General features: G+C 40.7%; 1 protein-coding gene across 1 annotated transcript; it reads left to right on the forward strand.

The window, feature by feature from the left end:
* The first annotated feature begins 15,595 nt into the window (after positions 1-15,595).
* LOC136857553 (hexamerin) lies at positions 15,596-34,269 on the forward strand. Its single transcript, XM_067136308.2, has 8 exons — positions 15,596-15,703; positions 25,310-26,073; positions 28,559-28,717; positions 28,810-28,983; positions 30,427-30,555; positions 31,210-31,525; positions 33,572-33,708; positions 33,807-34,269. Exons 1-8 carry the CDS (start codon positions 15,619-15,621, stop codon positions 34,098-34,100), a joined length of 2,058 nt encoding a protein of 685 aa, XP_066992409.2. The 5' UTR covers positions 15,596-15,618; the 3' UTR covers positions 34,101-34,269.
* The last annotated feature ends 37,820 nt before the right edge of the window (positions 34,270-72,089 follow it).

Consider the following 72,089-nt stretch of genomic DNA (forward strand, 5'->3'; position numbering starts at 1 on the left):
TACTATAATCAATTGATCTAATCACTCGGCAGATAATAAAGAATTTGTGCAGTTTCCTGAGATTGTCGCACTTTCTTTTTCTGCATGATAGAGACAGCATTTCCGAAACGATCTTTCCACTCCAGTAATAATATTGCACAGGCAAATAATTTCTTAGCATCTCACCCAATATGGTTATGAATGAAGATACAGTTTTGAATGTCAACTTTCTTGTCAACAAGTTGAAGACCATAAGACTCTTAAAATAAACCACACTGTGACCTTGAATGATCTGTTAGAAAATCCTCCTCTTCGTCATTATGAAGACAGCAAAAATGGGGTCACTACTCTCTCTAGTAGCACCAAGTGCAAGATAAAAGACACCCGCAAACTAGAGGTCACAGTTCAGGGACTATGAGGTCTTGAACCTTTACATATATGGAAGATTACTAATACCAGTCCCAGTCTGGCAGCGGTTTGGACAAATTTTTGTTTAATTTGTGATGCATTACCGTTGTTTAAAATCATTGCGAAATTAACGAAAATAAACTTCAATGATCCAAAAAGAAATATTTGCTTATTTATTTATAATACAGTCGAAACTCTATCTCCATTACTCGAATTTTCTCTATCTCGAAGTAACTTCAAATCCCCGCCGTTTGTCCTATTTTCCCTGTACGTCTATCACCTAAAATTCGATCACACGAATTTCTCGATTGCTCGAAGCTCCCCAGAAGTTGAAAATATTCTGGAGCTCGAACGCTGTACAACAATAGCTGTGCAATACATCTGAGATTTGTGCTGTTATTCCTTAACGTACAACACGCTACAGTACATCTACCCGGCCGACCTTGGCATATTTAACCCTGTCTGCCCCCGGTGGCTTTTCATTATTACTTTTTGTTGTACAGGGTGTTTCAAAATGAATAACGGAGTTTTAAGGCTCTGTAGTGTTTATAACATTAAACTTACATTTCTAAATAATATATCAAGTATAAAAGCAACTCAAACGGTTCGTCCTACAAGTGTTCAGTCTATTCGTCACACGGCGCATATCGAGTCAATAACCGAGTTCGTCCTATACCTTGCTCAGTGTGTCTGGAGTTATTGTTGCAACAGCTTCTTCACTCCTGTTTCATAAATCGGTTAGGTCAGCTGGCGGTGGAGGTACACACGCACGATCCTTGACGAATCTCCTAAGGCAAAAATCGCATGGCGTAAGGTCGAGTGAATGTAGATGCCATGCGAAACAAGCTCTGTCTCCGGCTCCTTGTGGCCAATCCAGCGGTCGTATACAACGTCGTTTAACCAATCGCGTATGGAGTTATGCCAATGAGGCGGCGCACCATCTTGCTGCCAGTGCGGCCAGTATCCGGCAATCGGGAGATAGTGGGTTCGAACCCCACTGTCGGCAGCTCTGAAGATGGTTTTCCGTGGTTTCCCATTTTCACACTAGGCAAATACTGGGGCTGTGCCTTAATCAAGGCCACGGCCACTTCCTTCCCATTCCTAGGCCTCTCCTATCTCATCGTCGCCATAAGACTTATCTGTGTCGGTGCGACGTAAAGCAAATAGCAAAAAAGAAAAAACCGTAAAACACAATAACCTTTCATTTCCCCAGTCGCCATCTTTGCTACTTTGTTACTAGCTACTACACACAGGAACCAGTGCATACGCACAGGTAGGAAAGCGCTTTTTAACGGAAGACAGAGGAACCAGTCCAGGCGCACAGGAACGAACACTTGCAGAACAAACTGTTTCAGTTGCTCTTTCGTTTGATGTGTTATTTATAATTGTAAGTTCAATGTAATAAGTACTACAGAACCAGTTGCTAAAAGTGAAACTGAGCTCGATAGCTGCAGTCGCTTAAGTGCGTCTCCAGTATCCAGTATTCGGGAGATAGTAGGTTCGAACCCCACTGTCGGCAGCCCTGAAAATGGTTTTCCGTGGTTTACCATTTTCACCGCAGGCAAATGCTGGGGCTGTACCTTAATTAAGGCCACGGACGCTTCCTTCCCAGTCACCATAAGATCTATCTGTGTCGGCGCGACGTAAAGCCCCTAGCAAAAAAAAAAAACTTCCTTCCCACTCCTAGCCCTTTCCCGTCCCATCGTTGCCATAAGACCTATCAGTGTCGGTGCGACGTAAAGCAAAAAAAAGTAGAGGTGGGTTTGATTCCCACCTCAGCCATCCTGGAAGTGGTTTTCCTTGGCTTCCCACTTCTCCTCCACGCAAATGCCGCGATAGTATCTAACTTACGGCCACGGCCGCTTCCTTCCCTCTTCCTTTTCTATCCCTTCGAATATTCCCATCCCACAAGGTCGCTGTTCAGCATAGCAGGTGAGGCCGCATGGGCGAGTTACTGGTAATTCTCCCCAGTTGTATCCCCTGACCCAGAGTCTGAAGCTCCAGGACACTGCCCTTGAGGCGGTAGAGGTGGGATCCATCGCCGAGTCCGAGGGAATACCAACCTTGGAGTGTAAACAGATTAATAATAATAATAATAATAATAATAATAATAATAATAATAATAATAAGAAGAAGAAGAAGAAGAAGAATAAATAAACCCTTTAATGTTTAGAACGTCCCTCATTTTCTTGGATATTGATTTCACCAGCTCTTCACAGTAAGGCACAGGAATCTTGTTTCATTCTTCTAAAATTACTTTTCTCAAGCCATTCTTGCTTTTGGTAGAGTGCTGCTGTACTTTAACTTTGAGGTGAGACTATACTGTAAATGTTCTCTTACATTAATATCCGGTGATTGGGGTGGGGTTTCTAATACTTTTGAGAACTTCTAAAGCAGCCAGGTACGAACTTTCAGAGCCTAGTATTTCGGATCATTATCCTGATAAAATTTGAATGTACTACAAATTCCAAGGTTTTGAGCACTGGATTACGCATTCTACTGTAAGATGTTAAAATATACATGTTGGCCCATAATGTCCCCTATGAACTCTAAATTACCTACCCCACTAGCAGCCATACAGCCCCATACCATGACAGACCCAGCACCTTGTTTCGTAGATGGTCATAGATTCTTCTCTTGAAGTTACGCCACAAGTAAGCCCTCCCATCGGATCCAAAGAGGTTTACCTTACACTCATTGGTAAAGAGAACTGTTTTCCAAAATTCAAAATCCTTACTTAGGAGTTACTTAGCTAATGCGACTCTCTTCCTTCCCTTGATTTCACTACTGAAAGGTTACTTCCTAGACAGTCGGCCGTTATAAATATGTTTCCGTAACCTTTTGATCACTATTTCAGGATTACATGTCTTTCCTAACCACTTTTCAACCTAAATAGTCAACTTAGGAGCAGGTAAGTTTGGAATATTTTTCACCTCATTAAGAAACCAGCGTTCATCCCTTTGACTAAAGATTTTTCTGGAGCTCTCTCTTGCTTTGCTAACTAACACTTTTCGTTCTTTGAAACATTTTATTATGTCCTGTACAGTGGAATGCGATTTATTTACGACTTTGGCTATTTCTTTTGGACATTTACCTTGTCTATCATGACGTTGACGTTCCTCCAGCGATGTTTGTCTATTCTGAGTGCCCATTGCATTTGTATGTACAGTAAGCAGATCTTGGAATGAAGCACGTCTAACCTGGACACGAGTCTGAGTAAGAATGAGGGAGTGAAAAGGCTGTGTATTGTTTACACTGACATCAGCAATGTACTGTATGAGTTTCATTTTGACCTGTTATGCAGCAACTTACACTATTTATTTTATATTTAATGTATAGTTCCACGTGATCGGTATTTTCAGTACATAACATGTCATGTCTATAGGCTCCGTGCGCTGCTGGGAAAAATGCACCGCTGCGCTGCGAGTGGCGAACATTGTAAGTTAATGCGATCACCGCGCACATATTATCTCTTTCGTTCCACAGCGTGTTGCCATGGCCGATTAAATAATAACAGTGGGATTTCAGATTGTCTTATTCAACAATCGGCCAAATTATTCCAAACCACCAGAAAGTGGTCTATATTAAATGTACAAGAAAAACTGCTCGCAGGAAATTGCAACAGAGCGAATAACTGCAAATATGATGAAAAACGTTGGTTCATTAGAGACACTACCATTTCACGATAGAGCTAACATAGTAATTTATATATTATTTATGGTGATAAAGAGAGTAATTTTCATGTTCACATTCAACAATGCTGTCTTCAGAAAAATATATTTGGCCTATCTCTAATACGATATCATACGAGAGAGGCCTTGGTTAAAGAATAAAAATATTTCCATGAAATGTAAGCATATTTCTGCTGTTAATTATACAGTTTACTCAGACCATGCCATCTCGCGTACTGACCAACCCTGTGAATGGTCTGGATCTCGCATCTCAAAAGCGAGGAAAGAGAAATACAACAAGGAGAAGAGCTTAGAGGAACTTTTCCCGATAAAAAGACACAGGTTTGATGTTGGACCAATTGAAAATATCAGAATATCTTAACGTTGCGAATGAATTATTGTGTCTGAATTCAAAATATGATCGGGACCACCTCTATAATATAACGGTTAGTGCTACTAGTTTCCTTCGTCGGGGGCCCGGGATTGATTCCCGATACAGTCAGAAATTTAAGATTGACATGAGGGTACATGCAGCTCATGTTCATTAGGGGTTGCTTGAAAAGAGTTGCACCACCTCGGGGCGAGGACAGAAATTAACTTATGTAAAATGCGGTATTTCTGTGAGCTATTGTTATTGTGTAATGGAGGCCTATTTCTATATTTGGCCTATATTTGTCTACTGCCTTTTTAAATACATTTCGTGAGGTTTTGACAGAATAATATAAAATTTCACATTGTGGTCTGTACAGTACGGTATGTTATTATTATTATTATTATTATTATTATTATTATTATTATTATTATTATTATTATTATTATTATTATTATTATTATTATTATTATTATTATTTATTTGCACACTTTCGTGGTATTGATATTCGAGCAATAAATTGTACATATTTTAGGAAATTAAAGCAGAATAAACCTTAATTTACAGTTTTACGTAAAATTTGAACCCATACATTTCCGTACAATTTTAATCGTTGCAACGACCACCGTCTTCTGCATGGTCTTGTAGATGTTGGTGGTGACATCCAACTTCTTTATTATTATTATTATTATTATTATTATTATTATTATTATTATTATTATTATTATTATTATTATTATTATTATTATTATTATTATTATTATTGTTCCGAGGTATCTGTGGAACAGCAGAGGTGAAAGAAGGTGCGGGGGTGAACAGGTCTCAAAATACGAAATTAAAGTTAAGATAAAATTTAACAAGGTTATATTTTCTTTTCAAGATTAAGAAATAACAAAGAGAACAGGTACTCAGTAGCCGAAACACAATTCGAAAATGTACAATTACAGTGATTACAGGATTTGGGCTCCGAGAGCCAGACACACAATTCTTGAGCTATAAGCCCAACTTTACAATATACACAATTCAACAAAGGGGCAGGAGACCCCTATCATGCCCAGGAGCACTTGCTCCCAATTACACAGTAAAGCCTCCTCGAGGCGCGCAGGAAACAAAATTTTTAGAAAGAGCAATCTGCTCTTAAGTACGAGCCTATCCAAGGCCACACCAAACTCCACTTTCAAGTTGTCCTCCAAGGACATGAAAACAGGGGTAAAATACCCAACCTACTGAGGCCTATTAAGTAAGGAAAGGTTAATTACGTGGCCTCTAAAATACCAACTTGAGAGGAGGCGTTCTTGCACTCCTAACACACTTTATATAAAACCTACTTGGCACTAGGCCGTTACTGCAAGGGCTAATCCCATACTAAAGAGGTGACTTTTAGAAGGAAACAATTTTCATTACGTTAAGGAAGAAACGGATGTGAAAAATAAGTTCACCTCAATGCAATATGAGTGGGAGCTCGAGAGTGTGAAGCACTCTCTATCCCAATATGTAGTTTAAAAGATAGAATAGATACTAAGTGTCTTTACATTTTAAAGGAAAGTTACATGGAAAAGGCTTCGGACCTGCCCCGAGAGTTAAACTGCTGAGTTAGCAAGAAAATAAGTTATTAAAAGGCCATTACCTTGTGGTTGAACTGCTGCCCGAAGAAAGAGGCGCTTCCCGCCCCCTGCTACGTACTTTACACACTGATCGATGTTACAGAAGTGGCCCGGAGACCCGAAAATCAGCAGTTTATGTACTCTCGCGGAAAGTTCGAGGCGTTTCAGGAATGAGAACACCCTCCCACAAGAATTTTATTGGTTAGGGTTAAGCAACATATCCAAGTTGAAGAAGATACACCTGATTGGTCATAAATTAATTAAAGAAATTCGGGATTGGCTAAATTCAAACCTGGCGGAAGGAAGGGGTTAATATTGCCAACATAAACAATAACTGAAATAAATTTAACAAAGAACAAACTTATAAACACAAAATTTCTTCAAAAACATAGTTCTTTCACTTCGCACTAGGGTGCATAATTGTATTTCTTCAGTAGTGCCATCCGGAAGAGAATGTCCACACTTCTTACTACAGGCAAAACAAAAATACATCGAAAACGACCCAGTTCAGAAACTTCAAAATTTACAAGTAGTGACATCTTCTGAGAAACTTGAAAATTTACGCAGTAGATAAAGTTCAGACTTCCTCCAGTAGAGGAGTTTCAACTGGCGCAAAGTTCGAATTAGCGGCATGGAGGTGTACCACCCGGTACAATTATTATTGCTATCATTAAGACTATATTAACAGAATACAATATATCTGTTACAGTATGATGTGTGTGCTTTAAAAAATAAATTTAACGTTGCTATAATAATTTGTTTGTAATTGTTAACTTTTACATTGTGTAAAGAGTTCTTTGTGTATTAAATAAATGTACAAATCTTGAATTAACTTCCTGCGATTTACTGCTAAGATCCACCTATTTTCAAATCCATTTCGTGAGGTCGTGAATGAAAGCTCTGTATTTAATGCAGCCAAGATCAAGCACATCATTCTGTCGGAACATTGTGACATTAAAAAAAAATCATCTGAAGACAGCACTGTAAAATAATTGAATAAATGCACGTGAACGTCAAACATATTCCAGCTTATGTTGAGCTGTTGATGAAGATGCCTCTAAGTAGTTCTCGTAGTATCCACCCGCAGCAGCACAGTGCTATACGCACGAAGCCTATGGCATTAGACAATCCAGATCTCGTTTTATTTTTCATCATAGTTAACTTATTTGCCATGATCCATACGAGTTTCGCTTTGAGCCACTATAGGCCATATGCTCAAAACCGAGAATTCTCTATATCTCGAAATGTCGTTGACTAGAAATGATATTTAGCTCCCGAGATGATTCAATATATGGATGCTTCACTGTAATTGACAATAATACGCTAAAAGTTAGTAGTTTTGTGTGAATATTGATATAGTGAACATAGCCCCACAACGTCCTGTTTTAGGTGTAATCCGAGCCAAAGAATAGCGAATTTTTTATTTCAGAATTCCACATACATTGGCCGGGATTCAAACAGGACCTCAGCACAGCTACCACCTTCCTAATAATTGTGATGTAGTCTACAATATACGCGGAAGTAGAGGGTGGAAGTGTTCTAGACTAGCTCCAGTACATAGCGTTGGCGCAACAGTCATCTAGAATGTGCGAAGTTATGTAATTCCCTAGGTTCTCTCCGCCAATATTCAGGTAGGCTGTTTTATTCGAGACGCAGCAGTAATCCCGTCTATCGGAGATGAGTGGAAGCAGTAGAGAAAAATCACATCACAACAATGGTCGATATAATGTTATTGCTGATAAGTTTTATGAGCTTTCGATATTCTAGTCCTTCAGATTTCGGTTTCTTTCGTCTCCGGGATATCAGAGCATCTAATGTAAAGGCAGTCCTTCCTGATTTCATGACCCCCTTTCGCCTTATTCTCCAAGCGATCGTTCCTTTACGATTATTTTTTCTCAAGTTTTATAATAATCTTCACAATTTTCCTTGTCGATACTTACCGATGACCACGCTGTTTTACACCTTAAAACAATCATGACAAAAACCATCGTCAGTTAACGCTATTAAACAATATTCCCACCTTAACAATGCCCGGCGTTGATACGGACTAAGCAACAAAAGTCCAAATTCATTATTCCACAGTCTTATCATAGTCGGTCCGTGGCTAAATCGTTAGCGTGCTGGCCTTTGGTCACAAGGTCCGGGATTTGATTCCCAAGGCAAGGTCGGGAATTTTAACCATCATTGTTTAATTTCGCTGTGTCGTCTTCATCATCATTCCATCCTCATCACGACGTGCAGGTCGCCTACGGCCATCAAATCAAAAGACCTGAATCTGGCGAGCCGAACATGTCCTCGGACACTCCTGGCACTAAAAGCCATACGCCATTTCATTTTTTTCATAGTCGGTACGGTAAAACTACATAAGACATAAATGATTGGAAATTTAATTCTATAAAAGTTTGGTGTCCGCCTCTGTGGTGTAGTGGTTAGCGTGATTAGGTGCCACCCCCGGAGGCCTGGGTTCGATTCATGGCCCTGACACGAAATTTCAAAAGTGGTACGAGCGCTGGAACGGAGATCACTCAGCCTTGGGAGGTTAACTGAGTAGGGGGGGGGGGGGGGGAATCGATTCTCACCTCAGCCGTCCTCGAAGTGGTTTTCCATTGTTTCCCGCTTCTCCTCCAGGCAAATGCGGGGATAGTACCTAACTTAAAGCGACGGCCGCTTCCTTATCCATCCCTTCCACTCTCCCCATCCCCAACACAAGGACCCTGTTAAAAATAGTTGTTGCGGACGCCTGGGCGAGGTAGTGGTCATCCTTCCCAGTTGCATCCCCTACCCGAAGTCTCACGCTCCAGGACACTACCCTTCAGGTGGTAGAGGTGGGATCCCTCGCTGCGTCCGTGGGAAAAGCCAATCCTGGAGGGGTAAACAGATAAGAAAGAAAGAAAGAAAGAAAGAAAGAAAGAAAGAAGGTAAATACCCGAAATAGAAGTGGAAAACTAAGATGAAAATGCTAACTGCTTTGAGCCACTCCGTAGTTTTGTTCTGGTCTACAGAGAATTCGTGCAATGATATTGCCCCTTTGCTCTTATTTCCTGTTCGAAATACAAAAAGGCACACAGCAATACATATTCGAATATTTCCAAACACAGTTAAAGAAAAGTAAATCACTTCACCATTAAAAACAGCCGAATTAGCGCATAAATTGAAATTCTTGTTTCGGACGAAATTACAGCGAGAAAACACGTTGAGCCACTCATTACATTTGTTCTTGTTTGCAGAAAATTTCTGCTAGAGGTACAAGAAGGCGCACAATTATATCACAAATTCCAAGAGTTGTAAACACAATTTAAAAAATATAATCAACACACTACACAATAACAAATTAAACTCACTAGCGCGTAACTATCAGCTCTCAATATCAAGCCAACAAGCACCTCACTGCGAACACATTGCCAACATTTGCAACAGCAAAACTATATAAATAAAACTGGAAATGCGGCAATTTGCGGTATACAGCTTCCTGTCAGTGACTAGGAGGCCAGCGCTCCAGCGGCATTATGGTGAAATTTTCCGATTACAGCTTTATGCTGGGCTTCGCAAGCGATTGTCAAGGCCGATATAATGAGCGCAGCGAGGAATCCATTCGGCCGTGATAAGGAGTTTGCCTTTATCTACCACTACGAGCGCTAATATGAATCAATGCATTGTTTCACTTAGGCACGACTACGAGCGCTAATGTGAGTCAATGCTTTGTTTCACTTAGGCACGACTACGGGCGCTAATGTGAGTCAATGCATTGTTTTACTTAAGCACGACTACGAGCGCTAATGTGAGTCTATGCATTGTTTCACTTAGGCACGACTATGAGTGCAAATGTGATTCAATGCTTTGTTTCACTTAGGCACGACTACGAGCGCTAATGTGAGTCTATGCATTGTTTCACTTAAGCACTACTACAAGCGCTAATGTTAGTCATGCAGAGTTTCACTTAAGCGCTTATAACTACATTCGGAGTGTATCTTTTTCAAAATCCAAAAACACTTGAGGGTATCGAACCAAGGAGCACATTACAGAAAGAATTATATAAATAAGTTAATTTGGCTAGGATATGAATCAAAAAGAAAACGAGTAAAATAACAAGCGATTTTAGGCTGTTTTTCTGAAACTGCATTTAGGCCGGAAGTGATTTTTGAATATTTTTTAGTTTGATAAAGCTATCCAAGACTCACAATTTAAAACCTTCCCGGGCCATTTAGCCCTTCAACTTTCAGAACAATTGAGGAAATTACTTTTAAGGTTATCGTTGTATGAGGACCCCTACGTTGCCTGCTAAGAAATGTTTTCAACATTCATACAGAGTAGAAGAAAAATAAAGAACAAATACGATTAGCCAATAAGTCAAGCCCCTTCTATCTCCTAATATCTACAAATCCCTTACCCAACTCCTAAATCCCTCAGTCCAGCTTTAACCAGCCAGGATATCTTGGTCAGAGAGAAGGCGTTACCTTCTAGGTGGCCCGCCTCCTCCTTCAGGGGAAGAATGAAAACTTTCTTAGATAAAATAAAACTGGAATGACACCAAAGTTTGCAAGGGAAGATACAGTTTTCCATTTTTTGCTTTTTAACACGGATATATTAATAGGCTATCGTCACTAAGTGAGACTATCCAAACTTTCAAAATGATTACTCGCAGGCGAAGTTGCATGCCACATTCGTGTTATCATTATTTTGAGGATAAGTAATTCGAAAATATTTATTCAAATAGGGAAATGGAAATTCCTTAACCCTTTCGCCGTCACATGTTTATTCGAGCTCCATTTTCGACTACGTTGTACACAGTTATCTAAATCTCATTCATTAACCACAACAACCTGCCAGTAAATAAACGTGTGCTAGTCTATCCTGGAGTTATACCTTTGTCACGACGACTTGGCGAATGCTGGGGCTTCAAAGATGCCAAGCTTTCGATATCGATTACTAGAATGTAATGATAACAGTTTTATTTTCAGAAATTAATTACGAGTAGACTGCATCTGTGATCGAGTGGTGGTCTGGGTTCAATTCCCGGCTCTGCCACGAAATTTGAAAAGTGGTACAAGGACTGGAACGATGTCCAGTCAGTTTTGGGAGGTGAACTGGGTAGAGGGCGTTCGATTCCCTTCTTAGCCATCCTCGAAGTGGCTTTTCGTGCGTGGTTTCCCACTTCTTCTCCTGGCAGATGCCGGGATGTTATAACGGCCACTTCCCTCTTTCTTTCTTTCTTTCTTTCTTTCTTTCTTGTCCGTACCTTTCAATCTTCCCATCCCCCACAATGACCCTGTTCAGTACAGCAGGCGAGGCTACATGGGCGAGTTACTGGTCTTAATCCCCAGTTTTATCTCCGGCCAAATGTATCATGCTCGAGGGGATTTCTCGCTGAGTCCGAGGGGAAAATCAACCCTGGAGAGCAAACGGATGAAATAAATAAATAAATAAATAAATAAATAAATAAATAAATAAATAAATAAATAAATAAATAAATAAATAAATAAATAAATAAATTAAATAAATAAATAAATAAATAACGAGTAAAAGTTACATTTTGTAAAATGTTACGATTACAAGTAATTACTCACTAAAAATATTTATTACAAGTAATCCGGTTGCTTTTACTGAATTACTTCCCAACTCTGCTCACAACCACAACCAATCGCTCATGGAGCCTTTTAAATCGCACTCATTCCTTGTACACTGCCCATGCTCAAAGCATTCAGAGTGAGTGTCTGTTAAAGCATTACGTATTGCGCCGATAATTTAAGGAAAAATCACTTGATGCATATTTGGATAAAATAAAATGAAAGGAGGGGGGGGGGGTGTCCCTGTGCCACCGAATGCGCCACTGATCAGAGGACACTGGCTTAGCTGAGGGAGATGGCCAGGTCACCAGCATCCAGATTTAGACTGTGTACTTTGGTTAGCATTGTTAACCTGTTGTTTTTGCTATTTATAGAAATATACATCATTGAAAAAATGAAATGAAATGGCGTATGGCTTTTAGTGCCGGGAGTGTCCGTGGACAAGTTCGGCTCGACAGATGCAGGTCTTCTGATTTGACTCCCGTAGGCGACCTGCGCGTCGTGATGAGGATGAAATGATGATGAAGACCCAGCCACCGTGTCAGCGAAATTAACCAATTATGATTAAAATTTCCGACTCTTCCGGGAATCGAACCCGGGACCCCTGTGTCCAAAGGCCAGCACGCTAACCATTCAGCCATGGAGCCGGACATATACATCATTAAACATCATCTTATCAATTCGTTTTGTGAGTGGAATTAAGGATGTTTTCACCAGAATGTCAATTATTGCGTTGTATTTTTATGTCCTTGCGATAAACGGGATGTTCGTGTGAACATTCGGAATAAAACAAGGTGGACATTACACAGTACTGTCTAGCAGTGACTTCCTAATTACACTGTTTACATTAGAAAACCTCTATCTGTTTCTCGGCACTTAAAGTTTGACAACTGGAGTACCTTACGAAGACAAGATAGATGTGACTGGGTCCGCTGGAGGCAAGCTGCATGTACCATTTTAATCACACACGAGCCCGACTGCGATTCTTACATTTCTTGCAGTACCGGTAATCGAAGCCAGGCTTCCGTGGACGGCAGCTAATGACGCTAACCCTTACGCCACGGAGGTGCACATTAAAAATACAATGATGTAACAATTAAGCGTCACTTTACGTTAGTAAACAAATTCATTACAATAATATTATTTTATATTCGTACTTCGACGTAAACGTGTCTTATCTGTTTTTACGTTACAATGTTTTTACGTGAGGCTTGTCCATGTCTGTTAATTAATTCTTTATAAAATAATAACAACTGTTACCATTACAAGTTTCATTAAATGATTTATTCCACACCGTGTTTCAAAAAATGCTCCATCGTCATGTGACCTCTAACCCCCCCCCCGCCATGGCACTGCAGCCCTGAAGAGCCTTGGCCTACCAAGCGACCGCTGCTCAGCCCAAAGGACTGCAGATTACAAGATGTCTTGTAGTCAGCACAACGAATCCTCTCCAGGTGACCACAAGTTTTTTATTATTTCATAAATCAATAATGTACCGGGAGGTACACCCCTACGCAGCACTTTTAAATCTTGCTCCAATAAAACCTCCTCTACAGAAAAAACTCTGAACTTAAAACTGGACCCACTTGTAAATTTTCTCAGAAGACGTCGCTACCGTAATTTTTTTATGGTGTAGTTTCTTGAACTGCATGCAATTCTACTTGTTTTCCATTCATCAAGATGTTTGGACATTCTCTCATAAAGGTCACTACAAAAACTATGATCATGCACCCTGGTGCGAAGTGAAAGAATCTTTCAGAAGTAATTTTGTTCTCATTAGTTTTTTCTTTACTAAATTTCATTCATTCGTTTTTGGGTTGGCAATATTTAGCCTTTCTTTCCGCCTGTTTTGAATTTAACCAATCAAGTATTTCTGTAACTAATTTCTTACCAATCACAGGCTTCTTCTTCGATTTGGTGTGTAATTGTAAGGTACCCAATTAAATTGAGTGGGTGTGGCTGTTTTATTTGTGAAAGGTCTCGAACTTTCCCCGAGGGTTAATAAACTGCTGATTTTCACGTCTCTTGGCCATTTGATCAACGTTTATCTAAGTGTGTGGATGTGAAGCAGGAGGCGGGTAGCGCTTCTTTCATCAAGCAGCAGGTCTTCAGCAAGGTAATGGCCGTTTAACATCTTACTTCTTGCTAGCTCAGCAGTTTAACCCGCGGGAAAGGTCCGAAACTTTAATATGTAAACTTTTTGTCTAAAATGTAGGTTCTGCCGGCTTATGTAAAAACTTATAAAATCTGTAACTGTAATTCGGGGATAGAGAGTGATTTACCCTCTCGAGCTCCCCTTCATTTTGGTTTTGAGGCGACTACGTTTTGTAACTGATTTTCTTCCCTTCCTTAATGTTTTAAATTTCTTTCTTAGACGGGTCACCTCCATAGTTTGGAAATAGCCCCTGTTTCATTGGCCTAGTGCCCGTTAGTTTATAAGAAGCTGCATAGAGGAGTGCAAGTATTCACTTCCTTTCATTTTGTGCTTGGGCCATTTATTTAACTGTTATTTCTTTTACACGAAGGCCCTGTAGGTTGGGTACGAGATACCCCTATTTCATTTTTGAAAATTGTGCCTTGATGGCAAGTTATTGTAAGGTCTGATATTGCCTTGAATAGGCTTGAAAAACTGAGAGCGTGTCAGCTCTTTTCTAGTATTGTAAAAGTGCCCCTAAGAGGCTTGACATTGTAAATTGCGGAGCTGGTGCTCCATGTTTTAGGGGATTTCTGCCATTTGAACAAATCATTGTTTTGTAATGCTGAGCTAGGAGCTCAAACTTATAAAACTAGGGGCTTGTAGCCCAAAAGTGTTATAATTCTGAAATCTTGAATCCTTCCTAGTCTTGTTTCTTCACCTAGTCAAAAGTTGTTAGAATTTTGTTGTTATTAGTTGTTAAAACTCAGAAAATATAATCTTTGTTAAAGTTTTAAATTAACTTTGATTTGGTAGTTAGACCCATTCACCCCGGCACCTTCTTTCACCTCTGCTGATCCACCAAACCAGGGTAACAAATAATATGTCATTTCATCTGAAAATATGCGTCACAAAATTAGCTACATAAAATGTGTGACGCGATGTTACCTAGCAACCGTGCAGGCTGTGATGTGAAGTATTTCTGGATGACCATGTATGAGAGACTTATTATCAAAGAAGAGCGTTAAAGAGTACAGATGGTCGATGTGATCTTGCACGCTGTCATGTGAAATATTGATGGATAACCTTGACTAGAGACATATAGAACGCTCTTATCAAATAGGCTTCATCTCATCATACTCTAGAAAATGATTTTAATTTACCTTTCTTTCTTTCTTTGTTTGTTTGTTTGTTTCTTTCTTTTTTAATCTGTTTACTCTCCAGGGTTAGTTTTTCCCTCGGACTCAGCGAGGGATTCCACCTCTACCCCTCAAGGGCAATGACCTTTAGCGTGAGATTTTGGGTCGGGCGATACAGCTGAGCCCGAGGACCAGTACCTCGCACAGGTGGGCTCACCTGTTATGCTGAACAGGGGTCATGTGACTGATGGGAGGATTGTAAGGGATAGTCAAGGAAGAGGGAAGGAAGCGGCCGTGGCCTTAACTTAGGTCCATCTCGGCATTTGCCAGGAGGAGAAATGGGAAACCACGGAAAACCACTTCGAGGATGGCTGAGGTGGAAATCGAACCCTCCGTCTACTCAGTTGACGTCCAGAGGCTGAGTGGACCCCGTTCCAACTATTGTACACTTTTTTCAAATTTCTTGGCAGGGACTCGAATTGAACCCGGGCCTCATAATATGGCAGCTAATCACACTAACCACTACACTACAGAGGCGGATTTCCATAAGGGGAAATATGGCAGTATGTTTTTTAAGCCAGTGAGGAGTTCACCTATATTTTTTGCTCTTAAAATTCGCTTAGAGATATTGCAAGCAGTAACCAGTTTCGGCTAAAGATTAATATTATCAGATGACCTCTGAACCCCTCAGACGGGTATATAAACCCCGAGTAGCCCCGTTCAGTCTGTTCTTGTCGACAGACACAACCATGAGGACGGCAACCATTGTAGTACTGGCTCTTGTGGCAGCCCTGGCAGCTGGCTCCGTGATCCCACCCAGGGAGCGGAAAGTCGGTAAGGAATAGAATATTTCACTTAAATATTGTTTTTTAAATAATTCCGTTCCTTTACCACTGTCTACTTTTGTGTATCCTTCAATTTTACAATAATATGCTACTTTAAGCTATTATTATTATTATTATTATTATTATTATTATTATTATTATTATTATTATTATTATTATTATTATTATTATTATTATTTTCTACCGCTTTTCTCACACTTGTGGGGTCACGGGTACGAACTGTGCCGCACATGTGGATTTGGTTCTGTTTTACGGCCGGATGACCTTCCTGACGCCAAACCTATATGGAGGGATGTAATCGCTATTGCGTGTTTCTGTGGTGGTTGGTGGTGTGGTATGTTGTCTGGATATGATGAGGAAAGTGTTGGGAAAAACACAAACACCCAGTTTCCGAGCCAGAAGAAGTAATCAGACGCCATTAAAATCCCCGACCCCGCCGGAAATTAAACCCGGGACCCTGTGAACCGAAAGCCTCAATGCTGATCATTCAGCCAAGGAGTCAATTATTATTATTATTATTATTATTATTATTATTATTATTATTATTATTATTATTATTATTATTATTAGACCCTCCGTGGCTCAGGCAGCAGCGCGCCGGTCTCTCAGCAACATTCTCCGTTAACATTTCATTTCATCTGTCAGTCATTTATCATTGCCCCAGAGGAGTGCGACAGGCTTCATCAGCCGGCACCATTCCTATTCTCACCGCTAGATGGGGGCTAAATTCGTTACTTTCCTGACCCAGTCGAATGACTGGAAACAGGCTTGAGGGTTTTATTTTCCCAGGTCTCCTCTAAAGTACTTGGAGTCGGCACTATATGTGGATTAAACCCGTTTTTACGGCCTAATAACTTTCTTGACGCCAACCCGTTTTGAGGTGGGATATAGAACTATTACTACTGCGTACTTCTTATGTTGTTTGTATTGTGAAGCGTTGTATGTAAATGAAGATGTAACACAACAGCACGGCCCCCAGGCTGTAGAAATTAACCAGACGTGGTTAAAATGCTCGGCTCGGACAGGAATCAAACCCGGACCCCTGCCACTTCACGGACCAAACAGCCAAGGAGTCGGACGTACTACTCTAATGGAACTCCAGCGACCGGTTCATTACTTATATGTAACAATGTGAATATAATCATCTCTGGAGCAGTGTGATGGGAGGTCGCCTGGACTTGAAAAGTCATTAAAAAAATAACATTTTGATTTGTTACATCTTGGCTTTCCCCAGTCCAAAATAATGTATAATATGTGTTTCTACAACAAACGTCTATTCGTTATTTAATTATTGTAGCACCACTGTCACGGAGCCTCAGCTGACAGCTTACGTTACATTTCCGAAAGATACATTTTTAAAAGTTATAGGTACACATTCCTTAGGAACTAGAAGAGCTAGAGCAATCAAACTCAGTACATTCAGAAATGCCATGTGTCCTGAAAAAGTGAGATTGTCCCGAATTTTAGCTTCGAAAAAAGATATCCCACGAGAAAATTTTACTTTCTTGCAAGTATGCTGAATTTTTACTCTTACTGGGGAAACATTTAAGGTTCATAATTTTGCGTATCTATTTCAGTTTAGTGACTTCAAAATTCGATCAAAATTTTGTTTATTCATTCCCTCCCGTAAACAGCAGTTCATCTTCCTTTTTACTTTCTTTCTTAATCTGTATTACGTCCAAGGTTGGTTTTTCCTTTTGAAACAGCGAGGGATATCATCTGTACCGCCTCAAGGGCTGTGTCCTGGAGGGTGAGACTTTGGGTCAGGTGGATACAACTGGGAAGGAAGACCACTGCCTCACCTTGGCGGCCTCAGCTGATATGCTGAACAGGGGACTTGGCGGGGAATGCGAAGATTGGTAGGGATAGACAAGAGGGAAGGAAACGACCATGGCCTTAGGTTAGATACAATCCCGGCATTTACCTGGAGGAGAAGTGGGAAACAACGGAAAACCATTTTGAGCATTGCTGAGGTGGGATTCGAAACACTCTCTACTCAGTTGACCTCATGAGGCTTCTTGGACCCCGTTCCAGCTCTCGTACCACTTTTGAAATTTCGTGGCAGAACCGGGAACCGAACCCGGGAGTCCGGGGATGGAAGATAATCACACTTCTTTTATCTGGTCATTCTGTTGCTTCGGATGGAAAGTTGTCCTAAATTTTAAACATGTGTAATTCAGATGGTGAAAAAAGAATATCTCCCAAATTTTAACTTTAATCGAATGAATCAATTACCATTCGATATTAAATAACAGTAATGCAAATATAAACAATATTTAACTGAAAAATAAATCCAGTTTCATATTGTTTTGTTGTGCTGTTAATGTAAATATCGTCAAATATTATCGTTAATTATTGTTTCTTACAATATGATTTGAGGAACTAAGGTACGTGTATACACTTGTCGCATCGAATGTTTTGAGTTTATTTTTATTATTGGTTTGCTAACCTGTGCACTTCTTTCATTTATTACCAACACCCCCTCCCCCCACCTAAAATATTAGTATTGGACTAACCACTACCGAATCCTTGAGAGAAAAATATTTTTTCTCAACAGCCCAATTTAATAAGACAAAATACATTTTTGATACTACTGTATTGTAAGTCTTCATTGTTGGTAGTAGTGTACTTAACTCGCACATTTCGTGAAAATTGTACCTAAAACTGCTGTAGAAATTCGAATGTTTGAATATCAATCAATCAATCAATCAATCAATCAATCAATCAATCAATCAATCAATCAATCAATCAATCAATCAATCAATCAATCAATCAATCAATCAATCAATCAATCAATCAATCAATCAATCAATCAATCAATCAATACTGATTTCCACTTAGGTTGTTGCCCAGATGGCAGATTATCTATCAATTGTTTAACCTACATTTTTCTTAAAATATTTCAAAGTAGTTGGAAATTTATTGAACATCTCCCTTGGTAAATTGTGTTCTTGAAATCCAACTTTATCTTTATCAATGCCTTTCCACACAATTTCTCCAGTAACAGTTCGGAATATACTGCTGCTCATCTCGTTACTCACAGGTCTTTCCAGCTCAGAGTTTGTAACATTTTCATAACACTACACTTTTGTCGGAAAACACCCAGAACAAATCCTGCTGTTTTCCTGTGGATCTATTCTAGTTCCTAAGTAATTAATCTTGGTGCCAGATCCGTACACTAATTGTGGAATTACCAGTGGCAAGCACCCTCTCGTTTTTATTCTTACCACAAGCTCTAAGCATAATTATGAAGGTATCTGTAACCTTATTTATTTACAACCACATTAGTCTAATTACCCCAGTGAAGATGTTTCCTTACATTCACATCCATGTACTTACAGTGACCTCCATGAGGTAATTTGTCTCCATCAATACAATAAATAAAATTAAAGTGAATTTGTTAATTTGTTGCTATACGCAACCCTATTGGTAGTGGCTACTACGTATGTTCTTTGAGCTAGTTGATGTTGATAGGTAAATTAAGTTTGGTAGTTCTAGTTCAAATAGTTTCTCAGAACCCTGTCTGGAAAACCTACAATAACGCCCGAGGGGATATGTCATGCCGACCACACGTCACCTCTTAATCTGCAGGCTTTCGAACTGTGCATTGGTCCCTTGGTATGCCATGGGCTGTTGTGTCATGGGATATAGTTTGGTTCAGTTTATTGGGTACATCTAAAAAATAGGCCATGTGCAGGTCCTTAACCTCGGGATTTGCTTCAAGAGCCTTTACGTTAAGGGACTGGTGGAATTACTGAAGTTTGAGTAAACTGCACTGGACATTTATTGACTACCAGATACGTGAATCGGACCCCTGGACTGACGGGGGAAACAGGAAAGGCTCTGCTAGGAAGATGAATATAGCTGCATAAAACGTTTACAAACCACATTGTAAAATCCTCGTAAATTCTACTTTTTTCAAAGTATTAAAGCTCTTAGGTTTTTCCATTGTAAAATTACTAACGTTTCGCCCCAGTGTGTCCGCGTGCTCATCAGTTGGATTGCCACACTTCTCCAAGACGTTGATGGACAGTGAGCCCTTGAGACAGCACTGCAAGCCTCCTTTTCAGGATAATACCGTGGCAGTGCACAATATTTTCACTTGTCTAAATGCCTGCCTTTGGTTTTTTGTCATTTACCCTCAAATGCAGCGTTGTGCCGGAGAGCATTTTCTGCCGCAGTATCCTTTTGATTCAAGAGCAGGGAGACAGGAAACTGTACCTAGTAACTTAGTCATATTTTTACTTTTTAATCAGCATATTCGAGGTGCCTTGTTCCTATTTACGTTTCTAAGGCTCAGTCAAATTCTAACCTCTGATTTCCCATTTCACCAGCATCAACAGCTTCTTCCCGCTCCAGAATCTTCTCAACTACTTCTTACCGTTGATACAATTGCTTAATATTGTACCGGTTCCGAGGTATCAGAACATCAATAAGTTACTGTAGCTCCTTAATGTGACATCAGAATGGCGTTCCTTATGTGAGATCTTCGAACAAGCAGGCTTTCGAAGTCCTCCCTCCCCTTACTAGAATACTACGCTAGCTAAATCGGTAGAACGTTACGGGTCTGATGGACCGTCCTTAAGGGGCAGTAACCTAGTAATCTTTATAGTAGGGGAATCTCACTTATGAGATTAATACTATTATCCTGAGGAATGAGAAAAATGAATTCATTTTTTCACTACACACATTTAATAACTAAGAATACACATGAATGCTATTTACATAGATATGCCACAACACTAAATACATGAATTATGTACATTACGGTTTTCTTGAGGATCCAATATCTCTCTAATCCTTTATCTAGAATCGCATTTTAACTCTGAAACCTGTAGAATTCGAGATGTCGTTCCTTCTCTGACCAATTAACTATTTAAAACACATCACTTTATACACTTCTACTGCGACACCAACATATTTAAATGATTGTATATCTTGCGTCATTTGCCTAGTTTATGTCGCTAATTTGCATATTCAAAATGACAAATTGTGTCGCTCTAACATCAATGGAACAGTGTGTTTGACATATTTATCGTAAGCACATTCAAGATATATGAAAGTCGTATGGTAGCATTCGCTTGAAACTCTATCTGACTATTTCACATATGAACAAATATTATATGACGCATGTTTCATCGGGATAGCACATAAATACTACCTTACAAAACGACATTTAAGAAACGTTGCTCCCTGAAACAATACGTCTTAGTGAACCAAGAACCAGTACAATATTCGGTAAATATCACTCCCTGAAATAGATAAGGTAATAATGCACTTCATCTTCACACAACAACATGGATGGTGTAATCCATCCACAGTTGGTAACCGTGAGTATAGCTTCCACAGGTGCTGCCTTGTAAGGAACTCAGGCTCCTTTTGCAGTGTGGGTGTATACGATCCTCCTGAAAATCCCTAGACGATTTAATATACGTAAATAAATGGAGGGCATAATCTCATCTTTTAGAATTATAAATCTATCCAACGGTGTTACTCGCTAAATTATTGCACGTAATTGCCATACCAGAGAAGGAAACGAGCTTTCGCAGTGCGTCTTCTCAATGCGGTAGTAAACATTCTATTTCCTCTGTCGCCTCGGTAAGGTCATAAATCTCACAAGTCAGCTGGCTGTCTTGCTCTCTTTCTCACTTTCCCTTTTAAAATAACGGGACTCTGCAGTCCGGCGGGGATTCTTCTCGCCACTAATTATTCAATTTCATTTATCCCCAGGATGCTCTTGGCATCAGTAACGCATATTGGCTCTAATCTAAACTTATTCACATCCTCGGCGCGGAATAATGCATCGCGCATTTTAACGACTCATTGCGGAAATTTCGTATTCTCATAAACATCGCAAACACTACAATCATCTGCCTAAACGCTCCGCCCCCTCTCACGACATATCCAATACATGCACATTACTGAAGAATGTGTTCTATCAATTGGGACACACACACATTAACACTCGCGGTCTAAGTAAAACACAATCACAGTAACACCCACTGTCATTTCTCATCTTCTGGTTCAGCAGCCTTAACTTATAAAGGAGGACTTCTTAACCCATGTGTGAAGCGCAAAGAAAATGAAATGTTTAGAATCTTCTGACGATTCATACTGGTTGTCAAATGTTGGTAGCTGGAGTGAATTTACTTGAATATCAAAATCCACTTAAACATTACAGTGCTTCACACTTGATTTATCCCAAGGGCCTTAAGTCTAACGTGCACTACTTCCCGTGATAAAAATGAAAAGAAATACGGTTATACAACCGTGAAGAAAAATCAGCATAAAACCCTAGTAAATAACTATCTCCATCCCTTTGTAACAGCAAAATCCTACACTACCTTCTACATCATTCACATGCAATTTGCATATTTACATTTAATAGGAAATACGACTTTCTGTACTTGAAATTTGTACTCAGCACTTGTCTGGATCACGTCCACAGCTCACTCGGGCGGGCACATATAGGGGTTTAGTCGAACATCACGGCTGCGGAGAGTCCAAAGTTCGGCTGCAGGTGGTTAGCTCGATGTTGGCTTGAGTCTCGTTCATGTGGGAGGATCTCGATGTTCTGTGACGCGTCGAGTGGGTACAGGCCACCTGTACGTTGGTCTTCTTCCTTGGACGATGACGTCACTGGCACACAAATACGAATGGGGGAATCTGACTTAGTATAATTGTGTTCAATGGGGACATATTATAATCGTTGTGATCAGAGAAACTCATATGCTCAAGCTCTCTAACCGAGCAGCGGTATTATCCCTGTCGCCCGCTACTTCATTCTCCTGTCTAATCTAATATCAGCAATTTAGGCCCTGAACTGCACACGTTTGTGGTTTCACTGTCACTGGGTATGTTATACTGTCATTACAAAAGGGGTTTTAACTCGGCCTAAATCAGCACTAGTTTTTAGGTAATACAGATTAACTATTGCGCTCAGAGTTGTATAGCCGATACCGCCCTTGTCAGATACATTGTCAGTAAACCGCTTTTTTATACCATTTTTTTGCTAGTTGCTTTAAGTCGCACCGACACAGATAGGTTTTATGGCGACGATGGGACAGGAAAGGGCTAGGAGTGGGAAGGAAGCGGCCGTGGCCTTAATTAAGGTACAGCCCCAGCATTCGCCTGCGGTGAAAATGGGAAACCACGGAAAACCATCTTCAGGGCTGCCGATAGTGGGGTTCGAACCTACTATCTCCCGAATACTGGATACTGGCCGCACTTAAGCGACTGCAGCTATCGAGCTCGGTCTTCTACCAATTGATTATTCAATATCACACAGTAATAGAGCTATTCTATTCGGCATTAATAAATTCATGTACTAAGTTATACCATGGTGTAGCCTACTTGCACTTAAGCTACACTTAGTTCACTTCCGTACAGCTTATTCTGCTGTCTCACGCCTTACGTAAATAGTTATAATCACGGCTATGTGCCATGGTCTGTTAATAACGGCGGACCTTACACGCACGTTAATTTATAATTATTCCGCTGAGAGTATTATCAGCTTCGTAGCCGCTGGTAAATAACACTGAGTCACCATTTAATTTATAGGAATATAACAAAGAATACCTTTGACGGGCGTACCAATACACATCACAATGCAACTAGAAATATTAGAATACCATCGAGGAATCATTCACGGCGTGTACTACATCACTACACGACTGGAAAATCAAAGTACCATGGCTTGCTTCGGGTCGCATCCCCTAAATAGCGAGACCGTGTTAGGCTTAGTGGAGAGGGTAAAACCCCACCTCTTCGCTAAATTCACTCCGATACTAGGCAGTTCTCAATATCGGTTGAGGTTTCAAATTAAAGCTTGATCACCCCAGTTTCCACTGATCGATTTCCGTCAAGATCTCATCGTGTGTTTTGCGGTAATCTCAAAAGCGTCCTTTGGTAGCCCAATGTAGGAGGAGTCTAAGCTCGGGGAACTTCTGACTTCGTCCTCGTTGCCCGCTTTCACCATCTGGTTCACAACTGGCTCGATGTTTGTTTACTACGTACTTGGTCTTATTACAATTATATAAAACACTTCTAGGTGTTATAAATCAGCATAACATTCGCTGATTTTTATGAATCTTAACTCATGAAAATCCATCATGTATTACGCAACTTTCGTTATCATTATTCTCGCAACAGTTGAAGACTGTGGATTGGTAGTGGTAATTCTGCAGGGATAAGAACGAAGAAATAAAGTTTTCAGGGTTGAATGCAGTGCTCCGTGACCTATTTCGTCCTCTCTGCGCGGCGTGCCTCATCTCTTCTCTCTTCCTCAGAAAAGGAGCGCTTTTCACCTGCGAGCGAGAGTATGACTCGTTTAAGCTATTTGCGCGTAAGTAGAGCCGAGTCTCTCGGGCTGGCAGCGCCCTACTCGTGCCCCGGGAAGGGTTAACGTGTGCTAACTTGGGCACTAATTGACGTAGCATAGCGCGGAAAACGGCACGTTCAAACTACAGGATACCTCAATATACGCTTGGTGATGTGATGAACGGTCACAATATATTCCTGATATCTTTCTGCCTATTGTTCTTTCCCAAGAAATGGTTCCCCATCTGAGCTCTTAATATTCATACACCTAGTTTTTCTTTCTCCAAAAGGTTTCCTTGAATTTCCTGTATGCGGCATCCACCTTTTCTACAACCATATAACCTTCAACATCATCTTAAAAAGAAAAGGAATTTACTCACTTCGAACATTATAATAGGAATTAGAAACATGTTTTCGTCTGGAGTGTGGCATGGTATGGAAGTGAAACGTGGACGATGACTAGCTCAGAAATAAGGGGAATAAAAGCATTTGAAATGTGGTGTTACAGAAGAATGTGAAGGTGAGGTGGGTAGATTGAATCACACATGAAGAGGTACCGATTCGAACTGGTGAGGGAAGGACGATTTGGCGAAATTTAACCAGAAGAAGGGACAGAACGATAGGGCACATCTTAAGACACAACTGATTTGTTCAGTTAGTTCTTGAGGGAAGTGTAGGCGGTAAGAATGGTAGGAGTAGACCAAGGTAAGAATATGGCAAACAGATTAGAAATGACGTAGGATGTAGTAGTTATGTAGAAATGAAAATGTTATCCCAGGATATGGTGGTACGGAGAGCGGCATCAAACCAGGCTATGGACTGATGACCCAAATAACATCAACAATAAATTTATGGCAGGTTGCACTAAAACCTTGCATTTTAAAGATCTTTTATCGCTTACATTCTTCGTAGGAGTTCATAGAGGATGTGCTCGTTCACCTGGGAGGAATGTAAACCCAACTTATAAAGTTCCCATAAAACTGAGATTCAAGGCAACTTCAGGCGTATGTTCCTTGTGACCATACTGAGTTCTATGAGAACATTATACAGCAGATGATAACACAAGAAGTGCTCATTTTGTAGCTCTTGTATGGAGTATTATTACAGAATACATTTCAGCAACAAATCACAATGCTAAGAATAAAAATGTGAGGATAATAACATTCACTATTAAACAATAGAACAATAAAATTGGTTTACCTAAAAAGATGGTTTCTGGGCCCTTTTATTAATTACGATTAAGTTTTAAAGTTTATATTTTCTATTCTCTTTCCAGCTGATAAGGACTTTCTGATCAAGCAGAAGAACATTATTCAGCTCTTGATCCGCCCACACCAGCAGAATCTGTTCACGGAACAGGTTGAGATTGGAAATGCCTACGATTTGGAAGCCAGCCTCAACAACTACCGAGACACCCAGGAGGTGAAACGCTTCTTGGCTCTGTACAAGCATAACGACTTGCTGCCTCGTGGAGAGGTGTTCTCTGTCCTGTACAGGGATCACATCTGGCAGGTGGAACGTCTGTTCAACATCTTCTTCCTGGCCAAGGACTACGACACCTTCTACAAGACTGCCTGCTGGGCTCGTGATCGTGTCAATGAGGGCATGTTCGTGTATGCTTTTTCGGTAGCCGTTCTGCACCGTCCAGACACCCAGGATATCATCCTCCCACCCCCCTATGAGGTGTACCCCGAGCTGTTCGTGGACACCACTGTCATCCAGAAAGCCTACGAAGCCCGTATGTCCCATCAACCAGGTCCCTATGTGATCCCTTACAACTACACCAGCCACGTCCACAACTACCTGGACCGCCTCAACTACTTCAGCGAGGACGTCGGTCTGAACACGTACCTCACCTACCTTAACTACGAGTACCCTGCTTGGCTGAACACCCGCAAGTACGGCCTGAAAGCACAGCACCGTGGAGAACTCTTCTACTACACTCGCCAGCAGTTGTTGGCCCGCTACCAGCTGGAGCGTCTGTCTCGTGGATTCCCAAGCGTCGAGACATTCGACACCAACATCTACAATCCCGTGAAGGTACAGTACATATATCTTAAGATTAATTCCAGCTTAAAACATGGCTATATACATAACTCTCCATTCCAAAAGAGACTACCTTCTATGTATATCACCGCAGGAAATTCCGAGTATATAATCTATATTATGCATATAGCTAAATTTTACTTTTGTTGCCATTCATGCTTTAACGGTGCGTACTTATAGACATGATAGTGTATAGGCTTTTGTGCTTATGCCATGTCAAGAAAATAAGGTGAAATTCTTAACGTTTTGCAGAAAACTGTGCTCTGCGTCCTCAGAAGAAAATTCGACTGTCCACGAGAAAGGCTTCTTAAACAATGAGACTTTGAATTTCGGAACGTTATGATAGAAGTGGAAATGGTACGTTCATTCGCCACCAGATGGCCCCCAGGACGTGGCACAATGCTAGCGTTCGAAGCGGAAGCTGACTGAACCATCACAATCAGACTAAGCGATTCACATATCGTGTTTGCGTAACATATGGCAGGTGCAAGGCATAGAGATAAGCTTGGAATGAAATATCTGGCGACGAGGAACGTACGAATTTCGAAAACACCGAGAGAAATGACAATAGTGAAGGGACAGGGAAGGGAACTACCTACGTAAATTCTTAATGGCTGGCAACCAGGTATTAATTGATAGCCAGTGCCCCTGATGAAATTGTTAGGATTTCTACGCATTTCCACAGGTTTCCGTATAATCCTGGACCTGTAGTGTCTAGTGTGGGTAAGAGCTCGAGCATCGTTGAACATGACATCACGACGCGACGATAGAGCGTGCTCAGCTATTGCCGATTTGTCAGGTTGGTTGAGACGAATATTACGTTCATGTTCTTTGATGCGGGTACCAATGGACCGGCACGTTTGGCCGATGTATACTTTACCGCACTCACAAGGAATTTCGTATACCCCAGGATGTAAAAGTGGGGACAATTTTTCCTTGGTTTTGCTCAGACTGTGAGCAATTTTAGTGGCGGTGCCAAACACGGTTTTTATATTGTGTTTGCGGAGGAGCTTGGCAATTCGATCTGTGGCGTTGTGAATGTAAGGCAAGTAGGAGGTTCCCTTCACTTCTTCCTTCTGTGAGCTTTGCTTGGTCGTTTCTCTGGGATGTAGAGCTCTCTGGCTATCAATTAAGTAATACCTGGTTGCCAGCCATTAAGAATTTACCTAGATAGTTCCCTTCCCTGTCGCTTCACTATTGTTATTTCGTCTCGGTGTTTTCCAAATTCGTACGTTCCTCGTCGCCAGTTGTTTTATTCAAGGCTTATCTCTATGTCTTACACCTGCCATATGTTACGCAAACACGATATGTGAACCGCTTAGTCTGATTGTGATGATTCAGTCAGCTTCCGCATCGAACACTAGCGTTGTGCCACTAACTGGGGGCCATCTGGTGGCGAATGAACGTACCATTTCCACTTCTATTATAACGTTCCGAAATTCAAAGTGTCATTGTTTAAGAATCCTTTCTCGTGGACAGTCGATATTTCTTCTGAGGACGCAGAGCACAGTTTTCTGCGAAACGTTAAGAATTTCACCTTATTTTCTTGACACGGCATAAGCCCAAAAGCCTATAAACTATCATGTCTATAAATTTTACTTTTATTTGATGGTAATGTATATTCTTCTATGTCTGCATTTGTCACTTCATTTAAAAAATCTATAATCGATTCAGCGGCATAATCATTCTTTAATGTTGTAATGTTGTATACAATGGACGTTTGAAAACGAAGAAATTCACCGAGAAATAGAGTCAAAATATTAAATGTGACTAATATAAGGGACATTGAGACAGAAAATTATATTAAAGACAAGAAATATAAAGGGCGTCGATCTCAGAATTGATGATATCAAAGCGGAGGGGTAGAATGGATAATAATGGTGACACTTTTCTATTTATCCATTTTATGCCTTTGTAAATGGCGAAGTTAGTGCCGCGATATACATACTGACGTAATTTCGAAGTTAGTACATAATACCACATATATTTTCAATTACACATACAAACTGAGTAGTAGTGTTATGATAATGTTAAAAGTGATTAATATTCTCTGCGTATACTTTAACCTAATGATAGCTCTACATCATGCAACCTCTCAACTACTCTGACAATCAATCAAACTGTTTACGTATTTAAGGGGATGTCTGGACAAGACTGCCTAAATGAGCCTACTGCTTCGGATACTGACAGGGAGAGAATTTCAAATACTGACGTGTAATTGAACGGTTTCATAACGGAACAAGTTGATCTGGTGTTATGTGCAATGAAGGAGGAGGGAAAGCTAACATATTAGGTTATATATTCGGGTGTAGATTCCTTCAGTAGTCGAAATAGTATTCATTGTGCTCTTTGAAGTGCTCTGAAATTACTCATTAGAGGTAGATAAACCCTTGCTCAGGTAGTTGACGTTCTACGGTAATAATACTACTATTGTTTACATATTTGTAGACAACTGACAGGTGTTTGTATTGTTTCACAGGTTGGTTTCAACCCCCACCTCCACTACCCCAACGGACAGGCTGTCCCTGCTCGTCCTGAAGGCATCAGGGTGCACGACAACGACCTCGTTGACGTTGACGAAGTCAAGAACATTGAATGGAGAATTAGGAATGCTATTGATAGCCACTCCTTCATCGCTGTAAGTTAAAATTGATTTATTGCCATAATCTGTCATATAGTAGAGTGTTTAGAATTTTCAAATGACACATGAGATATGTTTCCTCTTTGCAGAACGACGTTGATGGTTACAGAAGAGCTTTCATCAATGAAACTGACGGCATTGAAGTTCTTGGAAACATCATCCAAGGTAACGCTGACTCCCTCAACAAGCTGTACTTCAAGTCTTACTTCGGAATGCTGCTTTCCCTGTACGGACACATCGTGGATCCCGAGCACGAACTAGGAGTAAGTAAATACTGTTTGTTGACAGTATTTTGTGACTCAAACAACAATAGGTATAAAGGCTACTTTACACTATGATGACAATGCAAGCCTTTACCTTATACTTTTTCACGGGTTTCCACAGCATTTGTCAGCAAGTTTAACTTGCGTACACAAATTCTGGCTCTTGTAGCGGTGGTTATTTAAACTGTAATTAAATGTCTTACAGCCCCTCTTTTTCCAGCGCCAACCTCCTTTCTCCTCTTACGTACTTCTAGCAATATGATTGACAATTTACCTTCATCCGAAAGATGAGAGAAGGGTTACATTTACCCATTCTTTTACAAGTATGACACTTTAATCATATTGCACTGGCAAGTTGACATCTCCTTATTTACTCCAGTCAGAAAAAATTTCATTAACGAAGGCTGTTTATGACCCCATCTTCTTGACATACCTAACATAATATCTTTCATTGGTTCATACTTGTTAGGTCAAGCCAGTCATAGAAAGAACCAGTAAGGGCGGGTGGAGTCATGTGTTAGGTAAATGTGGTAATTTGACGGATAAAGAAACCACTATTTCGACCTACGGATATGGGCCAGATTTTCTATACGTACCGGTAAGATCGGAATTAATGAAAATATTATGCATTTTTCGGTTTCAAATAAACATTTCCAACAGCCTACAGACCAGTGAATTTTCCAAATTATTTATTGATAAACTGAATTAGATCTTTTGATCTTATGTACAGCTCAAGTAGAACAACCTTTTGCTCTTGATATCTTCATAGATCGTAGTTATCTAAGGAGAAAGGCCCATTTACTTTTACAAGTATATTTAAATGATGCTCGGAAGACTGCAACGAATGACGGAGCAGATATCACATTCAAATGACAAAGCAAAAAGAAATAGGGCCTAAATATACCCATTTCAGTTTTTTTAAAAAAAATACAAACATTTAGTGTATATTCCGACGATTTCACTTTCCTCTGTCTCTGTTACTGATTGAGAATTCACCACACCACCTTCGTTGTTGTTGTTGCTATTTGATTTACGCCAAAACCGTCAAAAGTAGTTAATATAACGCAAAACAATAACATTCTTCTTCTTCTCCTTCGCCTGCTTCTTATTAGTATTACTGTCTGATTGTACTTTGTCAGTTTTCGTTACTATTTCTCTCTTCATTTGATGATTAAGCTAAATATTATTTTATGTTAAATGAGTGTATAGTTAGCATTTATCCTTCATTTCTTTTTAAAATCTATGTGTAGTGAATGCCGACGCTATATTAAGGGACTCATTAGCCTCCGTGAAGAACTGAGTTCAAATACATTCAGTTCTCATTCATTGACCCATGTGGATTTTGAACTTTTGTTACATAGGTTTAAGGAGTCCAGTACTTAAGTCATACGTCCTATGGTTAATATTCTTCTACTAATTAAAATACTTGCTTAAAATTTTCAGGTTGCACCATCTGCATTGGAGCACTTCGAGACTGCATTAAGAGACCCTATTTACTACAACATCCTCTACAAGGTCGTTGATTTGTTCAATGAATACAAACGCCAGTTTAAGAGCTACACTCGTGATCAGGTGAGTTCTCATATCAAATAAGTAATAATAATGTATTGCTGAAGAAATGTCTTCAATTATACTGCATGCCCTGTCGAACGAACGTGTTTCTAGAAGGCAGAAGCCTGACTAGGCTGAAAATAGATTACATTAAAATGATAAAAATATCCAGGCAATCGGCTCCCATGATATGCTAAAATATTTTCTTAAACGGGCACTCTTGAATTTAATTAAGACCATTCTCAAATTGAAATAATAATGCCCATTAATATTTTAATTGAATCTAATTTCGTCAATTCTCGGATATTGAGGATAAAGCTACTGATATTCGTCGTTATTACTTCAGCCTATAAGAGAATGCTGTGCTCAGTTCAACAAAATTCTTCCACATTTCATGAATTATTAGTATAAGTGTATCTCAGTACAGAGGATTCGTCGTGCTGACCACACGGCGCCTCGTAATCTGCAGGCCTTCGGGCTGAGCAGCGGTCACTTGGTAGGCCAACACCCTTCAGGACTGTAGTGCCATGGGGCTAGTTTTGTTAGTATCTCAGTAGTATGACGTTATGACTTTTCCCACTTTAATTTTTGTTTCTATTCAGGTTTCGAAGTTTTCCAAGTACTGCAATTAAAAATAATCACATTGACAATAATCCACTTATTTCGTTGTTGCAGCTCGCTTTCCCCGGAGTGAAGATCGAGTCAGTCGATGTGGACAAGCTCATCACCTACTACGACGACTTCTTCTTCAACCTCAACAACGCCGTGGAGATTGAGAAGGTCGAAGAAGCTGACAGTCTGGACATTCGCGTCCGTCAGCAACGTCTCAACCACAAGCCATTCACCGTGCGTGTCAACGTGAACAGCGACAAGGCTGCTAAGGTGATGGTCCGCTTCTACCTGGCTCCCAAGTTCGACTACCTGGGCCGTGAACTCACACTCAACCAGAAGAGGAAATACGCCGTCGAGCTCGACCGCTTCCCCTACGAGAGTGAGTATTTTCTTACGATTTCTGTACACATTGAATAGATACTCTCCCACAAATTTATTAAAATCTTCTGTACCAGTCGCATTATATTATCTAAAAATTACGAATACTGTTTCAAAACACAAGTCCTTGCCTTTTTTCTGACGTGTAAATATTAATTAATTCATTCAATTTCCATTATTGAAAACATTTTCTCCAAGTGTCCATCTAGAACCATTTCAAAGAAAACTCCGCACCTCTAGCTCCTTTTACCATACATATCTTGTTCTGAAATAATGATGTAAGTAGAGGAACCGTGCTGCTCTGCAGTATTCATTATAAACAGGTCAGATATCTCGTCTTGATATGCCTGTCGTAGTCATAATGTTTTTCCTGCCCTTTTCAATGGTTTTATGAACATATGGTAAGAAAACCCGTCATGGTATGCCGCAGTTCGTAGTCAGAATTCATCAATTCTGACGCCATTACGCCGTGTGTTTGGTACAAATCTATCTATATATTCGCTTTTTTATCCTGCAGTTCTTGATGTAGAGCTTCTCATCGTAATGTAGAAGGCTTCCACAAGAACGGTTGTCTCGTGAGCTCATAGGTTAGTCTCCGAGAATTGCTGTTTGCCAGGCAGAAAACTTTTTTTAAGATACCTAGCCTTCATTCTTTCTAATGCAGCTAGGTTATCCTTTGATATTTGTTTTCGGATAATGTCTAAGCCGTATGTCATGATGGGATCCGTTTGTATGTAGACTTTTTTCTCTTAGCAGCATAAGCCTAAGTTATCTGGAACACTGCCATCTGTTGAATATGTTGGGAAACTGGGAAAGGTTAGAGAATCGAAGAGTATCTAGCGGGGAATAGTATTCTTCCGTGATCAGAGGAAGTGTATCCTCGCTAGCTTGACAGGTAGTAATCAAACATAACTGTAAGCAATGACATTACTGAGGATGAAAGTCAAGTATCAGAATATTAATGTGTTAGTCGTTTAGCAACAAGCTAATTGCAGAATGTATTGAGGGTTATGGTAAGACTTCCTCTGCAATTACTGGAGCTATCATTTAATAATTTGATTTTATGTTTACTCAAAGTTGGCTGAACTTGGAAACCTATCAATGCCTCTTGATTCACGGCAGCTAATTCCGGAGAGAATAAAACAAAAGTTAAGCCAATCGGTCCAGTAGAACGGACAGATGGATTTACCAAAGCTGTTTTTTGTAAACTCTAGTCTAGTAATTCACTCTGCTTCTCTTACTCTCTGTGGTCGAGCTCATTGGTACGGTACATGGCCTATCTTCAAGTATAGGCTACCTATGTTACTTATAACCTCACTATCGAAGCCCATTAATAAAACAGTGTTGTCAGCCATATTTGCTGGTGGTAGTGGTGATTAGCGTTTTAACAGGTTTAACAGGAAGTACAAATGGGCAGCCATCCTTTCAGACAGGCCCATTTTGTGCGTACGAATTTTCTGTCCTTTCTGTCATCTCATATGCTGAATATAAACATAAAAAATATTCGTTTCATGTACATCACCTCCAGATTATGACTAAGATCGACATAGGCTAAAAACTGTACAATTGAAAGATAATTCTGAGAATTAATAATAATAATAATGTTATTGGTTTTATGTCCCAACAACTCCCTTTACATTTCCTCCGTGTCTCAGGCGACAGGGCGCCGGCTTCTCACCGCTGGGTTCCGTGGTTCAAATCCCGGTCACTTCATGTGAGTTTTGTTTTGGACAAAGCGGAGGCGGCACAGGTTTTTCCCCGGATACTCCAATTTTCCTTGTACTCTTTAATTTTAGCGGCCCTTTCCAATATAATGTCATCTGTTAGCCATTAATCATTGCCCCAGATGAGTGCGACAGGCTTCGGCAGCCGACACAATTTCTATACTCGCTGCTGGATGGGGCCTTCATATTTTATATTCCTGACCTAGTCGAATGATTGGACAACAGACTGATGATTTTCATTTTAATTTTCAACTATTTTTGCAGTCTTCGGAGACGCTGAATGCCTGAAACCTTGCACTGATTGTTTCTCATCTCATCCACAGTTGTTGCTGGCAGCAACGTGATTGAACGCAGCTCTCGCGACTCCAACGCCGTCGTCCACGACCAGCTGACCACCAACATCCTGCTGAAGAAGGTGAACCAGGCTTTGGAAGGCAAGGAGCCCCTCTACATTGGCTCTGTAAGTGCTATGTCCTTACTATTCTGCAGATCTTTTACTGCCCGGTGATGGCCTAGGTACAGTTCTCTAATTATTATGTTCTGTTTCCTCTTCTTCAGGCATTCCGTCACTGCGGATTCCCCGAGCGCCTCCTCATCCCTCATGGTAGGAAGTCTGGTCTTCCCCTTAATTTCTTCGTGGTGATCACACCCTATGAAGGCCAGGACATCAACACCCACCCCTCGGTCGTGTCCTGCGGTACTGGCTTGAACTATGATGATGTGGATACCACTCCATTGGGCTACCCATTCGACCGCACCATTTGGGAATCCTCCACATTCTTCGTACCCAACATCTACCAGAAGGACGTGCTCGTCTACCACAAGACTCAAGAAGAGATCAACAACCCCTGATCACGCTCTGCGACAAGGCAGAATAACATCTTTCAGTCTTATCACGTCAATAACAACTCACTGATTCAGAAATGATTTAACATCGAAGGAAAATAAACACCAATCTCTTGACATGATGTTAAGGGAATCACATTTCTGCTCAAGTACAATAAAGACTGAAACTTAACAATGTGTTTGATTTCAAACTGATTTCTTACCTCCCTATGACTTTAAAGTACATGAACTACATGGTTCTAATCCAGATCTGCAAAGCTTCTTGAGAGAGGATTACCCTCAAATTTCACCTTATCCATTCCATTCACTTTCCAAGACTATAATATAAACTGAGAGTTTTGTCTGTATATTGCTCAGAATTAAGAAATAATGGTATTCGCGGACTCTATCTATATGTACGGGTATCACGAGAAAAAAGCTGAAGATAATTTAATGAAAATCGGTATGTAAAGTCGCAGAATGAGGCACTACAATCTAGGTTATAAATAATTTTATCTACGCTAAGTAAACTCGTGTCCTCATCCCTAGGTGGTGCATCTCTTTTAGACACACCCCCAGTGGAGGTGAGCTGCATGTACCATTTCAACCACACCCCAGCCCTCCTGCCATTTTTAATTTTCTGGCAGTACCGCGAATCCAACCACGGGCCACCGAGGACGGCAGCTAATCACACTAACCGTTACGCTTCGGAGGCGGACGTCTACACTAAGTGAAATGGTAGCTTAGTTGAATGTCTAACATTTAACTCTCAAATAACTAAAGTTATATAGAATTAAACTTCCGATATTATAGGCCTAAATTGTTACGGCTATTGCAACAGAGATATTCATGAAATTCAATTTTTGTTGCTAGGTCCACATCAGTGCCGAACCACGAGGAAATGGAAGAAGGGAATTGAATGAAAATCGGTATGTAAAATCAGGGACTAAGACAGTGCAGCCTGGGCTATAAATAATTTTTTCACGCTGGATGAAATGGTAGATTAGGGGAGGGCGCCTAAAATTAAATTTTGTAATGTATAAATGTTATTGATCTTATCAAAAAATTATAGAGAATGCAATTTACAATCATTTACGTCCTATACTGTTTTACCGTACCGACTGTGGTAACAGACCCCGACGTGGTGCCGTAATAATGTCCAGCAGGAGTTCTTTTACATGACTGAGCTATTTAAGCACCTTCAGATATCACCGGGCGGAGTCAGGATCGAACTCGTGAACTTGGGCTCAGAAAGTTAGCACACTACCGCCTGAGGTGGTGGTGATCATTATTTTTTACGAGGATGTACAACTGTGCAACGCTACTCTATACAATACCATTGAGAGAGAAAAAAATGGAAAGGATCCGACACTTCGAAAAAGGAAGGTATCGGCCAAAGAAAGACAAGGGCCACGAAGGGCGTGGAAATGAAAGACTCCCTAGGCCTTGCATCCTAATACCATCGGGGTCGAAAAAGAACAAGAGCTGACCAAAGGAAGGTCGGACAGGGCAGATGAATTTAGGAGCCTGGCACGTATAATTGGAAGCAATGCCAGGACTCGGTTAAAGGGCCCCTTGGTTGCCAACCACACCCCTAAGTTAGGAGTCCCTTGTGGCCCTTTCAGTCGTCTTTTATTCTACCGCCCTCATCCACAAGGTTATTGGAGTGTTCATGGTCAGCGTGTTGCTTGAATTCGAGGCCGGGTCTGATACCTCATGTATCAACAGCTCCTCAGTTGCTCTCACAGGCAGAGTGATACCCGTTCCAGCCCTCAGCAGAGAAATGGAACTTAACCGAGTGAGTTTTCTACGCGGTTGGAATCGCCCTGGGGCTGTCTTGAAAATGATCTTCTATGGTTTCCCATTTTCACACCCGGAAAATGCTTGGGTTGTACCTTAATTAAGGCTATGGCTGTTCCCTTCCCAATCCTACCTGACGAGTTGGCCGTGCGGTTAGGAGCGCGCGGCTGTGAGCTTGCATCCAGGAGATATTGGGTTCGAGCCCCACTCTCCGCAGCCCTGAAATATGGTTTTCCGTGGTTTTACGTTTTCACACCAGGCAAATGCTGGGGCTGTACCTTATTTTTTTGTTAGGGGCTTTACGTCGCACCGACACAGATAAGTCTTATGGCGACGATGGGTTAGGAATGGCCTAGGAGTTGGAAGAAAGCGACCGTGGCCTTAATTAAGGTACAGCCCCAGCATTTGCTTGGTGTGAAAATGGGAAACTACGGAAAACCATCTTCAGGGCTGCCGACAGTGGGATTCGAACCCCCTATCTCCCGGATGCAAGCTCACAGCCGCGCGCCTCTACGCGCACGGCCAACTCGCCCGGTGTACCTTAATTAAGGTCACGGCTGCTTCCTTGCCACTTCTAACCCTTTCCTATCCTATCGTCGCCATAAGTCCTATCTGTGTCGGTACAACGTAAAACCAATAGTAAAACTTCCCAATCCTAGAAGTTTCCTATCTCTAAGTGGCCAAAAACGTGGCATGTGTTGGTGCAACGTTAAACCACTAGTAAGTAGAAAGATAATTAAAAGTCCTTGGACTGGCCAGGAATCGAACACGGGATCTCCAGGTAAGAGGCAGGATAGGTCTTGTGGAATTGGACGTTGATGTGACTTAAAATATCAGTTTTGGCCACCCTAGTTTTGTATGGTTTCCGGACCGAGTGCCTCAGGCGGTTAGAGCACTGGTTTTCTGAGCCCTAGCCATCAGGTTCGATTCTGGCTGAGTCCGACGTGTTTGAAGGTGTTTAAATCCGGCAGCCTCGTGTCGGTAGGTTAATGAGCATGTGAAAGAACTCCTGAGAGAACGGTACAACACAACGGCGACTCCAAAATCCGTAAAAGTAGGCTAGTCAGTAGGGCAAAAATCAATCACGTTATTTTCTATTTGTACTTTCAACTTCAGACTAATATGTAAAGAGTAACATTCTCAGTATGAGCGCTCACTTCCTAACATCAGCCCCGATTAATAACAGTTTACCACTTTATTTCACGCGTGTTGCGCAGTAAAGCGTACTCGATTTTCAAACCGACTTCCTCTGCCATCTGTCTGTTAGATATATAACTTTTTGGAACCAGTGAATTCCCTACGTTTCCTAGATACAACTGGCATGCACGGAATCCTAAAATGAAGTGTTCTTTTATACGTTTTCTTAGATAGAACAGACAGCTGACTGAATGTAAACACATGGCTGCTGATAACCAGTTGAGTGTAGAGGATATTTGTTACAAATTAGATTAATATGTTGACGAATGCAATGGTGGCGAGTTTGAAATTGTAGGTATGATAATAAAAGTGGTGTGGGAAGCAGCTGGGACAGGACATGCATCTGAGGGAAATCGAAATACGGCACAGGACAGGAAATGTTCATTCAGGTACCGTCTCCTTATAAAATGTTAGGCCTACTTGTAAAAAACTTAATTATCAGTTTTAATTATCCAGTTAATTCTGTTTCGGACTATGGGCCTCTACGTCATTACATAATATTCCAACTACAGTTTATCTTTCACAATCCATTCAGTGAACAATTGTTTATAAATTCTATATTTGAGAGGAAGTATGATTTGCTATCTAAATATCTTCAGGGTGAATTCCTGCGTTCTCTGCATTGCCAAGAAAATAAGAGGCCCATCAGATCGAGCAATTCAGACTGACTTTAAGAACAAGCAATTTAACATTATGCACCATATTGGATGCTTCTTGATGTATCATTCTGAGCGTGGGCCAGTCCTACCAATTGTTGATGTTCAGGAACAAAAATCGCATCTATATTAGATCGACCATCGCATTATTATTTTCTTCACCTTATCGTGGGTCAAGCGATTCCAACTGAGGTGCTCCCACGGCCCCAGCCGGCCCCGGTCGTCAGGTCAGGTCAAGTCAGCGCGCAGCTTATGACACAATATTATTTATGAGAGTACTGTGAACATATAAACACACAATTTATTCTGTACATATTTTGCGTTTGTCTTAATGTACATTTAGCGTTTAAGTCGACTGTTGACATCGTTTTGCGGCAACTAATTTGCCAATATTCGGTACAATCGATTTGGCAGTAGAAATTCTAAGTATATGTACAGCCCCTAAGTCCGCATCAGACAGAGAAGTCCTAGTTCTCCATTTATTTAAATTCAGAATTGAAAACATATGTTCCCATGCATACGTTGTACCGAGCATTGACGTAAGTTTTAAGGCAATTGCTTGAAGTTTTGGAAATTCTTGTGGTTGAACACCTTTGTAAAAGATATTAAACCACCGCTGTAGTCTTATCAGCTCTGTTTGGAAATATGATGGTGATTTTTCAAGACGTGCTGAAAATGGGGTCATTAATATTTCATGTTGAGGTGTCATATCATCATTTCTTTTTAAATGGGACATTGAGTTCACAGTGCAAATTCTGTAACGACGTCTGATAGTCTCCAAGATTTTCATTAGTAGACAAACGTAAGTTCCTGTACATGACGAGAGATGGTTTGTTTTGACAAGCTTATCGCCTCAAAGCGAACCACAGCGCGTGGCCCAGTACTTCCGAGCACTCTATTAACATTCTTTTACAAATTCACCATCAGAAAAGGGTCGCCCACTTTTTGCAATTTTCAGAGCAACAATAGCCCATAACGTGCTCGAACTACGCCTTCTAAAATGTTGGGTTGAAGTATCTGCGGGACAGGGTGATAAAATAGTGAAAATAATTATCTTTGTGGTTTTCTTGCAGTAGGTCTTACGGCGACGATGGGATATGAAAAGGGTAGGAATGGGAAGGAAGCGGCCATGGCCTTAATTAAGAAAAAGTCCCAACATTTCCTTGGTTTGAAAATGGAAAACCACGGAAAACCATCTTCAGCGCTGCCGACAGTAGGGTTCGAACCCACTATCTCTCAGGTGCAAGCTCACAGCTGAGCGCCGCCAACTCGCCCGGTGTGTTTTCTTAGCAGCACATCTAAGTCTAATTCTAAACAGTCCTTAATAATACAATACCAAAACCGAAAACAAATCTCCTAAATTGCATGTAAAACAATTCCTAACGAGTACGTTATTTCGTATCTCTGAAGAACTTGGCAATTCCGATTTCAACTTAGTAATTTGTTCGGTTCTAGCTGCGCCAACAATGTCATAGGTGGAAACATATTTATTGTGGTAGAGTCGTCGAACGGTTGGAGACTTCACGCTTAAAATGACATGACAAATTAAACATTGAGCTTTCCCTTCGGTATTGAGAACAAAATATGAATCCACCCATGAAGGATTAAATGGCATTTTTAACGAAGGAGAAACCAACTGCTACGCTGTCTGTTCCATCGAATAGATTCTACTGTACTGAGAATGACACACACACACACACACACACACACACACAAACACACACACACACACACACACACACAGAAAGAGAGAGAGAGAATGAAAGTGAATGCACAGTCTCTTACGTACGCAAGTACCGACCACAGCGTGGGTTAGGTGGGAAAAGAAGAGAACGGTGCTGCTGAGTGCAGCGCTGGTGCGCCTCAGCCCTAAGTGCTGGAGTTGGAAAGGCCTGTCGTAGGTCAGGGGCGGCTTTTCAGGTGAAGTGCCACTTCACCACTTATTTTTACCATAATGAATTACGTAAATTTATTTTTCGTATGACATTTGTTGGTTTTACAGAAAGAAAATGTTTTATTGTACGGCGTTTGGAGCACCAAGAGCTCGCATCACTTGATGAGAACCAGGGGAACTCATGAAAGCGCCGGCTGTCGGCCATAGTACAGTGCGTGAGACCGTTGCCTACGCTATAATAGAAGGCCTGGACAAGCCGACACATTTCTGGGCGAACAAAGTAGTTCAGGCAATGGCCGCTTGGATCGCGTTTATGTTCTGTTGTTCTGTCTATATCCTTATATTGAAGATTCATACAATAACGCAAAGTAATACATTTTTATTATCATTATGCCCGGTGTGAATCAGAAATAAATACATAAAACAACTTAGAACACACTACACTTCATAGATATCTTTCATTTTGCACTTTTCATCACACAAGAGTAAAGAATAAGGAAATAGGTTTAAATAGAAGTACTCATCCGATTTTTCCATATTTCTATAATTTCAATACTTTTCTGCTCAGAGGCTTGAATTTGTTTAATAAATCTGAGTCATTGGTCACATGCATTTTTATCAAGAACAGGCCTGAATAATTTTGTAAGTACAACGTATGTGATGTGTGCTGAGTCACAGTCGCGGCACTGAAACGTCTCTTTAAACTTTGGAGCGGTAAGGAATTTTAACTTTCAGCAAAGGTTACATTTTCCGAGATATCCTAACGCCCGCGCTGTAAATATTAATATATTTTTAAGAAGAAGACGAATTTGCGTCTGAACTTTGTCGGGGAGCAGAATTCCCCTCACAGTACTTACACTGTAATCTGATTCGACAAAGTGCAAGCTACATATCCTGGAGTTCTCATTAGGAACCCAAAGAGATCCTTTTCTGTTGCCCTGTCGAAAAGTAGCAAGCCTCCATTTCTCCCGTAAACTCGGACCTTTAGGAAAAAGATGAAAATTTATATTAATAATAATGTTATTTGTTTTACGTCCCACTAACTACTTTTTAAGGTCTTCGGAGACGCCGAGGTGCCGGAATTTAGTCCCGCTGGAGTTCTTTAACGTGCCAGTAAATCTACCGACACGGGGCTGTCGTATTTGAGCACCTTCAAATACCACCGGACTGAGCCAGGATCGAACCTGCCAAGTTGGGGTTAGAAGGCCAGCGCCTTAACCGTCTGAGCCACTCAGCCCGGCAAAATTTATATTTGTGTATATTTCTTCGCTGTGTCAGATGTGCAGTTAGGCACGCAAAATTAAACCATTTTAACCTACAGAATGGAAAGAGAAACTTTACTGTAATTGGCTCCAGGGGATCTGAAATGTTGAGCGTGTGTTGGCGACCACGGGGCCCTTAGTTGAGTCCTGGCATTTCCTCCACTTACTTGTGTCAGGCTCCTCACTTTCATGTATCCTATCCGACCTTCCTTGGTCAACTTTAGTTCTTTGCTGACTCCGACGCTATTAGGTTTCCGAGGGCTAGGGAGTCTTTCATTTTCATGCCCTTCGTGGCCCTTGTCATCCTTGGGCCGATACTTTCATTTTTCGAAGTGTCGGGTCCCTTCCAGTCTTTCTCTCTGATTAGTGTTATATAGATGATGGTTGCCTAGTTGTACCTCCTCTTAAAACAATAATCACCACCACCACCTTGATGGTAATTTGGAAGCACATAACTAAACAAATATTAAATGCATCTCAGCAACCATCCATATATTGCAAATCGTGAGACAAAATAAATTGTAAAAACGACAAAACTCTTCATATTTCATGTTAGATAAGGCCTTACCTTATAAAATGAAGTTTAATATGTTATTTCTTCTCATAAAACATGTTGCAGTGATACACATAATCATAGAATCCACGCCAACAACAGAACATAAACGCGAACCTAGCGGTGGAAAAGAGAAAAATTATCACCCCGCTTTTAATGCAAGAAATTGGCTTTCTGTCCAGGCCTTCTAGTATCTAGTAGGCTTTGGTGAGACTGAGTGAAGACGAGAGATTCCGCAGCTGCCTCTACCTCCCAAGTGCTCCTTCCTAGCGCTTGGCCTTGGCGGTTGCCATGACAACCGTGACGTCACCCGCATACTTTCCACATAGCAGAATGTGCAAGTGAAGTTGTCGGAGGATCGCAATGTTTCGTCTTCCGTGCGTCATCCTGTGTGAAGGACGAGTACTTACGCATCGTCCTTCATTCGTAGTGTTGTGCTGTTTTATTTAAACATGTATTCTATTTATGACATAGTGTGTATTTTATTATAAACACCATTTTCACGTTGGAGAAACGAAGGTCAGAATGTAGTTTTACGTTTTGATCGCCCTACTGTATCACTGCATATTTGTGCTACAAAAGAAGTGAAACATTTCAAACGATCGTGGTTTAAGGAATTCCCATGGTTGTGCTCCTCTCCAGCTCTACAGAAGTTGTTTTGTTGGGCCTGCTTGCCTTTTATCAATAAAAATAACGTTTGGAATAAAGAAGGATTTTCAGCCCTTTTGAACATAACACGTTCTCACATAAGCACTCAGACTCTGCAGAACATATAATATGGCAGCTAGATTTGAAGACATTGGAAATAAACCAAAATACGATCTCTGATGTCCTGAACGAAACTGCCAGACCTTATATTGGAACTGTACAGTTCAATAAAAAGGTACATTTAAATAGGCTTTTCCTTCAGTTGGTAATTGATGTAGTGCTCTATTTAAGTAAGCAAGAACTAGCTTTTCGTGGTCATGACGAAACATTAAATTCAATAAATCGTGGTCACGTGCTGGACCCTCCGCCAGTCACAAGTACGAGGTACGAGTACAAAACAACCAAAACCAACACGTAATTCCTAAATCTTGTCCGCCTCTGTGGTGTAGTGGTTAGTGTGATTAGCTGCCACCCCGGAGGCCCGGGTTCGATTCCCGACTCTGCCACGAAATTTGAAAAGTGAAACGGGGTCCACTCAGCCTCGGGAGGTCAACTGAGTAGAAGTGGGCTAGATTTCCACCTCAGCCATCCTGGAAGAGGTTTTCCGTGGTTTCCCACTTCTCCTCCAGACAAACTTAAGGGCACGGCCGCTTCCGTCCCTCGTCCTTGTCTATCAATTCCCATTCCTGTTCAGCATAGTAGGTGAGGCCGCCTGGGCGAGGTACTGGTCATTCTCCACAGTTGTATCCCCGACCCAATGTCTCTCGCTCCAGGACACTTCCCTTGGGGCGGTAGAGGTGGGATCCCTCGCTGAGTCTGAGGGAAAAACCAACCCTTGAGGGTAAGCACATAAAGAAATAAAGAAGTTCACCATACTTTACAGCCACGAGCCGCCACTGTCGTAGGTGGTTCTTTTTGTTGGGGTAGGGTGGGGGTGGGGGGCGGGGAGTGTTGGACACATCCCAGTTTCTTTATTGGGTGTTTGCTATGGATTTATGGACAGGTCATCTTCCTGATGCCACATGAGTTTTCAGGTGAAAATTCCAAACTGCCATCCACTGAATTCGAACCTCAGCTGTCAAGGTGAAAAGCTAGCAGCTGTATCGCTGTGCTTTATTATTATTATTATTATTATTATTATTATTATTATTATTATTATTATAATACCGAGCGAGTTGGCCGGGCGGTTAGGGGTGCGCAGCTGTGAGCTTGCATTCCAGAGATAACGGGTTCGAGCCCTACGGTCGGCAGCCCTGAGGATTTTTCTCCGTACTTTCCCATTTTCACACCAGAGAAATGCTGGGGCTGTTCCTTAATTAAGGCCACGGCTGTTGCCTTCCTATTCCTAGCCCTTTAATATATCATCGTCGCCAAAAGACCTATCTGTGTCGATGCGACGAAAAGCAAATTGTAATTTATTATTATTAATAGCTGATGTACCCGTGCTTCGCTACGGAATTCTATAATGTATACAGAATTCTAGGTTAGGTAGTGTACATGTTGTGAGCTATGAATTAAATTGCATACCACTCAACATTACCCTAGAAATGCGTCTTTTCTCATATGGAGACTGGGTTAGGGAATTTTCATTTTAATGGTAGGCCCCTTGCCTACATCAGTCACTATCAGGTTGGGGAGTTTTCATTATAATGGCAGGCAGACACTCACTCTCCACCTGCCTTTTTACATCCTCAGAAAAACTGTCTTAGAAGTTTTCCCAACTGAAATGAACATAGGTCATTTCTTTCTTTCTTAATCTGCTTACCCTCCAGGGTTGGTTTTTCCCTCGGACTCAGCGAGGGATCCCACCTCTACCGCCTCAAGGGCAGTGTCCTGGAGCGTGAGACATTGGGTCGGGGATACGACTGGGGAGAATGACCAGTACCTCGCCCAGGCGGCCTCAACTATGATGAACAGGGGCCTGGGTGGGGGATGGGAAGATTGGAAAGGTTAGGCAAGGAAGAGGGAAGGAAGCGCTCGTGGCCTTAAGTTCGGTACCATTCCGGTATTTGCTTGGAGGAGAAGTGGGAAACCACGGAAAAAACACTTCCACGATGGCTGAGGTGGGAATCGAACCCACCTCTACTCAGTTGACCTCTCAAGGCTGAGTGGACCCCGTTTCAGCCCTCGTACCACTTTTCAAATTTCGTGGCAGAGCCGGCATTCGAACCCGGGCCTCCGGAGGTGGCAGCTAATCACACTAACCACTACACTACAGAGGCGGACACATAGGTCATTACTCATTACAATGACGTCAGTAGGAATGGTGCGATTAAAAGCAATGCTTTCATATGAAATACTGGATCAAATGAAAAACCACACATTTTCTCACTTTTAACTAGGAGTACTACGCTGCCGATCTACAGTCCAAAGCTTCAGAGCTGGAATGACCAAGCCGCGGTCAGCTGTGATCCGTGAACACACTTCGTCTTATTTCGGCCGGGTGGGGTGCCGAATAGTGGAGACTCCCAGGCCAAAAACTATGCCCTTTTTACTAATCTGTTTCCTAACAGTACTTGATGAGTCGAAAAATCTCAGTTCACTACATAGGCAGCGGAAAAATCTATCTGACTTGGAGGCAGAACCTTTTCTTAAGAAACGGCCCTTTTCAGGGATGAATTTTGAGTTATTTAGTTAATTGTGCTGCTATCATTGGGAATAGGCCTAAATTCTATTTCTAGACGAGGTCATACTACTACTACTACTGCTGCTAAGTGAGCCTCTGCGTTATGTTTGCACACTGCTCCTTCAAAACAGCGCGTCAGAGTAGGGATCGAACAGCTGGAATACTATGATGAACCTATCTGTTACGTACCGGCAGTATCAGAAAATGTATGAACCAGAGGAAAGGCATGCTAAAGAAGAAAGTTTTCTAACTCCCCAGCTATTTCCCGCCAATATTCAGTCAGGCTGATGTACGCGGTACGCAGCAGTAATCTCATCTATAAGAGTTGAGCGGCAGCATAAGAGACAAAGAACATCACAACAAACAGTGGTCAATGTAATGTTATTGTTGATCAATGTTATGCGCTTTCAATATTTTAGGCCTTCACATGTAGTTTTCTTCTAAATTTGAAATACCACTCTTATCATAGTCGGTACGGTAAAACTGAATAAAATATAAATGGTCGGAAATTGTATTCTCCATAACTGTTGTTGTAGTACTTTTCGACAGGACCAAGACATTGGTATTTAAACATTAAATTTTAGGCGCCTTCCCCTAAACTACAATTTCATCCAGGGTGAATAAAATTGTTTATAACTTAGACTGTAGTTATTCCCCGACTCTATACACCGACTTTCATTCAATTCTGTCAACTCATTTCTTGTGGCTCGGCGTTAACATGGAACAAAAATACAATTTCATGAATATCTGTGTTATCAAAGCCGGTACGGTAACAATGTGTGATATAAATGATCGGAAATTTAATTCTATTTCACTTTCGTTATGTAGTATTTGTCGATAGGACCACTAATAACAGAAATATTTGAGAATTAAATTTTAGGCCTTCCCCTAAACTAGCATTTCACTTAGCGTGAGTAAAATGATCTATAGCCTAGACTGTAGCGGCTCATCCCCCGACATCGCATACCGATTTTCATTAAATTATCTTCAGCTGTTTTCTCGTGATGCGTGTACAGATAGACAGACAGATAGACAGACAGAAATTACGGAAAAGTAAAAATTTCCTTTCCGTGTTACTATGGATATGACCGACACAGAAATACCGTTCTTTTCAAATTCTGAGCAATGTACAGACAAAACTCTTATTTTATATACAGTATTATTATTATTATTATGCCCGCCTCTGTGGTGTAGTGGTTAGCGTGATTAGCTGCCACCCCCGGAGGTCCGGGTAAAGTGGTACGAGGGCTGGAACGGGGTCCACTCAGCCTCGGGAGGTCAACTGAGTAGAGGTGGGTTCGATTCCCACCTCAGATATCCTGGAAGTGGTTTTCCGTGGTTTCCCACTTCTCCTCCAGGCGAATGCCGGGATGGTACCTAACTTAAGGCCACGGCCGCTTCCTTCCCTCTTCCTTGTCTATCCCTTCCAATATTCCCATCCCTCCACAAGGCCCCTGTTCAGCATAGCAGGTGAGGCCGCCTGGGCGAGGTACTGGTCATTCTCCCCAGTTGTATCCCCCGACCAAGAGTCGGAAGCTCCAGGACACTGCCCTTGAGGCGGTAGAGGTGGGATCCCTCGCTGAGTCCGAGGGAAAAGCCGGACCTGGAGGGTAAACAGATGATGATGATGATGATGATGATGATGATGATGATGATGATGATTATTATTATTATTATTATTATTATTATTATTATTATTATTATTATTATTATTTAATCATACAGCATACGTACAGACTATTAAGTATAAATAACACTTAAATATTGTATAAAATAAAACAGAGAAGTCAAAATTTTAAAAATTACAAAGCTACGTCGAAACTCTCCAGCCATCGTTGGAACTCATCAGTTAAATTGACGAAATCGTACCTGTAACTTTGTTTGGGGGGGGGGGGGATCGTTTTGGCCTACTTGGGACCACGGGGCTCGTCTTAATTCTTAGGTGTGGTCTTATGATTTTTCTTGGCCTAGTTCGCTTTCATTTTCTAGCTGTGTGCCTGCTTCCTCCCATCCGTCCACTTATGTCCACGTAGGTCTGGTGGTCCCTGCAAGCTTTTATGTTTGCTTGTGAGGGACAGTGATAAGACTCCCTGTATAATGGCCTGCCGGTACTGGTATCAGTCCATGTATTATTATTATTATTATTATTATTATTATTATTATTATTATTATTATTATTATTATTATTATTTGATAATTGCTTAACATCGCACCGACACAGATAGGTCTTATGGCGACGATGGGATAGGGAAGGCCTAGGAATGGGAATGAAGTGGCCGTGGCCTTAATTAAACCCTCTACTGCATGAATTATTTTTCGTTTCCGTTTGGTGAAGAAAATTTCAAGCTTCAATGTTCAACATACGCTCAGTGTTTTAGATGTACCAGCAATTCTTAACTGGGCCTAATAGCTTAACACTCTAATGTGATGTGGATTGCCATATTGGAATATATATACGATTTTTCACGATTTTACGCTAAGCTTTTAACATTCAAAGACTGGCCATGGGTACGTATTGCAAGCCGCAAGTATATTTGAACGACCGTAGGTTGGTAATGTCTTTGAGGTTGAGCCAGAGGTACTCCTGAAACCTGTGGTAATATGATGGGGAGGGCCGACGTAAAATAAACGGTGGTTGGTACGCGTGGATGTTGACGGGGTGGAAGGAGTACCTTTGGTTGCAGGGCTGTTTTGTCTTAAGTTATGTAAAAAAAAGAAGGCATCACTGGAATATATGTTTAATTGATTGTACAGTTGAAGGTGTGACGTAAAACTACCTCTGCCTACAATATTTATCCATGTATACAGGTGAAAAGTTATTTGTTGCCTAATGGCAACAGTATGCAGTAGACGGTTAAGGTACAGCCCCAGCATTTGCCTGGTGTGAAAATGGGAAATCACGGAAAACCATCTTCAGGGCTGCCGATAGTGGGATTCGAACCCACTATCTTCCTTATGCAAGCTCACAGCTGCGCGATTCTAACCGCACGGCCAACTCGCCCGGTATTATTATTGTTATTATTCCAAACATTGAACAACAGGGACTTTAACACACAGCATTAATGGATGTATGTCTCAATAAGAAGGAAAATATTCATCTTAAGTTGTTCCTTTACTGTAATGAGGCAGCGTTAGTAATCGTTGTCTGTCTGTCTGTCTGTCTGTCTGTCTGTCTGTCTGTCTGTCTATTGAGTCTTCAACCTGGACCCTCAAAATGCACCACCAAAAGTCAGTGATGGTAGCGAAATCGAAAAAGCCGATGCTGGCGCCATAATGAGCTGTGCAAAGCATGAAGAGGAGAGAAGTAGTTTGCCATTGATTTTGTTACTGCGCCAGAAAATGCTGTTGCAGCACGTCCTGAGCCTTCGTTGGAAACAACACTCTGGTCTTGCTTGTGCCAAAATACTGCATCTATCAATTAATAGTAAAAGTGCTTGTTATCCACAGGATTTTCCTATACCTCACCCTGAATGTACTCGCACAGTACCTGAGTAATCCTATGTTCATTGGGTGCTTGTAACTATTGTACCAGGTGATTTATCCTTCGAGAGACCGCGCCACGATCTCTGCGGTTCTTGTATACACGTCTCGTTGTCACGCTTGAAAGCCGGCCTTGGGGACGGAAGAGAGGAGATTAACACGGCTTGAACATGATTGTGAGCAACTTCGTCTACGAGTGTTTTCAAGACGAGCGAACAATTTTAGTTTACCCTTCCCCTTTCCCTCATGCTGTGGGATTGCGGATACTCTATTTACTCTGATTAAGGAGGTTTTTAATGTCTGAAGAGGCGAAACAACCGGGTCAGAGGTAAGAGACTTCGAACAGTTAAAACTCCGGAGATTATTAGGCCATATTATAGGATTTCCATGTCGTGGATTTGGCAACCCTGCGAAACTTCACTACAACAATGGGCCCCGTGAATGGAAAGCAGTTGAAGAGGAAGGCAGTAAGAAGAAGATGATTACGGTGAGAGTTAAGAAAGAAATAGTTGAGAAGTAGACTACGATCAAGGTGTCCGTGTTGTAACCTTCCAGGCTTTTCCAGCCATGTTAATTGTAATCCTAGAGTCCAATTACGTAATATCACTCGATATCAAATTATCCGTTATCGGCATTTATTCATTGAGACCTTTCTATTATTTAAATTATGAAAGGATAGGAATGTATTATGTATTGCATTTTGGTCAATATGTTGAGACAGTTGTGTCATTTCATCTCATATTTGTGTATACGGAAAAGTTATTCTTGAAGCTGGGAATTTGGGATGAGTCATTGGTTTTAACTCATGAGCACATAATTATACAGCGACCCGTGCGCAAGGGTAGAGCGAGCCCCAGACAACATCGTCGACACGCCCCCTGCTTACTCTTGAAGAAATAGAGAGGGAAATATATGATATGGCATCAACGAATCCGATGCTACGTTGTAAAGAGACTTGGTATGGAGCAGTTACCACGGGAGAGGAAGTCTCGTGTATACAATCCTGAATGGAGCAATCCAGGGCGCCCAATTTATATTTTTTGGTACTATTTTTCGTTTCGATATACAGTACGTAGGTGCTCTGATGCTGTCGGATCAGGGTTAGACGGAATAGTACACGGCTTGTGAGATATTCCAAATTATTCATGGACGTAGAACTATGTTTGTTCAAGTCTACTGTACTCGGAACAAATCTATATTGTATCAGGAGAACAGCTTAGTTGGTTTGAGATTTCTGATAAGAAAATGGATAAAATGTTTAACACTGAATTTTCTCCACCCAAATCGACTGTGATCAATTTTCATAAGCACAAGGTCAATGTCTATCTTGAAGACGAGGCAAATAGGGAGTGGTAGGCCAGATAGCCCAACCCGAATCGCAGAAGGAAGGGAGGATGTCCATGGAGCCAATCTACAACGGTAAGAAGGGGAACGAGTATTCATGGAATTCAGATGACCTCAATGGAAGCTGCAATTGGTGAGCCACAATTGTATAATGCAAGCAACAGTAACTTACAGTAACATTAAATTCTAAATTCTCTTCTAGCTTAAAAGAACTTTTCCGATGCATCTCATTTTTAAATAAATTCATTTGACTTTATGTTGCGTTAATTTTCCTTCTCAAAGCGATACTGGGCCAATGATCCCGATGTTATGCCCCTTTAAACAACAAGCATCATCATCATCATCATCATCATCATCATCATCAATGGGATATTTAATGGTTTATTATTTTAATATCCCACCCCTGTGATTTATGTGTGAGTCTCTTTGACATTCAATATAAATTTTGCGGTGCAGTCTTTTTTTAAAAACTGTAAAGCTGGCGCCCAATCAAAACATAGAGAAAAGGGAAACCATGGTTTATGAGAATTGGTATTCTATTTGCGTGGAAATTTGCGGGCAAGCCACATATATTTTATATTTATATTCAAGTGTCCCCAGCAAATAACATTCGCCTCCCAACCGTGGAGCTGAGGTGCTTAGCCCGATATCGCGAGATTTTACACGAATTCTACATCAACTAATTAATCATTATTAATGAGCTAAAGGGTCTGGATGCATGGAAAGGAGTCAGAAGAGTATCAAGGCAACAACCACGTGTTCTAGAAAATGTAGGATAATTGCTTCTCGTGTGGATAATTTTATATCAATACATATTACTGGGTTGTGGAACGAATTATCTGCGTTTCAGTTGCTTCTTATGAGAAAATTCGCTTTGATATGCGAGTACTTTGGCTTAGAAGTACGTTTATAGAACGAAATATGTTCGCAATCCAAGTCTTTTCTGTACTATAAACCGCTATCGTTTAACTCTAGGACCATACGCAGGTATTACTGTTCTTGTGTGTTAATTAAGTGTTCAACAGGTGGCAATATATTAGGTATTAATTATGCGTAATACAGTGTTTCAATTAAATACGATATAACTCTACACATAGTACCAACTGAATATTGTGATGTCTAAGAAATCCGCGGTTTACTCTTATCCTTGGAGTCGAAGTAAGTTGTGCTCCTAATTTGAGGAATAAGCGAAGCTCTAGACAAGATTATTTCAATATTAGTGGCATTCAATAGGGGCTACGATATTAGGGTATTCTTATAGATACTGTTTTTATTAAGTGCGTTTCACAATATTTTGCCGCTTAATCAATAATCAAATTCGTGTAGCTTGTTCCCATAATAATAATAATAATAATAATAATAATAATAATAATAATAATAATAATAATAATAATAATAATTGTACCGGAAGGTACACCTCTACGCCGCACATTTAAATCTTGCGCCAATAAAAATCCTCTACACGATAAGCATTGAACTTGAAACTAGATCTACTTAAACTTTTACTCAGAAGATGTCACCACTTTAATTTTGTGATTGTGAAGTTTCTAGTACTGTATGAAATTCTACGTGTTTTGTTTACCATTTATCAAGAAGTTTGGACTTTCTGCAACAGATGTCACTACAAAAACTATGATCATGCATTCTGGTGCGAAGTGAAGGAACTTTATTTGAAGAAATTTTGTAGTCATAAGTTTGTTCTTTACTAAATTATGTTCATTCATTTTTGGGTTGGCAATATTGATCTTTTCTTTCCGCCAGTTTTGCATTCAGCCAATCCCTAATTTCTGTAATTAATTTTCGGCCTATCACAGGCTTCTTCTTCGATTTGGTGTGTAACTTTACGCTAGCCAATAAAAGTGGGAGGGTGTGGCTTGATTATTCATGAAAGATCTCGAACTTTCCCCGAGGGTTTATAAATTGTGGATTTTCACGTCTCTTGGCCATTTGATCAACGTCTAGCTGAGTGTGTGTAAGTGAAGCAGGAGGCGGGAAGTGCCTCTTTCTTCAGGCAACAGTTCTTCAGCAAGGTAATGGCCGTTTAACATCCTTATTTTTTGCTAGCTCCGCAGTTTAACCCGAGGGATAGGTCCGAAACTTTAAAATGTAACCTTCTTCTCTAAAATGTAAGTTCTGACGGCTAATGTGAAAATTTCCTAAAATCTGTAACTGTAATTCGGGGATAGAGAGTGATTTACCCTCTCGAGCTCCCCTTCATATTGGTTGGAGGTGACTACGTTTTATAACTGTTTTTCTTCCTTTCCGTAATGTCTTAAATTATTCTTATACGAGTCACCTCCATAGTTTGGGAATAGCCCTTGTGTCATCGGCTTTGTGCACTTTAGGTTTTAAAAAGTCACACCGAGGAGTGCAAGCATTTGCCTCCTTTCATTTTGTGTTCGGGCCATTTATTTAACTGTTATTTCTTTTACGCGAAGGCCCTGTAGGTTGGGTACGAGATACCCCTGGTTCATATTTGTAAGTTGTGCCTTGATGGCAAGTAATTGTAAGGTTCTGATATTGCCTTGAATAGGCTTGAAAAACTGAGAGCGTGTCAGCTCTTTTCTAGTGTTGTAAAAGTGCCTTTGGGAGGCTTGATGTTAAAAATTGGGAGCAAATGTTCCATGTATTGAGGCGTGTTTTGCCCTTGTATAAAATGGTGATCTTTGTAAAGCTGTGTAGCTCAGGATTGTTAAGTGAAGACTTGAAGCCCAAGTTCTGTTTATACCACCAATCTTGTCTTTACTAGACTTGGTTTTGCTACCGGTACCTGTGACATTGTTACTTGTTGGTTTTGTTTTAAAAGAGAAAAAAATATAACCTTTGTTACAGTTTTAAATTCACTTTGATTTAGTAGTTAGACCCATTCCCCCCGGCACCTTCTTTCACCTCCGCATTCCACAGATACCACGGAATAATAATAATAATAATAATAATAATAATAATAATAATAATAATAATAATTTAAGGCCTCCCGGAATAAGGATGGAACAAACACATTTTTGAAAAGTGAGATGTCAGTGGAAATATTGTATATCATCACGCCTCTATGCTGTGGTGTCATCTTATGTCTTGCATTTGAACTTCAAGCTGGTTTACAGCCGGCAGGACTTTGTCCTCCGTGGTGTGAGGATGGAACATCAGTCAAGATGGTGGACAGTGCTTCTGTTGGTTCATCATCAGGTATAACAGATCATGTAAATGAAATGCCATAGACAAAATCACACCTATGTTTTTAAATATCTTCTTGGCATTTTAATTGTTATTGTTGTTATTTTTATAATTTGGTGATATTATTTGATGTAATTTGTAATCGAAGTGCATGTATAGGACGTCGGTAGATGCAGAGTGGGTTTCGGCCCTTGGGTTTCGTCCCTTAAGAGGCTACGGCTTGTCCGTGGTCCGGCAGCTCTGTACTCTGACCGGCCAACCGAGCAGGGGAAAGTTGGCCACGGCTCTACCGTGGCTCTTCGCCTCTGCATTCGGGAGACGGGCCTGGGGCACAGTGCCGGACTTCACGCCTGGCTCCACCCGTCGGCTGTCCTGAGAATGGTTTTCCGTGGTTTTTCATTCTCCTGCACTAAGGCGAATGCCGGGACAGTTCGTAGTATTGGCCACGGCCGCTTACACCCCTCCCCTTCTCCGCACATCTCCTTCACCGTAACAAATCTCCTGGCCTGAGAGATGGCGTCACCGTCTAAGAGGCCCGCCTACCGCTTCAGGGGACGAATGAAAACGTTTAGACCGGGCGAGTTGGCCGTGCGCGTAGAGGCGTGCGGCTGTGAGCTTGCATCCGGGAGATAGTAGGTTCGAATCCCACTATCGGCAGCCCTGAAAATGGTTTTCCGTGGTTTCCCATTTTCACACCAGGCAAATGCTGGGGCTGTACCTTAATTAAGGCCACGGCCGCTTCCTTCCAACTCCTAGGCCTTTCCTATCCCATCGTCGCCATAAGACCTATCTGTGTCGGTGCGACGTAAAGCCCCTAGCAAAAAAAAAACGTTTAGTAGTAGTAGTAGTAGCATGTACAGGATTTCTCTTCTGTTATATACAGACATACTTGCAAATTATTTTTCATGGTTTCACTTCCAATTCATAGGCCTATATTATTTTTGAAACGTTAACAATATTGTTTTTAAAAGATGAATTCATTTTCACACTTGCATATGCAATCGATTCAAGTAGTGTATACATTGAAATGCCATCATAGGTTTTTCTGCCATCCGACAGGTCAAATCATGGCTGTGACCTCCATATCTCTCGTTCTTTTGCTCTTTTCACTTCTGCATAATCTTCCTTTCTTTTTTTGTAATGCTGTCTAATATCCGATTTCGTCTCCTTTCCCTTACTCGTTTTCCTTTCTTCATCCCTTCCATTGCTACTCGTAGTAAAGTATTATGCCCTATCCAATTTTTCTTCCTTTTCTGGATTACGGTCGCATGATCCTCACTTCTCCCATTCTCTTCAGAACTCCTTCAATTCTTCTCCAATTCCACATCTCAAATGCCTCTATTCTTTTCTGTTCTTCCTTCCTTAATGTCCATGTTTCAGCGCCATATACAGCTATACTCCATACGTAACACCTGACAAGCCTCTTCCTCATATATTTCTCTAGCGGACAACAAAAAAAGGTTTTTTGCTTCTTATTGAAGCTTTCCTTGGCTAAGGCAATTCGTGCTTTTATATCTGTTAGAGAGTGAAGGTCTTCAGTCACTATACTTCCAAGATACTTAAACTTATTCACCTGTTCAATAACTTCTCCCCTATCATGGTTGTCAGTTTTTCACCTTTACCTCCAAGTATCATGAGTTTTCTTTTTGTTTATGTTCGTTCACACTTTTTGTTTAATTCTCTCAGAAATTTTCCGAGGTCCTTCACATTTTCAGCTATTACTGCCATATCATCAGCAAATTTTATGCATTCAGTTCTCTTACCTCCAATTTTGACACCTCTTTTACCATCCAAACATTCACAAATAATTTCCTACAAGTAAATATTAAACAAAGTTGGTGATAAGCAGCCACCCTGTCTAACACCTCTGCCCAGTCTGATTTATTCTGTTAATTCTCATCTTATTCTCACTCTTGCTGTTTGGTCGTAATATAATTCCTTGATCAATCTTCTCTCTCTCTCTCTCCATTCTACTCCATGTTTTTGAAGTATCTCCACGAGCTGTCTCACCTCACTTTGTCAAATGCCTTCTCTAAGTCTGGAAAGACTGTATAAACTTTTCTATTCTTCTCTATGTACCTTTCTCCTATGACTTTCAGTAAACCACTGACATCCCTTGTGCCTACTCCGTACATAAATCGATATTGCTCTTCACCAATATACTGTAGTTCTCCATTCGTCTGTAAATCCTTCTGTTTATTGTTATTAATAGTATTAGTGTTCTGTGTTCCTCATATTTCTTAATATTTTTCCTTTTATCTATTGGTATTTTTATACTTACCAGAAAATGTTTTGGCAATTTCACTTTTACGTATATTTCTTGACAAAGTCTTTTTTTACAAATATAATCCTTTCTCCTGCAGTACTTTGATTAATTCAATTGGTATTTCATCTACACCAACTGCCTTACCATTCTTCATTATTCCCTAATAGTTGCCTCTACTTCCTCTTCTAATATACTGAAACCAATATGATCTTCATTTTATTTAATTTTCCTTCTCCAGATTTATACTACTCTCATCTGATCTGCTGTTCCAGTCATATAACCATTCTATGTACTCTTTCCATCGTTCCTTAACTTTTTCAGGCTGACTTCCTTTCCTTTTATCCTCGAATGTTAACTCCATAGCCTCTTTGTACATCATGTGATATTTACCTTCACATTCCAAGTGTTATATTTTGCTGCAGGTTTCTCTGAACCACTTTTCTTTAGCACATTCAGTCTCCCTTCTAATTCATTTAATTTTCCAATCATCTTTCTTCCATATTGACTTTCTTCCATTTTGTACAGAATTTCCTCACTTACCCATTCGTTTCTTATTTATCTCCTTCATTTTCTTCCCAGAACTTATTTTGTGTCTCTTTGAGATTTTTTCTAAATCTCTCCCATTTTTTCATGAACACAGTTAACCTCATTCTCAGTTTGTAATCTTTCAACAAGCCTCTCCTCCAACTCTACAAAATTTTTGTTTTTTTTTCTTCAAATTTTCAAGGCATATCACTTCATTGCTATTACTTATCCTTACTCCTTTTAATTCAATGCACAGTTCTGCAACAACTAGGTTGTGATAAGAACATATGTCTGCTCCTGGATAATATTTTGCATTTTTTTAAGCCTACTTTTCATCATTAATTCTTGATGTCCAAGTATACCTCCGCCTTTTACTGTTTTCAAACAATGTATTGCCAATAGCAGTGTTGTTCTTTTTACAGAATGACCTCTGTCATTTCTAACTCCGAGCCCATATTTCGTAACTATTTTGTCTTCATGTACTTCTCCAATATTATCACCACACATGCATTCTCCATTTCACTTCCACTAATCTCTTCTATTTGCTCGTACACTCCTCTACATCCTCTTCTGGGTGCTGACTGGTTGGCATATACACTTGAGTTATTACTAAATCTTTCTGATCGCTTTTCAGTCTTATTATTCTCTAATTTACATATTCAATCTTCAACACTTTAGGCTTTATATCTTTCTTAATTGGTATTCATACTCCATGTAGTCCACTATGCTCAGCACCTGAGTAATATAGTGTATATCCTCCACTATCCAGTTCTCCACTACCTCTCCACCTCACTTCACTCATGCCTAGTATGTCAAGTTTGTTTTTAGCCATTTCTTTTTTAGCATTTTCCAATTTTCCTTGCTGTATTAGAGTTAGTACATTCCACGTACCTATCCTCAAAATCTGTTTATAATATTTTTAGGCCTTTTACAGATCCTTTCTTCATCTTAATTAGAAAACTTCGATGTATTCCCCTCCAGGAGATACGATTGAAAGGAAGTTTTACCTCCGGAGTCTTTTATGCAGAGGTCCATTGCCATGAATTTCTTGGGATGATTTCAGTGGTGGTTTCCCGTTGCCTTCCATGACCTCCAAAACCTGTCTGCTCACCGACTCAGTTTCCCGCTGGGGTTGGTTATCCAACCTTCCACCGAGTTGCTCGGCTTAACAGGGGCAGCACGAGTACTGTAGGCAGGAAGTTGGAGAATTGAGGTGGCAGAGGCTAAGAGAACTCTCTTGCTGAGTTCTTATAATCGCATGAAAATGAAAATCTACAACCTGTTTTCCAGTCATTGTCCGTTTCAGGAATGGAATGAATGAAGCAGATATAGGCTATTAGTATGATGGGGTCGCCACTCCCAAAGTGATTTATGAATGACTGATAGATGCTATGAAATGAGAATGGAGAGTGTTGCTGGAATGAAAGATGACAGGGAAAACTGGAGTACCAGAGAAAAACCTGTCCCGCCTCCGCTTTGTCCAGCACAAATCTCACATGGAGTGACCGGAATTCGAGCCACGGTACCCAGCGGTGAGAAGCCGACGCGCTGCCGTCTGAGCCACGGAGGCTCCTTATAATCGCATATCACCCCCATTTTTTTTTTTTGCCGGGGTCTCAAGATGTTCGCAGAGACTACCCCAGGTCATCTCCAAAATAATTTTCCGCTCTCCTGAAAAATCATTGTTTTGTTGGTTACATGCTTATTCTGGGGAAGCCTTCAATTTAAAAAAAGTTGTAGGTGGAAGCACTTTCTTCACTAGTTTTATAATGTATTATCGGTGTAACAAATACCAAATCCAGCGAGTGTTTAATAGCAAAAGGTACATAATCATGATTCAATCCCCATGGTGGTGTTTCGAAGCCATATTGCTACGTCACATGGTATTCTGCATTCTCATTCAGGGAGAGGTGTCACCTGCTTGGGTTTTTATATAATGGCTGCCGTGATATAATACCTTCCAAGTTTGGATTATTGGACAAAAGTTCAGGAGAATCAAAACTAATTCCTGAGAAGTATGATGCAGTATTTGGCACTGTTGGATCTGTTTGAAGGGAGCACAATGTTCAGTTTCAACCACAAAAATGGTCAAAATTGTTGAATCTAAAAGATTGATAGATGAGGAAAAATCATGTTTGGTTGGGCTTCATGCTTTCTATATGATTGAACATGTCGGTCAGCACAAAATGATAAGGGGAAGGTTGAGGAATTATCTTGTGGTAAAAATATTAAGGAGGTGGAATGTAAGAGTCAACGGGCGAATGACATTTTTATCAGCCATGGGATATAAAGGAATAAATTAATTGCCATTTTACAGAGATATTGAAGAGGATGATACACATCTTATATATAAAAATGAATGTTTGTTTGTTTTATTGTATTCTGTAGACTCAAAAACTACTGCACCGATTTCGCTGAAAATTTCATACTTTGCTTTTATTACTCCTGATAGGGATATGGAAGTGGCTTGACATTTTAAATCCTCACCATTCCATAGATTTAGGCCCTTTGGCACGTCACAATAGGCTAATGTAGGCGAAGTATCGAATCTGTCGTACAAGGACGAGACAAAGCTCATTTCAAGCATCGCGATGCGAGGAACAAACTGCAGTTCCCCATTCGACTTGTATTCTCAATAAGCATCCACAAGGCACAAAGTCAAGCACTTCAAGTGTGCGGGTTGAACCTAGAAAATCCATGTTTCTCACATGGCCAGCCGCGTGTTGGATGCTCATGAGTCGGACAGCCAAAAGATTTATTTTGATTTTGATGAAGACGGAAAAACGAGGAATATTGTTTATCCTATAAGTCTTCAATAATAAAGTCAAGAAAATAGAATATCCTATATATATCCTATATATATATATCGTTCAATTTCCATACATATATTCACGACCGAGCTCGATAGCTGCAGTCGTTTAAGTGCGGCCAGTATCCAGTAATCGGGAGATAGTGGGTGCGAACCCCATAGTCGGCAACCCTGAAGATAGTTTTCCGTGGTTTCCCATTTCACACCAGACAAATGCCGGGGCTGTAACTTAATTAAGATCACGGCCGCTTCCTTCCAATCCTAGGCCTTTCCTATCCCATCGTCGCCATAAGACATATCTGTCCATAAGACATAAGACGTAAAGCAAAATAGCAGGAAAAAATATTCCCTGGAGAGAAAAAAGTAAATATCATCCTTTCTATCATTCCTAATTAAACAAGATAACTGTTTCAAATTTCAAACGATATTTCTGAAATTATTTCTTCTTCGGCAACAACGCGCCTAGGAATACAGATAGTGGACAATAAAATAATATTAATATATATATATATATATATATATATATATATATATATATATATATATATATATATATATATTCGTTTACGGCCATTAGAGACCACGTTAGATAACAATTACATGTTTCTGGAAGCCTTCCTCACAGCCCAGAACTTCAGCATCCTCTCTCTGGCAGCCTGTCTTCTTTCGTCCGTCCACCCACGGTTAAGTTTTGGTTCGTCATGGAATCCCTGAAATCTGTCGATCACTGACCTAAACTTTGTTCGGTTTGAGATGTCTTCCGAATTTAGTCCCACCTGTCTGAGATCCTTTCTCACCTCCCTGAACCATTTGTCCGACACTTTAGGTCTGCTGTCTAGTATTGTGAAAATCCTTTTCGTTAGTCTCTTCTCATCCATTCTAAATAAATGCCCATAGAATTTAAGTCTCCGTTTTCTCATGGACTCAGCCTTTCATTGTCTCGGTAAAGTTCTTCCCTTCCTCGCAGCCTATACTGTCCATCCACAATCTTTGGACCCATTATTTTGCGAAGGATCTTTCTTTCAAATTTCTCAGCTTCTCTCAGTTCCGCTTTTCCTGTCATTTGGAGGCATTCACTAGCATACAGACATTCCGTTTTAATCACTGTATTGTAGTGCCTTAGTTTAGCTCGTCTGGAGATGGTTTTCTTCTTGTATATAGGATATGTCCTACGAAAAGCCGCAGCCATTTTCTCCCGTCTGGTGTTGTTTGCTTCTCTTTCATTTGTTTTCAATTGCACTATTTCACCCAAATATTTAAAGCTATCAACTCTTTCTATTTTACCGTGTTCTGTCTTCAGGTACCGAGGGGCTGTTTTGATGTTTGTTATATATTTAGTTTTTTCGAAAGAAATCTGTAGTCCTGCTTTTTCTGCTTGTAGTTTTAGTACCTTCAGCTGTTCTATTGCTGTGTCAGTATTCCTAGATAGCAGCACAACGTCATCAGCAAAGGCAAGGCAATTAATCATGACACCACTTTTTGACCCTCCAATGTATACTTGGTTAAGTAATCCTTTTTTGTCCAGTTCTTTTTCCCACTCCCGGATAATCTTCTCCAACACACAGTTGAAAAGAATTGGTGACAATCCATCACCCTGCCTGACTCCTGTTTTAATTTCGAACTGCTTGGAGTTCTCTCCCATGAACTTAACTTTCGAATGTGTCCCAGTTAAAGTCTGCTTAATAATTGCTGTTGTTTTGGCGTCAATTCCAAATTCCACTAATATATTGAATAGCACTTCCCTGTCGACTGAATCATACGCCTTTTTAAAGTCTACAAAAACGACTACCAGATCCTTTGAGAGATGATTCTCTAGTACACGTTTCAGACTCCAGATTTGATCAACGCACGATCTTCCCTTCCTAAATCCCGCTTGATACTCGCCTAGTTGATGATCCACTTGTTCCACAAGTCTCCTCTGTAGTGCTTTAGAGAGTGTCTTATAAGTTACAGATGTGATGGAAATAATAATAATAATAATAATAATAATAATAATAATAATAATAATAATAATAATAATAATAATAATAATAATAATAATAATTCAGTCCTTTATGAGGGCTGAATATTGTGTTGTTCGTGTAAAAAATCAGAGAACTAAAATGACCAACTTGTTGCTCGTGCATAAAAATGTGCGAACAGAAATTGTAAACTTACACGAAATAATGCATGTTTTACGGGGATACTCCCTGTTAAATACCATAGCAACACATTTCATTTCACTTGCTTTTTAGTTGAATAGTATTTCTACTTCAAGTGTTCGAAACTGAACTTTCATTTCAGAATGTACCAAATCCTACCTTTGTTTCGAAAATGTACATATCCAAAAATGAATTCATTAGCAATTTAATAACAAAGGGAGAATATCCTCCTGATTCGTGTATTGGACGAAATATCATGATTGTATGATATTGGATGTTATTCGGATCAGAAATGGATATAGTGGTAACTTCCTTTTTGCAAGTTGCTTTACGTTGCACCGACACAGATATGTTATGGTGACGATGGGATAGCATTTGCCTGGTGTGAAAATGTGAAACCACGAAAAACCCACTATCTTCCAAATGCAAACTCACAGCTACGCGCCCCTAAACGCACGGTCAACTCTATCCGTGGTAACTTGTTTGTCAAATTTTCGGGTTAATGGGGATGAATCACGTAAAACTTGCCCACTAGGCACCGCAATGGTAATACGCGATATGCGCTTTCCGCTTCTCGATTGTTTTACATGAGATATGTGGTATTTCTAAACGTATGTTAATCGAAACGAAACTGTTACTTTAAATGCATGAAAATGAAGTTACCATATTCTGCTCATCTTTTGAAAGGGATGGGAAATACTACAGGTGCAATGACGATGGCGGATTTGAAAGCGGAATTGAAGGAAAAGGGCTGAAAATTATCCAGAAAAAAGTGAGTTGACTGAAAGAGAACTAAAAGTAGCAACCTTTTCTTTTAGCGTTTTTGTTAAGATAAAAAAATTTAAGTGTAAATAATCTTTTGAAAACATGCCTAATACACTACATATTGGATTAGAGGCGTACATCAAGCACGATATTGGTACGACTTCAGTATCAGAGGCTTCATCCAATACTACTGAATTGAATTTCCCTTCAGCGCACGAGTTTCAAGACCTTATTTCAGGTCATAAGACAGATATAAATATTTTAAATTTTAATTGATGAATTAATTCATGTTCAGGAAGTCTGGAATTAAAGGTGCTCCAGTGTAAAATTATAGGTCACTCTGTTATTCAGGGTAAACCAACGCACACGGTGCTTCCCTACTTCTCATTATTCTTGCTCTCGAGATTATTTCTAAGGTTTTGGTGCCACGCCATGAAAATGTCGAAGGTACAGCGTTCTCCTTAAGTCTGCGTCTTACATCCAAAATAATTGAATAATACTGAAGATGAAAATCCTCCGGCTGTTTCCAATCATTCGACCGGGTCAGCCACGGAGGCTTATTGAATAACAATAAACAATGTTATTGACTATATGTCCCACTAACTACTTTTATGGTTTTCGGAGAAGCCAAGGTGCCGGTATTTTGTCCCGCAGGAGTTCTCTTACGTGCCAGTAAATCTACCGACACAAGGCCGACATATTTGAGCACCTTCAAATACCTCCGGCCTGAGCCAGAATCGAACCTACCAAGTTGGTCTCAGAAGGCCAGCGCTCTACCATCTGAGCTACTCAGTCCGACTAAAATGGTTGTAATACGTCGTATTAACTAATCAGGACGTCACTGTTTATTATAAAATGATTTCTTAATTAGAAGTAATTATCTCATTCACTCGTTTCAAGAGCCTCCGTAGCTCAGGCGGCAGCGTGCTGGCCTCTCACCGCTGAGTTCAGTGGTTTAAATCCCGGTCACTCCATCTGAGATTTTTTCTGGACAAAGCGGAGGCGGGGCAGTTTTTTCTCCGGGTACTCCGAATTTCCCTGTCATATTTCATTCCAGCAACACTTTCCATTGTCATTTCAATGCAATTGCCATTCATTAATCATTGCCTCAGAGGAGTGCGACAGGCTTCGGCAGCCTTCATTCATTCCATCCCTGACCCAGTCACTGACTGGAAAACAGGTTGAATGTTTTCACTCGTTTCAGTAATGACAAAATCTCCAAGTGCAAAATGCTTCGGGCAGAGTCACAATTTCATTTCTTAGGTCCTGTCTACGAAGCGCATGCAATCATTTTTTACCGAAGGGCTCCTCCTTAGGAAATTGATGGTATGAATATGATTGACCTTGATTTTGGAACATTGAAATAGTGCAATAGTCGGTTAAGGCAGTTTTCTTGTTTTCTTTTCTGCCATTGCGATGTATTAAAACTTTGACTTCATCAATTAACTTGGCAACTTCCATCAAAAACATAGGAGGAACAAATGACAATCGACAAGCGCATACCGTGTACCACTCGTGCAACATCTATCGGTAGTGTTTCAGTACATCCCTATTAAGGAGGTATGCGGGTTGCGTATTAATATTATAAAGAGGAAAAAGTTTGTTTGCTTGTGGAGGCTAATCCCTGATCCACTCTCAGAACTACTCAGTAAAGTCACAGGAAAAAAATGTTAACGGCCTCTTTTCATGAACCGGTACTTTATATTCAGTAATAAATCTATTCAACGCTCTAGAGCGTAAAGACATCTGGTATTATTAACAAATTGAGTACTGTATTTTAGACTAATGCTAATGCAGTTTTTCACAAAGTAAACAAGTTATTTACCCAACTTCGGAAAAAAATAATCTCCATTTTGTCGCTCTTTTATATTCTAACAAGCTTGGTTCAAATTGCTCCAGTAGTCCTGAAAAGTATGGGGTCGACAATATTACTGGCCGTGTTTATTTATATTTGTATTTCACCACTTCTCCTATGGTTTCGACGGGTGTCTCCCCCCCTTCCCCCACATCATTTTTCACAGATTAGTAAGTATAATTTGAACCAGATTTATTTGACAGCTGTGCTGGAAAATACACACATACACCCATAATATCGATCATTTTTTTATTTTAGTTGTTCGCCCTTTTTCACCCCTTTGGGAAAGGGGGATGAACTTGGACTTACAAAAATTCCGGCGTATCACTGTTCATCCCAGCGACCCCGAAAACGACGGGTTGAACACTATTTTCAGTTATTTTTATACCTAGCCCCACTGATCCTCCACCCCTAAGGGGGCTTGGGATCGCTGACCCCTACAGTGCTCGTCTTCTGATAGCAAGTAATATGTGTACACAATTTGGTTGAAATTACTCCAGTGGTTTAGGAGGAGATGTGTCATTTACACACATACATTCATTTTTATATGCAGTGTACTAGCAAATGTACCCGTGCTTCGCTACGGTACTCCAAATTGTATAGGGATATCGAAGTAAATTACTGTACATGAAGTGAATCATAAATTTTAAATTGCATGTCTCTTGGCGTTATTCGAGAAAAAGCATAGGGAGGTCCGCAGACGTTGTTTGCAATGTAAAGTGCGAGTTGCGGAGTTGTGATGATAACGACAGGTCCACTTGTCTACCACAATTCACTATGCGTAACGCCAGTCACATTTTGATGGGTACATTTGTTTATAATCGGGGGCACCCTTGCAAGGGGGCACCTATATCTAATGATAAAGAGAAACAGGTAAAGGAGATTTAAAAAATGCACGCTTCCTTGCCTTCTGCTAGTCAAATCGAGAAGGGAATTATTCATTACAATGGTTCACTGCTAGTTAAAGTCGATGTGGGGAGTACTGATTACAACAGCAGACACCCTCCTGCTGACAGTCACTATTGTTTTGTAAAGTATTAATTACAATGTCAGAAATACCGTTTCCAGATCGCTACAAATTGATTTAAATGAATAAATGTAGATCGACATACGGAAGTATATGCACGTTCACCTTCATTTACAGAATAACTACCCCTAAACGGTGCAACATATCGAAAAACGGGTAGTACGAAAAGACGCCTCTGGCCTCGTCTAGCGATCTAAATGGCTGGCCCTAAGATATTTCCCCGTACCTCATCTATTTAAAGGTAAGATTGTTTTAGAAACGTTGAATAGGGTGAAATTTGTCTAAGGTTTTCACACAGTGAATTACAATTTCAGATACTTATGCGACAGATTCAAACATGTGACTACTGGGTGGGCCAATATTCGTGTAGAATTTGATGATCCCATCTTTCCTATAAGTGAATCAAACCATCAATTTTACGTGTACAAAGTGAAAAATTTAGGCAAATCCTGAAATAGAGCCAAATTTAACGTATAAGGGATAGAGATCCGACAAAATGTCATAGATCACTCCAAATTGAACGGAGATTGTGCCATCCGTTTTGTGATATCACTTAACATTTAGCCACGAAATACATCGAAAAGAAGGGCTGCACCGTCATTGAAATCGCCTCCATGTTTTGATATTTTTCGGGGGTAAAAATAAAAAATGTGAACATTTCGTAAATTTTACGTTGGTTAAATGCTAAAAGCTATAATTTTGCCAAATGTCAATTTTCTAACTCGTCCGGGAGATTGTGCTGCCATCTTGATATGGGGAAGGGGGTAAAAAATCAGAACTTTCAGGAAACCTATCGGTTATCGTTCTGGATAAATATAAGTGACTGTGTTCTTATGCAGCTTGAAACTCCCAGAGCGCCCCCTCCCTCAGAGAATGTTGAGAATTTTAGATTTTTCTACGAATCCTGAAGTCATCAGCTTGTATGATACCAAGTTTTAAATTTCTAAGATGCCTAGAATGGTCACATTAATTTACGTCTGTTTTCATTTTATATATATATAGTACAGTATATATAGATCACGCCAAACTGACTTCCATTTATTAATACGAATTATATTTCACCCGCTTCCCTAGTGGTTTTAGGGGCGTCTTACTCTCACAGTATGTTTTCCAGGTTGTAATTCATACCTGAAAGTCATACTGGAATATACACACATCCATTATCTCGGTCATTTCTGATAATTTATTTTTTCACCCTTCTTACCCCCTATGCCAAAGAGGGCTGAAGTTAGACTTTAAAAATCCGGAATGTTACTATTCATCTCAGAGACCCGGAAAACTAAGGATTCGGCAGTATATTTGATTATTATTATATCTCACTCCCCCCCTCCCCTACCCTAAAGGGGGCTAAACTTTGAGTTTTAAAAAATCGGGAGTGTTACTATTCTTCTCATTGACCCCGAAAACTATGGATTCGACACTATTTTCGATTATTTTTATATGTCAATACCCCTCGCTGCCCACCACAAAGGGGGATGAACTTGGACATAAAATATCCGGAGTCTCACTAATCATCTCAGTGACCCTGACAGCTATGGCCTAACACTCTCCCATCGCACCCACCACGAAGGGGGCTGAACTTGGATTTTTAAAAATTCCGGAGTGTCACCATTCATCTCAGCGACCCCGAAAAGTATGGATTCGACACTACTATCAATGATTTCTATATCTCAGTCCCCATGCCCCCCTCGCCCCTAAGGGTTCCTGGGGTGTTTTACTCCCACGTGGGTTGTCTCCTGATACTAAATATCTGGAGTGTCACTATTCATCTCAGCGACCCCGAAAACTATGTATTTGACACTATTTTCTATTATTTCTATATATTACTCTCCCATCGCCCCCCACCACGAAGAGGGCTGAACTTGGACAATAAAAAAATCCGGAGTGTTGCTATTCATTTCAGCGAGCCCGAAAAGTATGGATTCGACACTACTCCCCCCCTCGCCTCCCCCCTGCCCCCCCGCCCCTAAGCGTTCCTGCGGTGCCCTACCCTCAGGTGGTTTGTCTCCTGATACTAAAAATCCGAAGTGTACAATTCACCTCGGCGACCCCGAAAACTATGTATTCGACACTATTTCCATTTAATTTTGTATATTACTCCCCCGTCGCCCCCACCCCAAAGAAGGATGAACTTGGACTTATAAAATATCCGGAGTCTAACTATTCATCTCAGCGACCCCGACAACTATGGATTCGACACTATTTTCGATTATTTTTATATATCACTCTCCCATTGCCCTCCCTCCCACCACGAAGGGGGCTGAACTTGGACATTAAAAAATTCCAGAGTGTCACTATTCATCTCAACGACCCCGAAAAGTATGGATTCGACACTACTTCCGATGATATTTATATCTCAGGCCCCTCGCCTCCCCTGCACCTAAGGGTTACTTGGGCTGTCTTACCCCCACGTGGTTTGTCTCCTGATACTGAAAATACGGAATGTAGGCCTACAATTCACCTCCGCGACCCCAAAAACTATGTATTCGACACTATTTTCGTTTCATTTTATATATCACCCCCCTCTCGCCCCCACCCCAAAGGGAGTTGAACTTGGACTTTCAAAAATCCGAAGTGTCACTATTCAGCTCAGCAACCCTGGAAAGTACGGATTCGACACTATTTTCGTTAATTTGTATATATGAACCCCCTCGCCCCCCGCCCCTAAGTGTTCCTGGACTGTTTTAGCCCCACGTGGTTTGTCTCCTGATACTAAAAATCCGGAGTGTACAATCCACCTCGGCGACCCCGAAAACTATGTATTCGACACTATTTTCGTTTTATATATCCCTCCCCCCTCACCCCCTACGCAAAAGGGAGCTGAACTTTGACTTTTAAAAATCGGTAGTATCACTGTTCATCTCAGCGACCCCGAAAACTGTGGATTCGAGACTTTTTCGATTATTTTTAAACGTTGCCCCCCTGACCCCCCCACCCTAAGGGAGCTACGGATGGCTTACCCTCACAGTGCTTGTCTCTAGATAGTAAGTCATAAGCGTACCAAGTTTGGTTCAAATTGTTCCAGTGGTTTAGGAGGAGATGTGTCATTCACATACATACATTTTTATATACAAGGTGAAGCGTAATTCGCGCACTCGGGCGTCGCAGCGCGACTCCTCATATGCCAGCAATAAAAAAATGTCTCTTACAAAATTTCGTCTTGCGAGTATATCCGGTAGAAAACGGACGTTGAAAAGTAGCAATCTGGCAACAATGTAACCATATGTAAGGTAACTACCGCTGTCAGCATGTTCTCGTTGTGCTGTACAGTTGGTGCAGTGGGTAGAGTTTTTGGTTGGCATGCAGGAGGTCGATGGTTCGATCCTGGGTTGAGGCGCATTTTTTATTTGCTAATTTCCATCTGACATTACCTACTGTAATACAGTAAGACACCGTTTCTGAGGTGACATGTATCGTACATTTACAACATTTTGTAACGCTTAAACAACAAATACCTGGTTAGACTAATAAGAAATAGACAGCTGAAACAAACAGGTTTCACATCTAGTAGATGAAGTGGTGCGAATAAATTCACCCTCACGACGTGGAAAGGGCGCCTTTCAAAGCTGACCAATGAAAACGATTGTTCGTCCATTTCTAGGATCGTAGTAAGTAAGTGCAAATGGTTTCTAGAGGACCCACTGCAATCGCTGTTGACGATTAAGATGCCAGATACCATACCACCTGTACTACATTTACGAAATAAAAAACATACGCCTGAACCCAGGATCGACCACTCGACCTCCTGCATGGTAACCCAAAACTCTATCCACTGCACCAACTGTACAGTACGACTAGCTCCTGTTGACAGAGGTAGTTACCATACATGTTGTTACAGTGTTTCCAGATTGCTACTCCTCAACGTCGTTTTTCTGCTGGATATACTCGCAAGACGAAATTTTGTAAGAGACATTTTTTTATTGCAGGCATGTGAGGAGTCGCGCTGCGACGCCCAAGTGCGCGAATTACGCTTCATCCTGTATAGTAAGATAAGGTTGATACATTGACAAAGCAACGTGGTACACACTGTACTATTATTATCAAGAAAGTAAGTTTGTGAATTTGCTTGTGAGTTCGTTTGTTTGTTCGTTCGTTTGTTTGTTTGTTTGTTTGTGGAGGCTAATCCTGGAACAATCCAAGCGATTTCGGTAATTATTTCACAACTATAAATATTATTTCTCCGAGATAGGCGGTTTTTAAATATCAGGGGAGTAGGTAGTTTTAGAGCAAGTCGGAGAAAGAGTGTGCTTGGAGCTCATAAAAGTGTATGCGCTGCCCGTACCGTTCGTCCTATTAAAAATATTGAGTCCACTAAGGCTACTTGCGAGCGAACACCGCTTTTGATTTTAATGAAATTTAGTAATAATGCGAGGATTGAAGCAAAAGTAACATCCATTCTCTTGCTACAACCATTTAATGAAAGGAAAGGAAAATTACCTCATTTCATTCGTTAGGAAACCTGTAAGCGCCTATTAGCAAAATGTAAGACAGAAATTACGCTTACACGTTTTAAGCTCAGTTTTTACTGGGACATGCATCTTATTTACACAACATAATAATAACAGTAATGCCGGCTCCGCGATGTACGGGTAGCATGTCTGCCTCTCACCTGAAAGCCACCGGTTCGATTCCCGACCGGGGATTTTGCCTGGACCTAAAGGCTAGTTCCAGGTTACAATTGAGGAGTTATGTGACGATGAGATAGTGACCCCGGTCTAGAAAGCCGAATATAACGGCCGAGAGGATTCGTTGTACCAACCACAGGACACCTCGTAATCTGAAGGCCTTCAGGCTGAGCAGCGGTCGCTTGGCAAGCCATGGACCTTCGGGGCTGTTGCGCCTTGGGGTTTGCCTTTAATAATAATAATAATAATAATAATAATAATAATAATAATAATAATAATAATAATAATAATAATAATAATAATAATAATAATAATGTAAAGAACAATATTGTATGCGTAATGCGGGGAGAGTGGGAAAGATCGTTATCCAGTAGGGTGCTGTGTTTTATGTGTTACGATACTCCAGATTGTAATATCTTCTGCTGGCTGAAGACGTGACTTCTCCATCTGCAGTAATATGAATAAGTTGGGAAATTATAAATGAGAACCTGTTGAAGAGGATTTTGATCGCGGCTGTTACTTCATATGTTATCCCTGACATCAGTGAAGAGAGTGCAATGGTCAATGGTTCATTATTATTAACGGCATTTATTAGATCAATGGTCTAATGCTCTAAATGTTTTCTTTTAGGGTTTTGACAGTAACTCTATAGAAGAGATCCCGCTGTGGGTGAGGGCGGTAGAATAACACCCACGACGGTATCCCCCTGTCTGTCATAATTAGGTGACTAAACGGGGCGCCAAGGGCTCTTAACTTGGGAGCGTGGGCTGGCGACCACGGGGCTTAACTGAGTCCTGGCATTGATTCCACTTACTTGTGCCAGGTTCCTCACTTTCATTTATCCTATCCCACCTCCCTTGGTCAACTCTTGTTCCTTTTCGACCCCGACGGTATTACAGCCCTCGAGGCCTAAGGAGTCTTTCATTCTCACGCCAGTGGTGACCCTTTTCTTTCTTTGACCGATACCCTCATTTTTCGAAGTGTCGGATCCCCTCAATTCTTTTTTTGCCAGTTGCTTTACGTCGCCCCGACACAGATAGGTCTTATGGTGACGATGGGATAGGAAAAGCCTAGGAGTTGGAAGGAAGCGGTCGTGGCCTTAAGGTACATCCCAGCTTCGCCTGGTGTGAAAATGGGAAACCACGGAAAACCATTTTCAGGGCTGCCGACAGTGGGATTCGAACTGACTATCTCCCGGATACAAGCTCACAGCAGTGTGCCCCTGACCGCACGGCCAACTCACCCGGTCCTTCAAATTTTCTCCTCTGATTAGTGATATATAGAGGATGGGTGCCTAGTTGTACTTCCTCTTAAAACAGTAATTACCGCCACTATCTCTACAGAATAGATTCTATTTATGGTTAAAGTTTCCTACAACGCCAGCCGTGTATGCCCTGACAAAAGACATTCATGAAACTCCCCCTACCATGCTTTAAATTTAATGTACTATAATCCTTATTGACCTAATCACTCGGCAGATAATAAATCTTTTGTGCAATTTCCTGGGTTTGTCGTACTTTTTCTTCTGCATGATAGAGCCAACATTTCCGAAACTATTTTTCCACTCCAGTAATAATATTGCACAGGCAAATAATTTATCAGCACTTCAGCCAACATTGTTATAAATGAAGATACAGTTTTGAATGTCAAATTTGATTTCAAGAGCATCTGACTCTAAAAATACACCACAATGTGACCTTGACTGATCTGTTAGAAAGTCCTCCGCTTCGTCATTATGAAGATAACAATGACGGGGTCACTACTCTCTCTAGTAGCAGTGCCAAGTGCAAGATAAAAGACACCCGCAAACTAGAGGTCACAGTTCAAGGACTATGAGGTCTTGAACCTTTACATAAATGGAAGATTACTAATACCAGCCCCAGTCTGGCAGCGGTTTGGACAAATTTTTGTTTAAATTGTGATGCATTACCATTGTTTAAAATCATTGCGAACTTAACGAAAATAAACTTTATTGATCCAAAAAGAAATATTTGCATATTCATTTATAATGCAGTCGAAACTCTATCTCCATTACCCGGATTTTCTCTATCTCGAAGTAACTTCAAATCCTGGCCTTCTGTCCAGTTTTCCCCGTATGTTTATTTCTCTATCACCTAAAATTCGATCACACGAATTTCTCGATCTTTCGAAGCTCCCCAGAAACTGAAAATATTCCGGAGCTCGTATGCTGTACAACATCTAATGTTTGTGTGTTGTTATTCCTTAACGTACTATATGCTACAGTACATCTACCCGGCCCACCTCGGTGTGTTTAAATTCTGTCCGCCCCTGGTGGGTTTTTATTATACAGGGTGTTTCAAAATGAATATCGCAGTTTTAAGGTTCTGTAGTGTTTATTACATTAAACATACATTTCTAAATGATACATCAAGTAAAAAAGCAACTCAAGTGTTCAATGTGAGCACTATTGGTCACACGGCACATCTCGAGTCAATAACCGCGTTCGTCCTATACCTTGCTCAGTGTATCTGTAGTTATTGTTTCGAAAGCTTCTTCAATCCTGTTTCTTAAATCGGTTAGGTCAGCTGGCAGTGGAGGTACACACACACACACACACACACACACACACACACACACACACACACACACACACACACACACACACACACACACACACACACACACACACACACAATCCTTGACCAATCCCCAAAGGCAAAAATCGCATGGCGTCAGATCGAGTGAATGTGGAGGCCATGCGAAACAAGCTCTGTCTCCAGCCCTTGCGGCGAATCCAGTGGTCGGGTACAATGTCGTTTAACCAATCGCGTATGGAGTTATGCCAATGAGGCCGCGTACAATCATCCTGCCAGTTCTTGCAAACTGTAAAACTCAAGAAGCTTTCTGTTCCCCAGTCGCCATCTCTGCTACTTTGTTACTAGCTACTAGACACAGGAACCAGTGCATACGCCAGGTAGGAAAGCGCTTTCTAACGGAAAACAAGGGAACCAGTCCAGGCGCACAGGAACGAACACTTGCAGAAAAAAACTGTTAGAGTTGCTCTTTCGTTCGATGTATTATTTATAATTGTAAATTCAATTCGCGGATTTTTCGATGATACAGACCACTATCTGATCTGTAGTGAACTAAGTATCTGTAGGCCAAGGGTAGAGAAAGTGAAATCTGTCTGCAAACGAATAAGGGTAGAACGTCTCCAGGACGAGGAAATTAGACAGAAGTATATGGATATGATTAGTGAGAAGTTTCGAACAGTAGACAGTAAGCAGGTTCAGGATATAGAAAGTGAATGGGTGGCATACAGGGATGCTGTAATAGAAACAGCAAGGGAATGCCTAGGAACAACTGTGTGTAAAGATGGGAAAAGGCGAACATCTTGGTGGAATGTAAACG

Source organism: Anabrus simplex, chromosome 1 (assembly GCF_040414725.1).
Source record: "Anabrus simplex isolate iqAnaSimp1 chromosome 1, ASM4041472v1, whole genome shotgun sequence".
Taxonomy (NCBI): domain Eukaryota; kingdom Metazoa; phylum Arthropoda; class Insecta; order Orthoptera; family Tettigoniidae; genus Anabrus; species Anabrus simplex.

Bases quoted from the DNA above. Each gene is read 5' to 3' on its own strand.
- LOC136857553 (XM_067136308.2), top strand. From the start codon at position 15,619: ATGAGGACGGCAACCATTGTAGTACTGGCTCTTGTGGCAGCCCTGGCA. The intron at 26,074-28,558 runs GTACAGTACATA...ATTGTTTCACAG, and splicing joins ACATCTACAATCCCGTGAAG to GTTGGTTTCAACCCCCACCT. The intron at 31,526-33,571 runs GTGAGTATTTTC...TCTCATCCACAG, and splicing joins CGACCGCTTCCCCTACGAGA to TTGTTGCTGGCAGCAACGTG.